This window comes from Seriola dumerili, unplaced genomic scaffold, assembly GCF_002260705.1.
Source record: "Seriola dumerili isolate Sdu_G_001 unplaced genomic scaffold, Sdu_1.0 BDQW01000025.1, whole genome shotgun sequence".
In the NCBI taxonomy this organism is placed as follows: domain Eukaryota; kingdom Metazoa; phylum Chordata; class Actinopteri; order Carangiformes; family Carangidae; genus Seriola; species Seriola dumerili.
The window spans coordinates 11,560,184-11,632,272 of NW_019174280.1; the positions used below are offsets into that span (position 1 = coordinate 11,560,184).

At 39.8% G+C, this 72,089-nt stretch overlaps 4 protein-coding genes across 5 annotated transcripts in view; all 4 read left to right on the top strand.

Annotated features, from left to right (window-relative positions):
- The first annotated feature begins 244 nt into the window (after positions 1 to 244).
- Positions 245 to 21,649, top strand: pinx1 (PIN2/TERF1 interacting telomerase inhibitor 1). The gene is made up of 7 exons (XM_022738028.1): positions 245 to 297; positions 1,054 to 1,163; positions 1,300 to 1,392; positions 2,230 to 2,311; positions 3,570 to 3,659; positions 8,041 to 8,117; positions 19,882 to 21,649. The coding sequence occupies exons 1-7, from the start codon at positions 279 to 281 to the stop codon at positions 20,590 to 20,592; spliced, it is 1,182 nt and encodes a 393-aa protein (XP_022593749.1). The 5' UTR covers positions 245 to 278; the 3' UTR covers positions 20,593 to 21,649.
- Positions 21,650 to 24,059: 2,410 nt separating this feature from the next.
- On the top strand, positions 24,060 to 27,423 carry sox7 (SRY-box 7). Its single transcript, XM_022768775.1, has 2 exons — positions 24,060 to 24,561; positions 25,665 to 27,423. Exons 1-2 carry the CDS (start codon positions 24,330 to 24,332, stop codon positions 26,654 to 26,656), a joined length of 1,224 nt encoding a protein of 407 aa, XP_022624496.1. The 5' UTR covers positions 24,060 to 24,329; the 3' UTR covers positions 26,657 to 27,423.
- Positions 27,424 to 62,597: 35,174 nt separating this feature from the next.
- LOC111236648 (midasin-like) lies at positions 62,598 to 64,788 on the top strand. Its single transcript, XM_022765466.1, has one exon. The coding sequence runs from the start codon at positions 62,598 to 62,600 to the stop codon at positions 64,131 to 64,133; it is 1,536 nt and encodes a 511-aa protein (XP_022621187.1). The 3' UTR covers positions 64,134 to 64,788.
- A 5,919-nt stretch (positions 64,789 to 70,707) lies between these two features.
- Positions 70,708 to 72,089, top strand: part of blk (BLK proto-oncogene, Src family tyrosine kinase) — an 8,098-nt gene continuing 6,716 nt past the window's right edge. Inside the window, exons 1-2 of one of the 2 annotated variants that reach the window (XM_022768517.1) lie at positions 70,708 to 70,795; positions 72,043 to 72,089. The exon at positions 72,043 to 72,089 is cut by the window's right edge and continues 57 nt beyond it. The gene's annotated coding sequence lies outside the window, so the exon portion shown is untranslated. The remainder of the gene's footprint in view (positions 70,796 to 72,042) is intronic. The other variant, XM_022768526.1, reaches the window with a different exon arrangement.

Genomic DNA, 72,089 nt, shown 5'->3' on the forward strand with positions numbered 1-72,089 from the left:
GTGCGTGCGTGCGTGTGTGTGTGTGTGTGTGTGTGTGTGTGGCGCCCTCTCTTGGCGAAAATAATATCTTGCAGTAATGCGAATAAAAGCAACGATAATATCAATAGTTAAAATAAAAGACTTATTAATACGCTTTCATACACATGGAATATGACACAGAATAGATATTATTATATAAGTACATGTTTACAACAAACAACATGCGTGGTCAAACTTTGTCTTCAGGCATTTTACTTGACGCCTACTCACCTTTCGTCAAGCTGGTTAAGGACCCAAGGATGTCCATGCTTGCCGAACGTATGTATACTTCCTCTAGTGTTTTGATGCATATTTCCCCTTTTTTTTCAATATAACTATATGTATTTCTGTGTTTTGTGTTCATAAAAACCGCCACTACATACTGTCAAGAGAGTTTCTTCCCAAATGAATCAGTATGTTGTACTTGTTAAAGTATCCCGGTAGCTAGCATTAGCATTAGCCACAGCACTGTGAGTAAACACGTGTTTTCTCCTGTAACTCTGCATCTTATCTACAGTAACTCGTCATCAGCTCGTTTTTGGCTAATGTTTTGTCCTTAATGGGGGAATTGTTTTTTGTTTATTTACAGTCACCTTTCAAACAATTTTGCCACATTGTTCTCTCTGTTCATGGCCGATGACAGCTGTCACTCACTGTTTACAGACACGACACCTAATTGTCAGAATTTTTTTTATCTGAACCGATAAACTGAATTTACTAACACAGTAAAACCATCATACTAAAAGTTTTTGAAATGCGTGTATTGAAATGACAGAGACACAGGACAGTATCACAGTGTGAGAGTAATATCGGCTAAGTCTTGTTTCTGACTATCTGTTCACTTCAGCTGTAGAGTAAACTGACTATTACAGAACTTATACCTGCCTTATGTTGATTTGTAACAGTTATCACTTTTCTGTATGTGCATATGGACTAGTCGGAGTCAGCTTGCAGTGTGTGATTCCTTCTCCTGGTCCTTTATGTAATGTGGTGTTGGCTGACTATTATGTAATAATGTTGTTGTTTTCTTTATAGCCCGGAGGAAACAGAAGTGGTCTGTTGACCCCAGGAACAGCGCCTGGAGTAATGATGACTCCAAATTTGGCCAGAAGATGCTGGAGCGAATGGGCTGGTCCAAGGGCAAGGTAAGTGTAGAGATGGAGCTCTGTTGTATCCAGTTCCAGAGTAAACAGTGGTGTTTTTTTTTTTTTTGGGGGGGGGGGGGCAATGAATGGCTGAGTTGGTGTCACATGTTTTTATGTCTTTTCTTCTCATGTAAAGGGCCTGGGTAGGAGTGAGCAAGGCTCCACTGACCACATCAAAGTAAAAGTAAAAAACGACAGCTATGGGCTTGGAACCAATGCCAGCTATGAGGTGAGCTCATTCAACACTTGGTGATTTAACACTTATGGTTTAATTTATGGGAACGATGCATTTTTTATGTGGTGTGATGAATGGGTGTATTTAAACTACTTGAATTTGACTATTTTTTAATTATAATTATTTCAGTATAAATTTGAATGACCATGCTGTACAAATAATAAGATTGGCACCTTAATACCTGATGTAAAAGCACCATAGTAATAATGCTAGTATTACAGTAATGTTTCTCGTGGACTGATGTCATAGTTCAAGGTCATTGTTCTCAAAAACATTTACAGGTAGTAAATTCATGTTGTGTAAATATTCGCATTTCTGTGTTGCTGTGTTGTGTCCCTCTGGTGCTGCTGTCAGAAGTTAATTGCATGCAGGTTTTAATCACAAACTATGAGCCATGCACAGCTGGTGCATTCACAGCTGAGTGCTCCAGTTTTTAAGAGGCATATGGCAGGTCCACTCACAGGCTGTCTAACTTAAGCTTTATTTCCCTCAAGGTGAAATTTGTCTCGTAGCCATGTAAAATGCAGAACACTGACTTGAAATACACACTCAACAGCATAACATAAAACCTGGTTTACATCCAGCTATCACTACCCCACTCAGTCATCCATGGTCAAAACAAGAGCATCATCATCATCATCACCCACCTGTACTGCCACAAAACTGGCAACTAGTGTAGGAACCATGAACCAAGCCTTTTTTGGTATGAATGTTTTAAGTCAGTTAAATCTACATGTTACTTTTGAAACTGTCTGAAAACACCAAACAGATTAGATATTGTCAAACAAAAGTATTTCGGTTCTATTGTGCTGAGATCTCCTGTGTTTACAGGACAACTGGATTGCCCACCAAGATGATTTCAATGAAGTCCTTGCTCAGCTGAACAACTGCCATGGTCAAAACAACAGCAATGGTGTGTACACAAAGTTTGGTTAAGCTGGTTTGGTTAAGCAGTGTATGTATAATAGAATTTATATGTGGTGTCAACTCTATGGGGTGACTGCAGGTTTAGCATATAGTATATATATATATATATATATATATATATATATAGTATATATAGTATAGTATACTCGCTTTTGGTACCAGGTACTCCTTTTTCCACTGCAGATAGTACCCCCTCAATGCAGCGTCGTTACCATAGCAATGCTGAAGCTATCATGACATTATTTTCAAAGCAACACACACATGAACAGTGGAGGGTAAGGAAGGGATACTACGCAGAGAAACGTCTGCACCTCCTCAATTAACCACAGCTTGGATTTGTGGGTTGTCATGTTAAAAAAATAGAACAATAACTTACAGAAATATAACTATTATTACTATAACTAGGCTACAGACAGCGGTGTGCAGTCCCTTCACTGTTTTTAAAGATGGCGGGTTTGTTCAGAACATCCCGTCTCGCACAATGATGACCAAACAGTAGTCTGCAGTGTTTTCACGTCACTCTTTGGTATCGCCTCAGCTCACTTGGAACCTCGGTGGAGGTGATACCAAGAGAATCACCAGGAACTGTCCACAACTTTTGCCGGATGAAAAACCCAAAAAAAGCTATGTAGTGTCGAGTTGAGCAGGTACCATACAGTGGAAAAGGGCTTTTTTTTTTTTAAATTGTGAGGCATGTAAGTGTAAATTGGGCATTCAAATCTGTCTTTTATTTATCACTGTTTCTTTACACTTTGTCCAAAGGATACTATACTTTCATATATGTTTGATACATTTTTTTATCTATTTATTTGGTAGGTAGTAATGTAGAAATGGTCCATGCACTAAACAACATATTACTCAGTCTTGCTCAATCTTTTGTTTATCACCATTTAGAGTCGACTCTTGATGAAACTTTAAGATGTGTATGTACTTAGTTTTAATAGTAACCGTCCCAACAGCAGTTACAACCTCAACAAACAGTGCTACACATGACTACAACAAAGTACTACCATGTGTAGCTTTTTGTGGTTGGATGGTCCATGCGTTGAACAGTAGAGGGTGCCATAGTGCAACATTTAGATAAGTCTGGATATGGTCACTGTGGCGTAATGAACCTAAATCATCATTATCACAGTGCCAGAAGACAAAGCACAGAGATGAGTGTTATATGGGAGCTGGTAGAGGTTCTGCGGAATGATACTGAATATTTGTGACTACAATTCAATTTTCTTTATTATCTATAGAGCCTCCACCAGATGAGCAGAAAGGCTTCAGCTTGGAAGAGAAATCCAAGACCTCCAAAAAGAGGGTCCATTACATGAAGTTTACTAAAGGTGGGTTTCTCATTTGGCAGCTGACAGAAGACAGATCAGAGGGGAAAATGGCTTGGGAGATGCACGCAGTGTTTTCTTTTCTCACTCTGATCAGTTATTACATCAGTTACCTGTACAACGGTTTCTGAAGTGTCCTGCAACAAACTCAACCAGACTGGACCCACTATTCAATCCTCTATTCCCAGTTTTGAGGGAAAACTCAGAACTGATTTGAGATCAGCACCACCACCACATAAAACTGGTGCCTCTGCTTTTTGAGTTTTCTACATACAATATATAAACCTGTGTACCACCTGCACATACATGCAGGTAGACAGCCTCGTTTACCCCTCGTTGAGCCTTGTGCACTTGGCTCAGACAGCAGATGCTGATCAGAGCTCTGTCAGCCTGTGCTGGGTCAGTTGGCCCGGGTCAGTGCTAGGGGAGGGTATTAATAACTCTTCCCCTCTACTTTCATTACTCCTTTACACGTCAGGAAGTCAAGATTTGCTGGTCAAGGCCAAGTACACTGATAGGCACGAGGAGGAGTTTGGTGTTCAGGACCACTGGAGACCAAAGTGAATAACCCCTAGCCCATATTTTACCGCTGAGTCGTTTTAATTGAGCGTGCAGCATAGTTTAATAATTACGTGAACAATTTTGTAGGAAGATTGTCAAAGTATTCATTAGTAATGTTGTTTTGTGTTGCACTTAGATTTGCATGTTTTAAACTTCAACGCATAGCTGATATGAAATCGTATAGTTTTTGAACAGTTTGTGAACAGTCATTCTGCAAGTCCTCATCAAATATGCACATATGTAAAAGTAATGAATCTATAATTGTGTGTGATTGGGTTCACATCTCCCTTATCAGGTCAGCATACATGGGAAAACAAAATATCTTAACTTTGGCCTCACCTGGAAGAGCCTTTTATACTTTACGTCATTCAATAGCAACTTCCTGTTTCCTGTTTGGGGCATCTGGCATGTCCATTTACTGGCCCCCCAAAAACAACACCTCCCAGGGGCTGCACGACCCATTAGATGACCCCTCCAGATAAAACGTGACCTCAGTCTCTCCCCTGGACCCTCTCTCCCTGTTTTTGTGATCTTAATTTGGCAGGAGCCACAAAAAGCATGTCCCTGACAGAAGAGATGCACCAAGGCACACTGAGGACATGAAGCACAGACGTTAGGGGTGCGATAATCACTCTTGGATTTTCTTATTTTCTACCTCTCCTCTCTGCCCTCACTCTTAATAGATACTTCATATGAATGACAAAGTGTTTCTCAAGTTGAAAGTTTTGTGACTCACACAGACGCACCTTTGCCTCAGTTTGTGTCCCCTTCTGTGAGTCTTCATCTGTTTGCACAATGTGAAATGTGATATTGAGAGATAACATACAAAACAACGATGTTACCACACATGACCTTTCACCACATTTGCATCGGAAATTTTGATTTCTGGGCATCTAAAGTGTTTGGAGAATGTTTTCCCAACTAAACTGATAGTTTGTCCCTTTATCTTAATGGGGACATTCTTATCTCAGGATGATCACAATGTAAGATAAGATATTAGATTTGGAACTGAAATCATCTGAGTCAAAATATAAAAATAACAAATACTAATATAGTAAATGGCCTCATTGACCCGATGAGTGAGGACCTCAAACAATACCCTGCTCAAGTCGGCCACATTTGTCCTTTGTTCGCCTCTGAACATTTCTGTTGACTGTGAACTTGGGCTTTTTATCGACTTTGCATTAGGATGCACTCGTACCCCAACCTGTTGTCAACTAATAAAGTCTGATCCCTCAAGGCTTTAAGTTCTAATCCATTTGTGGAGATCCCTTCCATTATCACTACCAACTGTTTGTAAATGTCAGCGGAGGCGGAATAGCAAGTAGCACCTCCTCTCCCTTCCATCATTTTTATTTTCTCAGACTGTCAGAAAGCAAGGGGGGGGGTGAACAGATTAAAGGGGAAATGCAGGTGGGAATGCTTTCAGTGAAATTCAGTCTAGGCAGGAGACCTGTCAATTCAGCTGTGTTTGGCAACATGACACCACTTTAACCTGTCTCTACTCAAAGAGGCCCGCAACTGTTGCCATAGAGCAGAAGGGACGCTGGCATTACTTGTTTGTCCATAAACGACTCACACCTTAATTGGAAACTTGAGAGTTCAGTTCTCTACCTGCCCTGAGTGGTCCGACAGGCATGAAGTTTCAGTGCACTTTGACTGTGAAACTCTTTCTGAGAAGTTTAAATGTTGGAGATATTTCTGACACGATAGCCACAGGAAGTCCTATTTTATTTATCTATCTATTTTATCTTTTTTTTTTTCTGCTGACATTGCCTCACTGTGTCCAGTTCGTGATCTGGATCAATGGCAACCAAAGAGTTACCTGGCAACATGTAACCTGCCACGCCTGTTTGCATGCTTCCACTGGCTGCTCCGATGCTGGCTCTGCTCCCTGTGAAGCTGTTGCCAAGTTAAGGCTTGGTAATAGATTTAGTGTTGCTAAGCTGGTTACATGAGAGATTGAAAAAGTCAGGTACTACTCTCAAAGTTCAGGATGTGCAGAGGTTCTCCATGGGCAGGCAAAGGTCGACCATTGAATCTGCCAATTGAATAACTGGGTTATATATCCTTTCAGATAAAAAGTTATTATAAAATGCTCAAAATGCAAGATTTATGTTAAAATCATTAACCTCAATGATTTCTTTCTCAAATATTAGTCTTGTATAGTAATTATTTGTTGATTAATTGATTGGCCCTGATATTAAATCTTCCAAACAAAACCCAGCTGCGATAACATCAGAGAGCTCCACCAAACATCTTGGTTTCCCTCTCAGTGCCGGCCTCCTCCTCACTCTCTCCTGCTTTTTTTTTTTTTATTGATATCCTGTTCATGCTGGCTCCCTCACTGCCACCACTGAGGATTGATGGCCTTTGTTTGTGGGGAAAGGCACCAAATTCTCTGTTGCTGAGGTCCGGGGGCCCACAGCATAAACCAGTAACCCAGTTTTAATTGCTGCCTCCATCTATCACCTGTCAGGGCAGCGAGGGTGGCTGATGCAGAATTTAACTACAGCTCTCCATCCGCTGCTCTGTGCGGTTACTTTCACCACAACCTTTGGGTTTCTAGCTAAGCAGATTTTTACACTACATGAATACAACTAATCATGCTAAAGAGGGTAGGGCCACAGGCACTAAGTTATTCTATTTATATAGAGTGTTATTCATTCATTTCCCTAGAAAGAACATGTCTCGCTCCAGTTTTGTGTTTAATACAGGAGCCATTGATGTGATTGGACAGTTTTGTGTGTTTGCCAGTTAGAGCGTCAGAGATTGGTTGGTCTGGTTTGACAAGTTGTCATCTGTGTTATCATTCACCGGTGACCGTGGAAACCAGCAGGTATTCAATAACACTTCAGCAGTGCCCATGTCATCACCATCCTGTGTAATGGTATTCAGCCACCTTTGAACATTTAAGGGACACGTAGGGTTAAGTTTCTTTTTATCAAAACATTGTTATTTGCACTTTCACCTGAAAGCCTGAGAATTTTGACAGGTACTTCCTCATCCAAATGGCAGAGAGGTCACGTTGGGCATAATTTTAAGTTTGACCTTAGTTCACTAGTTGACAAACACCACAGCCCCCCCACCCCCCACCCACTCACCCCCTCACCCCCTCCTCATTTATTTTAGTTTTCAACATTCTTTCTTGGTTTTACTTCTTAGACCTGCATGTGCAGTGACTTTCAAAGCCAAGAGCAGGGGAGATAGAGGTTTAAAAGCAATAAATAACCAAATGTTATCGGAGCCTCGCTGAAGGAAGAGGATGCAGCTGTACGAACAGGACCTGGGCTTGAGACAGACGACTGTGTGCTCCAGGAGTCTTTGAGGCCCGGCTTGAAAATGGGAATCCGGAGGCGTGGCGTGGCAGACCTTGTCGTCGGTTTATTTTTCTTTGCCGTTTTATCCCTGGAGCAAGAAGCAAGCCACACAAACCTCCTATTTCTTTACTTAGAGACCCCCCACCCCCCACCCCCCCACCCCAAACACACACACTAATGCACTCATGCATTCAACCACAACTATTAGGTTGTCTGGATAAAACCCTCAGATGTTGTCTAAATTTATTAATGTTTTTTTGTGTGTCTGGTAGAAAATGTGACAGAGTTGTCTTTGCTCACCTTTTGGTACATTTACATAAGTGAAATGCACTTTACTGCTTTTTTTTTTTTTTTTTGAACATATTACATTTTTGTTTATTTTTATTGTGTTGCTTGAATTAACCTTGCTTCCATCTGCCAGAGCCATCGCACAACAAAACAAGTTTTTTTTATAATTTTTTTTTTTTTTTTTTTAAGTGTTTTTGTTCTTTTCTTTCTTTTAGGGAAGGACCTGTCCTCCCGTAGTGAAACAGACCTTAATTGTATCTTTGGGAAGAGAGCAACAGTTGGCAAAGACCAGGTAAGAGACATTAAGATTTCTACTTGCCTTAAAGTTGCATTTAGACAGCAAAAAAAAGGTTTTTGAATTTTAATAAAAGATTAACCTGCAAACAAAGGCAAATACATTTAAAAAAAGAAAATCCAAATTAAGTCAAAATTAAAGAAATCAACACTTTTGATCACTTGTGCTGTGTTAACTTTACAACATTGTAAATAAAGTTTGGTTTTATTCTATCATAAAATAGTGTACACATAAAACATATATCCAAATATCCACCAATAAAACAAACAAAAAGACAGATTCAGTCCAACTTGAAACATGAATAAGCAGAAACACAAATTAAATTTAAAACAAGAAAATCAAAACAATTATAAATGGAATATAAAAGTAGTAGGTATAAAATTGAAACATGACAAGAAAAAACCTTTTTCCACAGTGAGTTCAACATGCAGCATGCAGGTCTTTGTGCTTGAGTCAGAATGTACTACCTCCAGTTACATTTACAGAGAATATCCCTAATGCAAGATGAAAGTTGCTCCTGTAGTAAAACAGTAGCTGTGTAAACTCAGAGGGCAGCCCTCTGACATGCCTGAACCAAGTCAAAATCAAGTATGTACCGAGGGGGAGATGGGATACCTCTGGCCAGGTGGCTCGAGCTTATCTGCCTTTGTCTTGGTAATTAAGGATGACCACTGGTGCTGATGCCTCTATCAGTTGCTGCAGCATCATGTGAACCTTCTGCTTCTACAGGGCCCAGCTCCCGAGCAGCCCGTGGCCTTAGATTAGCCATGTCACAGCATGCAGCTTTAACGCTGCCAACAGGCCACTGATGGCAGCAACAGCACCTAAATCCAGTTAAAGGATTTGCACTCTTGCCTCCTACTTCTTTCCTTCACACTCCCTCCTTCCTCGCTGCTTCTGTCTTGGAGCGCTCACATCAGGTAGTTAAGTGTGCCAGCGGGCATTATTAAAGGCAAATCAAAATTGCAGTGAGGTGTGCAGAAATCTGAAATGATGATGCTTGCAAAAAAAAAAAAAAGTTGTCTTTTTGCTCTTGGCATTGGTGGTTGATCACTTCAAATGTCACTTTGCCATTCGGCGTTATGCTGGCCCTCATGCTGGCCCTCATGCTTTGTAGCTTTCAGGCTCAGACAGGTGCAAGTTGAACTCAAGCCCAGTAAAAAAACAAAAACAAAACAAAACCTCCATTTGATCTCTTCTTTAAAAAAAACAGTTCTTGAATTATGATAGTCAGAAATTACAAAGGGAAATTACAACTATGTCACACCACATTATCTTTTCACGGAGATGAAAGACGGTAAGAGTTGTAATACATTTTAAGATTTGTTGAGATTTCAGATGCTGCTTCAACATTGTTATTGATCAACTAAAATGAATAACAAATAGGACTGTTTTTCTGACTCTGCATTCACGTAAACTGAAATTTTATTTAAAAATACATGAGACACGACACAAAAACACAAAACTGCTATTTTATTATGGATTGATAAATCCTCATTTATTTTTGCTGTCATAAGTTTTCCTGACCCCATACAGAGCCACAAGGACAATGATAAATGTAGCTTTTGGACTGAGAGACACAGAAAAGCCTCTTGCTGGCTTCTTCTGTTTATCTCAAGCATTTGGCTTGAAGAAATTGGCATCTTGAAATCCATAAATTGTACAAGGAAAAACCCTTGTCTATTCCCCTGCAGGTGCTGAGCCATAACATCACAATGGCCGCTGCTCCCTAGCTGATTAACATTGGAAATGCAGGCAATATACACCATCATTTTCTCCCTAATCGTTTGGTTATGGGTTGTTATTTTTCCGCCAGAAGGGACACCATTGACCATATCGAAAACACTGAACACAATTACAATGGCTTCCCATGAGGCCTTGTGTTGAAGCCCAGCAACATCTGAGGTTGCTGGGAAGAGGTAAAGAGGGTGATGGACCAATCAAGCTTCAGGCTTTAGACATTGTGCAGTGAGTGTCCTGTGAGTGTGTGCGTATCACTGCTAGTGACCCTCGCCTCGCGCTGATCTGTGCTTACATTCGTCCGCCATCACTGTTCCAGCACAAAATGTGGTCTACAGTGTGCACACATGCATTATCTCAATGCCCCAAACAGCTGTATTCCTACATAGCGACTGTATAAACACTGGGAGCTTAAGTTTGGTGGTGGAGTTGATTTGTAGTTTGTTCAAGCTGCCACCAGTCGCATTATCACATATCTGCATCCTGACGAGGTGAGGCCAGGAGACCTGACCATCTCTGGATCGGCTTCTCCAGGACGGCCCACCTTCCCCCTCATGAATCTTCCACCACTTCACCCACCACCCACTGCTGTCTCTCCACCGCGCCCCTCCACCCCTCCACTGCTGGGGTTTTCCTTCCTCTGCAGTGATGTGTTTCCTGCTCGCCTCTTATCGCTGCTCACAACACTCCCCGAAATGCAGACACACACACACACACACACACACACACACACACACACACACACTCAGCAGTCCCACATGCCTCTGTTCATCAAAGGCAGCATTGGATGTGTTGAAAAGAACATATGAGCAGATGGGACAGATTATGAACCCCTCTGTATTAGTTGGTTATATTTAGATGTAACCTGAAGTTGTGAAGTTGTCTTTAAAGTAGTTAAGATAAAAAATTGCTTTGTAATCTTACGTCCTGACTGGATACCTGTATTCATCGTTAAAATCTTATTTCTTTTTAAGTTAATTTTCAATTTTTAATATGTGATATGAAAAATAATGACAGTAAAATGTGCCAGGATTCCTTTTGATATTCTTCAATTACAGGTTCAATTACAGGTTCGAGTTACAACTTGAAAATTTGATGCGACAGACCTTAATTCATTTTGTAGGATAATGTTGTGCTATTGTACACAGTAAAGATAATTATACACATAGCAGCATGAGATAAGAAATGTTGATTAACTACATACCTAACAAATTGAAATAACAGGTGTAGCCTTCTGAATTTACCACACCTTACTTCTCATGTAATATTGTTTACAGGATGATTGGATGACATCTATTCCACCCATTCATGTAGCCACCTGAAAATGTATGCTTAAAACCATTATTTACACTCCCTGACCAGTGAGGGTTATCAAGCTGTGGTGGAGCACCTGTCCATCTACACGGCTCTCTGTTATCCATCACCCATCCCACGCCCGCGAGCCCCCTCCTTCTCCTGCCTCCTCTTGCGCCCCTCAACACAATTACTCACCACATGACAAACGACAGGCTCTCTCTGCCGAGATATCAAAAAGCCCCGGCCACTTCTAAATGAAGGCACTTTGGCAGCCCTGTGCTCCCCGTGCTTATCGGCGGGCAAGCAGTGCCCCTGGCCGTCCTGCCCCCCCCCCATTCCTTCCTCCTCCTACTCCTCCACCACCCCCGGCTCTCCGTGCCCTCCTCAGGGGGTTTAGTTAGGGGAGCCACATGGAGGGCCAGCCCAGCTTGATTTATCTCCCTTGCCCCTCTGCCCGGCCACTCAGGCAGGCCGAAAGAGCCGACGAGGCTCCAGCGGGCCTCAGCTCGAAAGCCCGGCATTAGCTGAAATAAACCATTCTGCCGCCCAGTGAAAAATGTCCTCTGATTGGCTAATTAATCAGTCAAAGGGGAGCGACGCGGCTTGTGACTTGAGGGACCCAAGCGGTCGACCGCAGAGGGCCTGCTGATAAATAGACTCCCCGCCGATTCATACATCAACAAAAGTTAGTCATTTTTTAAAGCCGCCAGCTCAGATGAAAGGTGGAAACAAGCCATAGTTTTATTTTTCCACCTACATTTTCTTCTACGTTTCTTTTTTGTTCAAAATGACAAAATTTAGTTTTATCTTTTTTTTTTTCTTTTTTTTTTGTCTAAAGCCACATTTTTCAAAACAAAATTGAATGTATATTTTGAATATTGAATGAAAAGAAAATGATATTAGATTTCAGTGTTTTTTCGTTTATGCTTCCAGAATAGTTTTTTCCTTTGTGTAAAACGTTGCTGACTTTACTGAATTTTCTTCAGTTTGCTTTCTAAACTCTGAATGGAGACTGATTCAACTTCTTAATCAGTACTGTAAATATAACTGTGATATCTATACAGAAAGAATTAAGTTTTGTGGTGAATTAACTGTGACAACTATTTGACTGTTAGAAACATTGAAATTGACCAGTTCTTTAGCTCGATACTCCCTGAACGTGTCAGGAAAGAAAAATGGTTGAGTATAACTCCGTACAAATCTTGTTTTGACGTCTGAACCCTCCAGTCAGACAGTTGGTATGGCGCACACTGCTCTCGGGTCAGCGTGACCCCCGCGGCCTCTCCCACTCCCACTCCTGCTCAGGCACAAAGGGCCGAGGATCAGGCCTCATCGGGTGGCACCTGTTGCAAGTTTTTCCTGCCCACGCGTCGTCCACATGAAGGATCGCGCGTCAGCAGGGGCTCCCCCGATACCACCATCTTAAGGAACATGGGGCCGGGGCAACGCGAGTTGGGGCCTCAGCGTTTGGCAGATGCGTCGGCAAGGCATCTTCTGCTCTTTGCTGACAGCGCAGAAGCAAAATGTGTTCGTCAGTACAGAAATCCTGTGTAATTCTGGTGTGCAACTCTAGTACCCACTACAGGATTCATAGGTTGCTACTAAGGCCTGTGAACAATGACGTGAGGTAGTGTTGAACTGTTTCATCCTGTTTCCATCCAGATGGTTATTGCTTATTGATGAGGCATGAAAATGTTTCCGTTAACGTGGTTAATGGTTGATATAATCATAAGACTCAGACATTTTTATTTCAGCTCAACTTCATTCAAGTAACAGACAGTCAGACATTTGACTTTTTATATGCTTTTTTTTAAAGCTATTTATTTTTCCACATGTTGACTTCCATTATTAGGATGGAAGCTGATGATTGTTGCCTTGGAAAACTTTACATGTGGCTATTACAGTATATATTCAAGCATTTTTAAGCAGATTTATTTTATTTTAGCTTATTTTCTTCACAGCATTAAGTGTATGTTTGTCTACACTAACAGGATCATTCTACACTGGCCCACTGCTCTGTGTAATTCCCAGTATAAATAGAAATACGGCACCAAAGCAGCGAGTTTATTGTTGGCTCAGTTGTCCATTACCTTGCAGCGTTGATCTGTTGAAAAGGGATGCCGGTGTAAACGTGCGTTGTCTCAGTGTGGTTGGCGCAGTTTGAATGGGCCAGTGCACTCATGCAGGGAGTTTGGCTTATTGTGAAGCTGTGGAGCTCTAATTCATTCTCAGATAACATCTAATTGCCCCAAGCAAGAGCTCTCCCTTTCTTGAGCATGTTTGTTGACAGGCCCTTTTGCTTCTACCGCTGAAAATATCAAGACCCGCCAAAGGCCCCCCTCCTCTCTTCTACAAAGACACACACACTCACACCACACATTTACCACCTACCTCCCTGGCAGTTGTGTGGACTGCTCCCTCCTGGCCATGCCAGCTCGCTGACACTTACAGATTAGCGCAGGACAAAAAAAGAAAAAGAGGGCGTCCGTCTCTTAGTTACGAGCCTAAGCTAGAATACATGGGGCCAGGGTAATTACAGCCTGGTGAAGCTAACCGCCCAAAGATTTTCCAGCCCTCTCGGCTGTTTACAGCCACCGACTACCGTTTAATCACTGACTCTTTAATCTAATAAATCACAGCTGGGGAAAATAATCACTGTATCTTCCCTCTCTGGGGTTGGGGTGGGGGGACCCCTATGCTCTTGAGGAGGGCTTTGTAGGCAAGCGTTTGCAGTGTTGAACAAACACAGGGTAGTCACGCTGCATGCATAATGTTGTCTTCATTTGTTGCTTATGATAAACGTTCCCGTACTGGGCACAAAGCGCAATTTTTCAAAAGCCATTTTTTGTGTTTTCTCTTAACTACACAGAGAAAGTATTCCTTTAGCAAATGTATTGGTTTGTGGAAGCTTCCATGTGTGGCATTTAATCCTTTTATGGTTTTAACTTTGTTTCTTTGTGTAAACATTATTTCTGGAGGAAAAAGAAGATAAATATTAGGATAAGTTTGAAGGCAGTGATGTTACTTAAAAAATATTGATGTCAACTGAACAGTTTGCTTATTTACCAGAGAATAAGGTATCCACCTGTTTTTCTGTCCGCCCACATCAGGCTCATGAAGGATGGGCTGCTGGACCTGTGTGCTCATCAGGGAGAGACAGCTGGCTAATCAGGGCCTGATCCATAGACCTTGAGTATCGCCAAATTTATTATTGTGGCAGGACAATGAGGGCACACTCATGCAATTACAGACCCAACCAATATTGGCTAGAATTTATTGAAAAAAAAAGAAAAAAAGAAGGAAGTAATGCAAACAGGCAGTTTTTAAGAAAATAAATGAGCAACTGCAGCTTTGTCAAATGCTAATTAACGTGAGCCAGAAGGTGAGTTTACACCTTGAAAAGTGGATTAGTTATACACAACTGTTCATATTTACCTTTTTTAATAACTTAATAAATTTAAAACAAGTAAACTTCCTACCTTGTATTTGAGTCTTAAATAAACTAATAAACCAATCAGATCAAAGTGTGAATTAATATCTTAAGTCTGTTTAACTTTTTATGAAAAAATGTAATGTACTACATGTCTGTTGGGCTATGCATAAAAACCCTCCACTACTGCAGGTAGAGTTATGAGCCCCTGTTCACACTCATTTTGTAAGCAACCACATTCACTGGTTTTATCTTTGCATCAGCAGTATGGGGCTGCCAAAATACCAGCGATGTACTACACATTTTTACAGGACCGCTGTGTTCGTGCTAACAAATAGATAGTGGATTTAATGTGTGATTTGAGTATGATTATTAATAGCTATAAGGGGTGCAGCTAACCATTTTGTTTAGCATTTTTTAAATCTTTTTTTTTGTAATCTAGTTAGTCTATGATGTCAAAAATCATGTGCTCATTATGAGTTGGATCGTTGTCTTCAGATTCCTTATTTTACTCAGATAAATAATTGCATTTGAAACAGAAATGAATGCAAATGGCGCCCACTTGTTAGACTTTAATAAGGTAAGTGAAAATATTTGGGAAGCCCTGTGCTGATCCACAGAATCAAAGGACAGATCCGTGCATTTAGTAGAACCGTTTGGTGGGTTTCCATCCACATTTTTAATTTGTGAGTGATTTGAATGGAACTGCCAGTAATAAGGAAAAATCTCAACAGATCTTTTTACACCTAGCTGAGGCGAGAAATGTGATAAAGTGCAATGATTAATCATGATATACAGGAATCTCATTTAAAAGCCCACTCAAGCTTCTGCTTCACCGAAGAGACGGAGTAGCAGCAAAAACATCAGACCTGTGTGGAGACTGCAATGTTTCTTCAATTAACAGGAAACAAACTAAACTAAATTTATCTCTGTCACGTTGTTACGTTTCCACATCATTTTTGACCGTTTGAGTTATGACTGGTGCTCTTTTTAATTAAATCATCTTCACCTCCACCTTCTTCTTCTACTGTATTTTAATGGCACCTGACTGGAGAATTAAAACTTGCACTGCGTTTGGCTAGCAAAATAGTGGCAAAGCTAAAAGACCTCGGATTGAGATCATACATGAAAAAGACTTTATTAGGACATTTCCTACAAGTACTAATTCTGTAGTTTCTTTCTCTCTTTACAAATAGACATGATTAAGCAGTTTTTATTGCTTCATAAAGGTTTCAGATCTAGTCAGTAATCAGTTAATTGAATAAATTTCTCTGCTGATCTTGTTGTGTTAAAAAAGTTTCACATACACTTTAGTGAACCTTCTCCACCATCCTCTGCTGGCTTGATTGACTCTCCTCCTGAATATGTTGGCCTCCCTATCTTGGCACCTTGGCACATGTCTCAGTGTTGGCTTTCCATTGGCTACATTAGCAGGGAGAGATAGAACTGGAGTGTCTTGAAGGAGGCGGCCTGTTGAATGTCTTCCCACCCTCCTTTTCTCTGGGACCCTCTGCGGGCCCTCCCTGTGTTCCCTGCCCAGCCCCAGCCCCCGCCAGGGGGGAGAGCGGAGCAGGAAGGGCTCGATAGCCAGCCAGACCGCTCCTCTGCCGAAGGAGCCTTATCTCAGACCTGCACACAGTGCACTGAGCGCATCCTTTTCCTGGGGTTTTGGGTCTGGGAGGAGGAGGAGGAGGAGGAGGAGGAGGAGTAGACACGGCTGGATATAGGTGTGTTCTCCAACCCTCCATGCGTCAACCCCACTGTGGTCTAGCCTGGGACTACTGTTTTTCAGTCTTTCTTTCCTTATTCCAGCAATTATGTAAACAGGTTTTGTAAAAATCAAATACTTTTTATATATACTTTCTGGAAAGAAGGTTGAATTCATAAGGAATAATATTCACCTTTGCTTAACTTAACACACTGAGGTGTTTTTCTTCTACAGCCTTACTTGGTCTGGTATGACCAGTAGCTTATGTTAGCAAACTTTAGATATTTCTGTGTAGTTATTGACATTATTGAGTCACCTCACTGACATTACATTCCTAACTACTTGCACCTGTTACATCCTTTAGCCTTTACCATCATCCCTAACCTTGTGAGTAAGCTGGGTTTCTCACAAAGGAGAATCCGTCCTGCCAGACTCCAGGCTATTAGCTTGTGGCTAAACCACAGTCGTTCGTACCAGTCAGTTTCTTATGAGGGAGGAACTGCTGGTAGTGATGGGCAAGTCTTAGGTGTGACGTCAGCAACAGTGGCGGCTCGTAAAGAGGTTCACGGAGATGCTACTGTAGCATCAGTTATATCAGAGCTAGAGAGTATTTCTTCACTAAAAGAAGAGCAAAGATCAGCACTGACAACTTTTCTTGGTGGAAAAGATGTTTTTTCGCTCTTCTCCAGACTGGCAGGAATTTGATTTACCAACTGGCTCTGTTGGTAGTGAAAAAAAAATGGGAAGGATGTAGAATCTGATTTGTTGAAATTAGCCTGTGATAGACGGCGATTGCTCATCCAATCACCATTTTAATGACAAAGGTCTACACTAAAGGTGATAATATTTTAATCCTGCATGCCTTAGACATTTGATATTACATTTAGTGTGATTGCTATTTTTTGTGTCAATATTGTGAAGCTTATGATGGGAATTGCGTATCGACTTGTGCCTGCTGTCTACAACGTGCCATGGCACTCGCAGTCGTTGAATTCCTACAGTAATGGTGACTGGTAACAGGCCAGAGAAAACAACACACACCTGGAAATAGGGAAACAAGATCTGAAGCATTACTGCCGAGTTGTGTCTTAGTGACACGTTGCCCTCAGCTTTCGCCAACAAAAATCTCCAGGGTTGCCAGTAAAACTGACTGGATCTGTAACATTATATTCATACTGTATGTGTGTGTCCAGCCTGCGCTCAGCACAGCACTTTCCCCCTGTCAGATCAGAGTCTAATGGAGATCCCCAGGCAGTGAGGATGAACCACATACCAAGTTGCAGCCACTTTCCCCTGATGAAGATGTTTCTCTCTCTCAGTCACCCCCCCCCCTCGCTCATTCACCCTCTCCCTCTCTTGAGAGTAATTTCACAGGCAGCTCTAAAGTGGCCCCCAGCCATCTTCCCAAATCCCAGATACATGTTGTTTGGCGCTGTCAGCTCTAAGCCCCATCTCCACTTTCCCAAGCAGAGAGGATGCCATTGTGCAGTAACAGGGAGTATAGATTTTCTCTGAGAAGTTGGAAAGTTTTGTTTAATGGCACCTCACCTGAAGGGCCTTATCCCCCTTGTTAGAAGTTGGGGTTCTTTCTCGTCGAGGTCTGAGGTGGCAGAAAACTTCTGTTAGTCAGTTTTAACACCTGCCTTGTCATTTAGCTTCAATCATGTGCTTCATGTCAGTGTGAGGCTTCCGAATCCATCCGCTTTAGATGTAATCATGATATGTAATACTCAGTCGGATCAGTTGAAGTCTTTCATGTTATTTTCCTTGCATAATTTAAAGCCTAAAGAGAGAATTTATGCCTGTGGTATATTCGCAGAGCAATCTTTTTTTTTACCGTTTTAATCAATATATCAGATTGCAAAAACAATGGTAGTTTCCTTTATGGAAATGTATTGACTTTTAGTGGGTTAAGACAAATAGCTTGCAGGGTTTCACAGAAGTCCATGGTGGCTGGTTTAAAAGAAACAACACTTGATAATCCTGAATTTTCTAAGTAACCAAATTATTAGCCAAATAGATAAAGTAGACTTAAAGCCCTGGACAAAGCCCAGTGCATATGTCAGTATTTCAGTTTGTTAGGTCCCACAAGACCTGTTCGCATCTACATCCACATTGTTTCACCTAACCATCAGTTAGCTTGTCTATCTCAATCAGCGTTGAGGGTCAAAACAGTGTAATCTGCATGTAAAAGCTTAAAGGCCAAACCACGAGGTGACTCGCCACGACAATGTTTTTCAATTTATCTCTCATCTGTAGGGTTTGAAAAATGCCGTCCACTTGGCCATCTCTGAGGTAATACACAGAGCGGCAGTATTGTTTAGTGCGATTCTCAGGAGGAGCTTCTGTATTCTTCTGGACGAATCATTATGCATTGAGTAGGCCATTAGGAAAATGAAGACAAATGGGTCACAGGGGTGAGGTGACAAATTGTTCCTGCTGTTCATTTCTGGACTTGGACCGTGTTGTGCTTCACAGTTGTGAAGTTGGCACTGTTTAATGTGTTGCCTAAAGGTCGGAGAGATGAGTTGGTGACCAGACTGTTTCACATCCCTAGAATGCAGATAGTTTAACCAAAACAAATGAGTGCTGCTCTTTCCTCGTGATTAACCTTCAATGTTGGTGTAGGGATCACCTCCTGTCTTTTTTTTCTTTTGGCAGACACACATACAGCAGTTACAATAAGCAGCTAACACCTGCATGAGTTGTTTTTATCTTTGCACAATTATGTCATGTTACAAGGGGAAAGGTCTCATGTCTCAATATTATCATGATTGCATATGCTTAACACCAGAAACCTGCATTTCCTGCAAGAGGAATAAAACCTGAAAGATAAAGAAAACCACTGAATTTCATTTCAAAACATTGAGCCAAGTCAACACCGAAAATAAATCATAGCAATACCAAATTTGTATTTACTGCAGAACTGTTGAATCAGAAGTGTTGCTATTCAGGTTTTCCCCGAAAAGCTCTGAAGGATCAAGCTATGAATTGTTGTCGATGTTCATGTTCTTAATTGAAGACTGTGTTAAATGGGAGTTGTTTGCTCAGTAAATCATTCAGTAATTTGCTGATACTGATGCACTTTAAATATCAGGAAGTGAACTGGTGTCACTCTGAACTGAGAAGTGGCTCCTGCACGCTGTCAGCACTTATGTTTTTGTCAGACTCTCCCTCATCAGACACAGATATTGTTGCATTCTGGTGGGAAAAGTCAAATCTCAGCTGGAGCTTGCTTTACTATCAAGGAGCTGTTGCAGAGGGAGAGCAGTGAAGGAGTTGACTGCGCAAGGACACACAGCTGGATGTGTGGACCTACGTAGTGTTTTAAGAAAAAGATGAAAAATGTCAGGTGTGACAGGTCCGGGATGTTTATTTTAAGGTGATCCTTTTAACAGCTATTGTTACATCAACATCCTATTTCTCTTTTCACTCACTTAAATCTTCCTGGTTAATCTCTGCATGTTGATTGACAGTCACTTAAGCTTCCAGGCGAACCATTGTCTGCTGTCTATTTCTGTGTAGATCGTTGAAATGCTGCATCAAAGCTTAACTCTGTATTGTTTTTTTGTGTGTTTTTGGTCTAGGAGAGCAACAGCAGTGATTCTCAGGGTGAGGCGGAGGAGAATACGACTCCTGCTACTCCTGCTACTCCTGAACTGGATACAGAGTCCAAGACGGTGACGAGTACTCTCACTATGCAGGAGTATTTTGCGCAGCGAATGGCTCAGCTGAAGAAGGCTCGGGGACAGGCCCAGAGTGCAACATCCCCAGAGGAGACGGAGACCACCGAGACATCACGTCCACCCGAGGAACCCAGTCCCATCCACAGTAGCAACAATGACACGGAGGAGCCCAAAAAGAAAAAGAAGAAGAATAAGAAGAAAAAGGCAACGGATGAGGCGGAAATGGTAGAAGACAAGAGTAGTATTCCCATTGTAGTGGAAGATGATGACAACCAGGAGCAGGAACGTTCAAAGAAAAAGAAGAAAAAGAGGAAAATGGCAGAAAACGAAGATGCTACAGACGAGAACTGCAGCTCCACCTCTGGTGTGGAGCAGAACTGTGAGGAGCTGCCTCCTTCCAAAAAGAAAAAGCTTAAAAAGCACAATAAGGAAACGGAGGTACTAAATGGACACGAGCCATCTGAGGAGCAAACTGCAGAATCAGAGGTTGTACAGAAAAAGAGAAAGAAACACCGAGAGGAGGCGGGCGATGTTGTAGAAGAGGACAAGGAGGACGTGGTGGAGAAGAAATCCAAAAAGAACAAGAAAAAGAAGAAGAAACATCAAGAATAGGGTGGAGTTAGGAGTTTGTGCTGTTATCCTGGAGGCTCGCATGTATGAAAAAAATGCTTTTTCATGAGCCAATCAAATGTCATTTTTATGTACAACCTAATTACCTGTCCATGACGAACACTTGGCTTCAGTGAGGAGAGAGGAGGTTTGATATTTGGTCAAGCTGCCCAGTAAAGTGACAGACACTGGGATACACAACCGTTACTGCAGGTGGTAACATGCCTCGATGAGGAGATTGATTCCACTCACGTCTGCACAGTATATATGAAGCTAAGGACTATAGCATAACAGCCCATAAAACCACTACATGTTGTTTTCACTCACTAGATTTTGTTCTGTTTCAACAAACAAGACATGACATGATAATTACGGAGTTTTCTGAGATGCTGGTAGGTGGATACCTTTAGTCAGGGCTGGGCTAGCTGTTTACAATCTTGATCCTAAGCTAAGCTAACCACCTGCTGGTTGCAGCATCATATTTACTGTACAGACAAGAGAGAGACATTCATTTTCTCATTCAGCGAATAAACGTAGGCCCCAAAATGTTAAACTATTCCTTTAATCTGTTCAGTCTATTTCGTTCTGTTCGACTGGCCCCACAATGTGTAAACTGCATTAATACAGACATCACAAGCTGACAGACTATTTTAACCAGCCCTCTTTAAGATAATAAGGTCTGTCTAATGAATAAAATATAAAATTTCCTACTATACTATAAATTGGTTTAGGATATTCATGTAGTCTTTGTGATCATTGTGTCAAAATTAGTTTTTTTGCAGATGCCATTGTTGTGTATGTTTCCATATTAAATATATAAGCAATATTTCAATGGCTTTTATTTTCTAGCCGGCAATTATTTTTATTTTTTATCCATATCTTCAAATGACAGATATCCCAGTGTCAAATGAAACTCTCAATATTGTTAAAGTGACCCAGAGTCAGTTTTGTAACAACAACAGACGCACATAGAAATGATCTGATTTATGAGCTGAAAAACTTTGGTGCTTTACCTGGATCAAATCCCTTTTTAAATAAATCCAGATGCTTGTGCATGTTTTATTTTTGTTTTCTTCATAGGTGGATGTATAAAGAAAATATAGGAGAGTTCTGTGGAGAAACTTGCTGATCAGCTGTAAAGGTAATCTAAAGATATTGTATCTAAACATAGGCAGCTTTCACAGCACTCACCATTTCACCTTCCAAATGTGATTTATGAGGTTATGAAATCTTTTCTTTGACTTGACAGACGAACTCTTAACAAGCCAGTCTTGTTGAGCAATGACTGGGTGGTGTGAGTCAAAGGAGGAAAAGGGAAACTACAGCCATCCAATCTTGCACATCAATACGACACAGAAAATAGTGACAAGTTCCTTGTCACTATTTTGGGTGTCAGTTACAAAAAATGACATTGCATTTGTCAACCTGGTACATGACTTTTACTGTGAGCATCTCAGGTGTGAAGTTGTTTTTCCCTCTCCTTGTCATCATACACTACAGTCATCAACTCGAGGTTACTCAGCAAGTTATCACTAAACCTGTTAGTCCGTATAGAAGGTGGATTAGATGGTATAATGGTACAAAATAGATCAGGAAAATGCTTTAGCAACTGGGCCTTTAGCTATGCTAAATTAAAATGTGCATCGTTTTTATCATTTTTTTATGTTTCAAAATTAAAGACACTATTGCAAACATAAATATTAGCTTTTCAAGCTGATGTGGCAATTCTAAAATAATTTTTCCTTGTAAAAGTAACATCTACCGCCACCATTTACTGACATACGATGTGTACAGAATGATGCTGCCCACTTTTATTTTGAAAATTACATTAAAAGTGTATGACCGCAGGTTATGTATGAGAGAGAAAAAGTAATAAAAAAAAAAAATGCTAAAAAGTTGTGTTGCTGTCGGGAAATTTTCATTCACACAGCACGTACATGAAGACAAACCCCCTTCTCAAATCTTTAGGAGCCACATGTCTTTTACACTGAAAGGGTGAACAACAGCAGGCTGATACAACTCACACCCACACAGTGGTCAACACACAGAGCTTCTAGTCATGTCAGAAACCCCCAACTCTGAGCTTTCATGTGTTTGATTCCAAATTGCAAATATGATGTGAAACTCACAGGATTTCAGTCTGCTGCTTTGTCTTGTCTGGCTGACCCTAGGCCTCCATCAGCTCACACTTGTTCTGCAGTGCTGACTTTTACTGACTGCTCATCAGCATGGGCCCACGTCAGACCAGCAAGAGGAAGTGCAGCCCTATATATCACTAATGTGCCTGCTCTGCGCACAATCTGTGGCTTCAGGTGCCGTATCCTGTTCCTGTGGGGGGCAAGTCTCAACACAAAGCTATAGAGCTGACACTTCAGTTTGATGGGTTCTGGAGGGAACTACTCAACTAAAAGACGTGTAATGCAACTTAAGATGCATCTTGCCTGTGGATTAACTCTGGAGGAGGAAACTTGGAAATTCTTCCTATCTGTACTCAGGTTACTTTCTCCTGCATAAATATCCCATACCAAGATTTACTATCTGACCTGATCAGAAGCAAGTGTTTGAGCTGTGTGTGTGTGTGTGTGTGTGTGTGTGTGTGTGTGTGTGTGTGTGACACAGAGTGTGTGAGCTACTCAATGGCTGCAGCCCAAGAGTATCCTGTCAACAGGAACTCCTGGATTTGATATGGCCACAGAAGGAAACTGATTTGTTTATAGTGTGTGTTCAGTAGTTTTATCTCTCCTCTCACCCACAGATGTGTTCACAGGTTCCAGAAATAGGGTTTTGCTTTGAGATGAACCACGAAAAAAAAATAATGCTAGTATTTTATGTAAAAAGAAAAATGTAGCCTATGTTTTACATAGATTGAAAAAAAAATAGAAACAGGAAGATCAGGCTTTTTCTAAATGCGAGTGTTGTGTTTTTTGCTTGTGAAGACCATGTCACACTGGCTCTGCGGTTCAGTGGAAATCTGAAAACGTCACTTAACCCATGCAGGTTGCTGTGTAACGTCGTTGAGTACACTGCAGAACAAGTTTGTCAGGTGGAGGTTTTCCTTGTTGACTGGATGGAAAACAATCCCTGTTTGTCACCACTACACAAGCTTCAATGTTTGAAAAATATGTCTGTTTTCTTGTTTGACAAACTTTGACTGCATAAAGAAGGTAATTGGTGATCAGTAGCTCCAAAAAAAAAAGAATAAAAAAGAACAACTGAATTATCATGTTTTGTTGTGTTAGACTTAACAGAATTTACATTATCTGTCAGTGTGAGGTGTTGTTTTGTTGTGAGGCCGGTTTAAGTAGTTAGTAGTGTTGAAATGCCGGCTTCTCTCTCTTCCCTTTCACGGGGCTCAACTTGCAATCAAGGAGGAGCCGAGAGTCCTCCGGGGTTTCTCCTGGAACCTGCTCCTCAAATATAAAGCGCTCCCCCCATCCACCAGGAAAGACTGAATCATAACTCACAAGGAGGAGCCGCTGCCTGAGCGCAAATGTGCTCTCTCCTGAAACCTGCACTGACATCTGACTGTAGCCTGTAGCTCTAGTGATCTAGTCACCGCTGGATTGTATTTTATTTTTTTCCTAAAAAGCAGCTAGAGTGATTTTCCAGCTTTTTAATTAGCCCGCACTGTGTAGCCCGCAATCAGAGAGAGAGACAGAGAGACAGAGAGACAGAGAGACAGAAGACAACTTTTGTCACAGAGAGAGTTGAGAGGCGCATCTTAAGTTTGGAGCGCGCAGATGGCAGCCCTCATCAGCAAGTTCTCGTCGTGGCCAGAGTCCTTCGAGTGTCCTCTAGGAGACGGGGACGTTGCCGACGGACATGGCCCGCACAGGACCCCAGTGGACAAGGCTCCGGAGCCGCGGATCAGACGGCCCATGAACGCGTTCATGGTCTGGGCCAAAGATGAGCGCAAACGGCTGGCGGTTCAAAATCCGGACCTGCACAACGCCGAGCTCAGCAAAATGTTGGGTGAGAAGAAGAAAGTTATTTAAAGAATTAACTTTTAATATATAGATATTATTATAATACATCATTATTATTTGTTAATAGCTATTATTTTTGCTACTTTTTTTTAATCCCTCCTCACACTTACAATCCCTTCAGGCCTCGGCTGTTTGACAAAAGTTTTTTAGGTTGTGTCAGACGCCAAAAGGTAGGCTGAATTAAAATCTAAATAAACTTAAAAACTGTTGAAGGAAAAACAACAAAACAACGTTTTTAATTGCTGCTTTTTATAAGTTAAACCAAGTAAATAATTCACATAATTTCAGAGCCATTAATGTGTCGTCAAAATCTCAAATTTAAAAGTGAATGTCAACACATAAATAAAAAGAGCTGAGAGAACAGCCACAGGAAAGGACTGTTAATGTGTGATTTTGCCTTGGGTTTCGTCCACATGGATTAGTGTTTAATTTTAAGATCCAAAGCTGCCTTTTGCGCAAATCGGAAATCATCATTAAGTCAACACAAGAACAGCAATATATACAATAAAAATGTAAATGTAAAATATGCATTTATAAACATAGGTACAATAGGGTATTCATTAGTTGCAGTTAAGTTTATTTGATACAATTCTGAGCTGAAAAGGAAGCTGGATGTGAGGTAGCAGTTTCAAAGTTTTGATAGAAATGATTCTTTCCTTTTTCTCTCCTGTTTTGTTTGTAATTGTCATCTGCAAAAGAAATGAAGACTCTAAAAAAAGTTGATGAAGATTTATTATATTTTAATGTGAAGTCTATTTCAAAGTGCTGTTTGTCTTTTGTGTGATTCAGGAAAACATGTTGTCATCCCACCGTTGTTCATATTAATTTCATACCTTAATTTTCCATGTAAGAACTGTAGGTCTACAACTTTTAAAAAACATTTTTCTTTAGAACATTTTTTATATTTATTTCTTTAGTTTTAGAGTATGAGAAAAAAAATTGTTTGGTCATTTTAATATTGTGTTAGTACAAAAAACAGACATGAATGTATTTATTAATTTTTCTGAGACTAAATTGCATTCTGCTTTGTTGAGTCATATTCAGGATTTTTGATTAAAATAAAAATTTGTCTGTCTCCTCTTCATCCAGGCAAGTCATGGAAGGCCCTGACTCCCCCGCAGAAGAGGCCCTACGTGGAGGAAGCAGAGAGGCTTCGGGTGCAGCACATGCAGGACTATCCTAACTACAAGTATCGGCCTCGCCGGAAGAAACAGCTGAAACGCATCTGCAAGCGAGTGGACCCTGGCTTCCTCCTGAGTGGGCTGGCTCCTGATCAGAACGCCCTGCCCGACCAGCGAGCCCTCTGTCACCCCCTCGACAAAGATGAGGGCAGCCCTAATGGTCTCGGCAGTGGGTTTTCCAGCCCCAGCCCCGCTCTGCCCAGTGTCAGAAGCTTCAGAGACCCTGCCGGTTCCAACAGCAGCTTCGACACCTACCCCTACGGCCTGCCCACCCCTCCTGAGATGTCCCCCTTGGATGCCATGGACCACGAGCATGTACCCCCCTCTTATTACTCAACGTCTGGTAGCTCCTCCGTCTCCTGCTCTTCCTCAGCCTCCTGTCAAGATGAGCACCATCAGAATCAGACACACATGGGCAGCCCACCCCCTTATCACACTGACTACACTCAGACCCCAATCCACTGTGGGGGAACACACATAGGTCACATCTCTCACATGTCCCAAACTGGAGGAGGCAGTGGACTGATCCCTGGCCCTCCACTGTCTTACTACAGTACCTCATCTTTCCCCCAGCTTCACCACGGGCTCCACCAGGGCCACCTGGGTCAGCTGTCCCCCCCACCAGAGACACAAGGCCACCTGGAGACTCTAGACCAGCTGAGCCAGGCTGAGCTTCTGGGAGAGGTGGACCGCAATGAGTTTGACCAGTACCTGAACTCCACTGGGCCCGGGTACCACCCTGAGCAGGGCAGCAGCATGACTGTTACAGGACACATCCAGGTGGCGTCAGCCGCCACTACTTCTGCCACCGCGTGTCCCAGTAGCACCACCGAAACCAGCCTCATTTCTGTGCTGGCAGACGCAACAGCGGCCTACTACAACAATTATGGCATCTCGTAAGCTTAGTCACAGCACCCATTAAACTTGTGACTGATAAGAGACTACATGGTTTAAAATGGGTGAAGAAATTTGGGATGATGTTGCACACGGGTGCTGATGAGGGACAGATTTCTGTGCTCCTGTGTGTAATTTCAAAACCTATTAGCACCTATTGGCAACGTCATCCCGCCATGATTAAAACCTGGACTGAACTGATTACTGAGCAATATGATTGTCTGGAGCCGAGGAAAGAACAAAGAGCAATTGGAGGAATATGAAGAAAGGGAGATGGACACCTCAGGGATGCAGACACAAAATACTATAGTATGCCACCTCCAGTTGTCATGAAATTTCTAAACCAGAAGAACAATCGTAAAAGACTTGTTGTCCACTTGTAAATGTCTCCAGTTACTGTTGCCACCTAGGTGTGTACAGATGCTCTTTAGAAGCTAATTTAAGTCCTTTGATGTTTCGCATAAATGCTAACTGTAATGCTATTATCAACGCTTTCCATTCGAATGTTTGTATTATATGTTCTTGCTCTCATTAGTTTGGGAGTCTTACCTCAGTAGTTGTAATTGAATGAGGTTTTAGTTGGACATTTCTTATGCAATTTAACAAAAACAGTGTATAATGAAGAAAAATAGGCGTTTATACCTTCTCTCAAGTACTTAATAATATATAATCATACCCTCTACGATGAAAAATAATAATGGTAACTATAACTGTATGCTGATTTAGGTTTGTGAAAGACAATAATTTAAAATAAAGGTCAATTTTTATATTAATGCAGTTCTACTTGGATAATGTGCCCACAGACAAAACCACAGCAAAGTTTTTTTTTATTATTTCATTATTACACCCGAACAGGAGATATTGGTAATAACTCATAACACTTAAAAGACATTATGTGGAAGCAGATGAACTACATTTCCACTCATATACATAATTAATACAATCAGATTCCTAAATAAAAACAATACAAGAACGTAGGACTCCTGCTAAGTAGTTTTTGAAAAATGGTGTGTGTTACTTGTCCATCTCTGAATTCAGTGTCACACCATTAATTCTTCTATTTCGGGCTCTGTCTAGCTGTTGTACTCCGAGTGGCCCATTATGACACCCACACCCCGGCTTGCTTTTTCCACCCTCCATCACATCATCCTCCATCCGTCTCCTCTCGCTTTCATTTCATCCCGGTTCAGAGGATTAGTGTAAAACAGGCACAGCCGTCGCCACCCGCCTCCATCTCAACCGTCCTTTGTTTTCCTGGATTCTTATTCTGGGTGCCATTCTTAGGCACTCCGGCAACCCCCCCCCACCCCCACCCCTTCATCCCGTGTTATATCTTGCTGATGCAGACCTTTCGTAATCTGTGCGAAATAAATAAAAAAATAAATCCCAGGGCTTCGTTGACTGTTTTACATGCTCCTCATTTTTCTCTTTTTTTCCCCTCTCCTCTCTCCACTCCTCCCCTTCTCACCCTCTCTGTTCTCTTGAATTTTTCTTTTTCGATAAAAGGAATTCAGGGGGCTTTTGACAAATCCTGGAGTCTGGCTGGTCTTCCTGCATTTTTTGGGAACGGTTGAGTCGTGCTTCTTGTAAAAAGGATGTGGCAGAGGAGCGGTGTTTCCTGACTGATAAGGGAAAAGCCTCTCTCCGTCAGGATGTTTGGGCCTGGCTGGGCCCTGCATTAAAGAGCCAGAGTGAGGGAAGGGAACCCGCTGTTCAGTGAGCGGGAGGAAACACGGCCGCGCTGATTAGCATCTTACTTACCCGTCTTTACTCACCCACCATTTTTCAGGAGAGGCTTTGTCAACCTGGCCTGCTGTACCTTAACCACAAACACACCACAAAAATTCACACAGTAATGAGCAAAAAAAACATGTTTCTTGCTATGAAAGCGGAAAACAACACTTGTGGTGAACATATGTACACAAAAATGACCCTTCTTGGTACGCATATCCAAGCATGATCAGGCTCTTTTGATAGACCTTCCAACACTTACTCTGATTGTGATTAAAGTGACCAGAATGACAACATTCATCATGTACCAGTGTTTGGAGCTGGCCGCATACTGTGCTCATTTCTTTGGGGTTATATCATTACCCTCTGTGCCTGCAGGGGTTCAAAACTCTGTGGAGGGTCCATTTGAGTGCAACCATATTTTGGATGTCTGAGCTGGACGGGTGATGCCCCAGGCGTTGGGGTGAAAAAGTAGTCTGTGGTGCAGCATCAACCCCAGAGTTGTCAGGGTCAGGTCAGGGTGCTGCTGCAGACTCCCTTGGTAAAGACACTCTGTAATGTCTCAACAATCACGTCCACAACCTCAGGGTAGGACACGGTAACACGGACAAGGACAAAGAATCAAGCGTCAACAAATCATCCTCACGCTACACGACAAGACAAGAACCTCGAGTCAGGCATGAGGTGAGTTGCTATACTGGAGCATACACTGCTGAACAGAACAACATCATTATATCATATTATTCCAATATGCTTTGACATTTTATGAGATTTTTTTTTTATTCAAAAAACTCACTCCACCATGGAGACAAAATATATAAGCAAGATAAAATCCAATGAAAACCATGTATCTCCAAAATGTAATCTTTTCATGAATTAAGAAAACCAGTCTTGTTTTCACCTTTGTGACGATGCATGTTCAGGTAATCCAGTGTTGTTGTTTTGTTTTTTTTTTACGTTTTTCAAAACACTTAATCTTTCAGTTTTTCAGAAAGAATTCAAAACCACCAGAACTGGAAAGACATGGTTTTCATTGGACAGCGAAAGCAGACAAGATCAAATAGCTTCAAATACATATTAGATATTTATACAGGCTATTCATAGAGTAGCAATTATAATATGCATTTCCCATTAAATGATATATAATGGTGCTGCTGTTTTTGACTATGATCATCTTTTATCCAACAAGATGCCTCTGCAGTGAGATAATAAACTCCATGTACTATCTAATCCATTAAATATGCAGTAGTTTTCATTGGGAAAGTACTTAGTTATACTTATCTTTGATTAGCATGTCAAATCCTTTCTCTTAGATGCCCAGAAGAGCTCTACTGGAGTATTACCTGAGTTTTGTGGATACTGTGACTTAAGTTTTAGGGAAGTGAGGGCAAAACACTCAACTTGTCAGCCTCAATCTTTTCCTCCCTAGAAGTTGACTCATTGTCATCTTAACCTTTCGTCGGACTCCACTGCTGCACCAAAGACAGTCAGCACTGCTCTTTTTGCTGCAATAAATCAAAAAGAAAGGAAAAAGGAGGTAAACATGAACAGACATTCAACAGTAGCATGACATTGTTGTGCACTGCGTAAACTTTGCACTGCATACACTTAGGCACTTGCAGGCATTCCATGAGGGCAGTACATAATCTCTTCAATTTCACTAATTGAATCTTTCACACACTTGCAGGATGACAAGATTTACAATATTTGCGAATATAAGGATAGAGGCTGAACAAACAAAAGAGCCTCCTCTTGTTATTTCATTCTGATTGCTGGCTGGCTCAGTTCCAGTCTCAGGTCAAGCCCGTGGAATGAGTCTGTCAGGTAGTCTGTTATGTTTCCTATTTCCTCCCCTGCCGTCATGTCACTTCCCTGGGCAAACAAACAACTCTGCGGTCTAACTCAACACCAACTGTCAAGGTAACAACGTAAGGCTCGGTGTGTGTGGACGGGGCCCAGAGCTTGCACAGCTGTGTAAAGTATTATCCATCTGCTGGGACTGAGGTGAGCAGTGATCACTTTAAATATCGTGTCCTCCGGAGGCATGGAGGAGGCTGACTGTCTGGTTGGTCCAGCGTCCATTGTGTAGCCGGCGAGGGAGCGTCCAATCACGTCATATTAGGAGGTCGACCATTCGTGCTATATGACGCTCTTTGCGTATTAACTGTAGGTCAAGAGGAAGTGGCTAATTTGAACTACGTGACTAAGGCATATCAATGCATGAGACGGAGATGCCCTTTAAACCTACATTCTATTGATATGTTCTGTTGTGTTTGCATGAGTTGTTGTGTTCTTGCTGCATGATACTTAATGCATGATAGATAAATAATTATTTGCACCTGAATGGAGCAAAGTCCATATTCAGACGTCTTTTCCTTTTGAGCCGTGCAAATAGAAAACAACAAACCCATTACAACATCCTCATCACACTAAATGCAGTGAACTTTACACCAAATTAAACTACTCTGCGTGACGGATGAAGACACACTTACATCAGTAAATACTAAATGTTGTCGGAGTGCATTTCCAGTTGGAGTGTGTTACAGCAGCATAATAACCTGTTTACAATTTGTACTTGGCCCCGAATCTGGCCAAAGGAGGAAAAGACGGGGGGAAAAAAAACACACACATCTCACAGCAAGGGATTATGGAGTGCAGCTATTCTTCATCTCATTGTGGCTCAACAACAGGCAGAGTGTGGGGTGGCGGGCAGGCGTGTACGTCGCCGGACGAAGAATGGACCAGACTCGTCGAGGGACAGGTGCCATGTGGCAGAGGATGTGCGGGGACACAGATGGGGACCCCTGGAAAACTTGGGGGACTGTACGAGCAGCCAAGGGCCTCCCACCCGTACCTGTGCTGTGAATGCTGCAGCTGAACAGGATCCGGCACCTGTTCTAAGCAGATACAGGCGACCAGCAAAAGCACAGAGGGAGGCCAGCACATGGCTGCCAACCCAGGGAAGGAGAAGGCTAGATTTCCATTTACCCATAAGCGCAGCCTGATTACCAAACCGGCACAGGCAGGAAAGCCTGTGCTCTACTGCAGAATGTGCAAAAAAGGATTGAGAAATGTGCTTTCTTCCAGAAGTAAGTGCATTTTAGTAAACTCCCCATAAAAACACTTCAATAAGAGCTTTCTGGTTGTGTATTAATTTTACCCACAGTGAAAACAGCCTGGAAAACTTGGGTTTGAAAAGTTCTAAAACACACGTTTAGGAAGATTTATTATTCATAAGTGATTCAAAATTGCAGTGCATGTCCTATTTTTACAGCCTGACCTGCATTGGTCTCTCTCTCGCTCTCTCTCTCTCTCTCTCCCTGATTGCATGGCTTGCACTGGTCTCCAGTATATATGCTGCAGCGCTATTTGGCTTGTTTTTGACTGCTGCAGATTCTCCCAGGGGTGGTGTAACTCTTCACCTCAATGTGGAGGAGGATGTTCCTATTGTGCTTCCTAATTGCAATGTGGTTGTTCCATTTAAGAGATAGAACATCCTTATCTGTTCCGTGTGTGATCTTGTATTGTGGGAATAACTGGAGAAGGCATTATGTATTTTGATTCATGTTTTAATTGGGTTAATTACAATATTTGATGTAATGTTTTCATAATTGTGACAACTGTGTTTAATCATGACTCAATCACTGAAGCTCAGATATGCAGCCACATTGTAAAGGATTTGGCTAATTCCTGCAAAGTTTGGAAAGCTTAATACTGGTTGTCTGAGATGCTGCATTTTTCTCTTCATACATTCACAATTGTGAATAACATTAACTAATACCACATTCATACGTTAACACATTATTCTTCTAAAGGACAAGGGTGTCATGTCTTTGATCTTAAGTCACTCCCTATCTTTTTCCATTTTAGTGGGCCTACATACTGCAATCTGGACCCGTCGTCCTGCACCAACAGACTTTACTCAGCGTGCATCCTGATATGCAGACACACTAATGAGTTAGATGAGTGATGTTATAAGTTCAGTGGTGTGAGAGAGCCCCTTTTAACAGCTACTGTGGAGGATAGACAAAGCAAAACCACCAGGCTGCCTGATGACAGTTTCTGTGATATTCTGAGAGCCATTAAGTTTGAAACATTTCAGCGAATATCATTCATAAGATTAGTGCGGTTACAATGTACCAGTTATGTCAGATCGCATAAAAATAATAAATAAAAAATAATAATAAACTTTATTTTGTGCAGCACCTTTCATAAATTAGTCGCAGCTCAAAGTGCTTTACAGGAGAAAATTCGATCAAAGACACAGGTAATAACAAAAGACATTTGGGGCAATGTTATAATTGAAAGGGCAATAAAACAATATGAAGAACATTTTAAAAAACCAATGTGGGTATATGAAGGCAAATTCCATTTGCACCATCAGGTGCCTGTTAAAATGCATGGTTTACATTTGCATTAACTCCATCTTCTTGTCCGTTCATCATGACACAATGAAACAAACAATTGTGTATGGGTATGTATGTATGTATGATGTATGATGGCTATGCAATGACTGTGAACATGACACATTGGCCCAACTACAACTGTGCTATATTCACACACACTACTACTTGCATTCACACACACTACTACTTCCAGTAGAGCTGCAATTCCAGGTACAACACCACCCACACTGCAACTCTTTCAAAGGGCCATAAATGTGTTTCTAGTGACTTAAAGTCAAAGTGTCTTTCCAGCAGAGAATAAATATGTATGTCTTGCAGCCAAGAGAGCCATTTAGCTGCTTTCCCCCAAGATGCAGGCAAGTTTACCCTCATTTGTGTGTTAGAGGATTTCTGGACATACTAGCTGTGTCTTAATTCAGGGGCTGCATCCTTCGAAGGCTGCATTTGAAGACCAACTGCGTCAGCAGCACAACAAAGCTATCCCATTTTGAAGTCACCTTCAGATGTGGCTGCGTAATGTGTCCTTTGTTTCCTAGGCAACAAAGGATCCAACTGGTGAACCCCTCTTGGCCCTACTTATCCTAAGATTCACTGCACATCAGTGATGAGTGATGAACTTTTGAAAAAGAGAATAGGCAGAATCCATGAATGAAACATGCAAATAAATATGAAATTTTCTGTTCATTTCCATTCAGCCTTCACAGTCTATGCGGTCTTCGGAGGCCACGCCTTAATAAACCAAGTCAACCAGAGGAAGCAGCCCCTGAATTGGGAAACACCTACTGTATGATGCTTACTGTGTGAAGTCACTGACAACACAGGCTGTCATCTCTTGTTAGCCATGTTTGTCTGTGTCTACTCATTCTAAGGCATTCTTCTATGCCATGTATCTATACAATAAACAAATATATTACAAACATTAATGAAGTTCTGTTGATTGTATAATCACATACAGAAATCTGCAAAGCATCAGTGGGCCACACATGAAATATGTGTGCTCTATACTGTACAGGTAAAGCTGCCCATTCACCTCTCTTCCTACCTAGAATTAAAATTTAAATCTCCTTCACCCATGGCCTGAGAGCTGAAATATCTGTGTAAGATGACTAATAAGTGATGCAAGTTCTTACACACAGGAACAACAAGCCTCATTTACTGCTGCTCATTCAGAGATAAAGTACGTCAGCCATGACACACAGCATTTCCGCTGCCTTGATGTGCGCTGTTCACACTCAGAATTTCTGGGTAAGAATGCTCCTGACTGACCTTGGCAACGGGTCACTCTGGCATAATGTTCACTCCCATTCCTCCGATCTTACGTTATGAGTGTAATATTCGGGATGTTGTTGATGTCTGAGCTTGAAGGAATCCCTTCCTGCTGGATGCTCGGCCCTGTTTCCTTCAAGACTCAACATCAAAAATGAGACGCACGGAAATGACTCACACAGTTGTCCCCAGAGTTCAGACACTTCAACTAAAGTACCATGTTGACAGGTTCAAAACAGGATATGAGCTGGATAGGTCTATGTTTGTTGCAGATGGCGGAATACTTAAGAGCAGTGATAGCTGAAAGCTCCGATAAGCAAATCAAGCAGCTACAGTCACGTATCCATTGCAACCTACAGACTGAACTCCCAAACCATTAGCATTAAAGTCTCAACTTACAGTGTGAGTACTATTCATTTCGAACACTGAATCAACGATATTACAAATACAGAAGACTAACATGCAAATAGATAATAGGCTATAGCACTTTCATGTTCAGGCTCCCTGGACATTTCAGCTGCATCTCCACTCTGAAAATAACTGCACAGCAGCAATGCAGCCCATGTGGGCCTGGAGCCATTCTGTGTGGAGTTTGACTTTTTATGCCTTACTATACTTTTACTTTTAATGCCTTACTGGACAATGATTTTTTTATGCCGTACTATACTATGATTTTTTTTATGCCTTACGATAGTATGACTATTTTTAGCCTTACTGAACAAAGACATTTTTGGCCTAAATAGACTATGGCGGTTATATGCCTTACTATAGTATTGCTTTTTTTATGGGGTGGCATGGTGGAGTTGTGGTAAGAACTGTGGCCTTACAGTGAGAAGGTTCTGGGTTTGGGGCCACTCTGTGTGGTGTTTGCTTGTTCTCCCTATGCCGGCATGGTTGTCTCTAGGTACTCTGACTTCCTCCCACAACCTGCAACCCAAGACATGCACATTAAGTTGATTGTGAAATCCAATGCATTACTATATTACTGACTTTTTTTGCCTACAATACTATGCTTTATTGTACTATGACTTTTTATGCGTCACTATAGCATGACATTTTATGCCTTACTATACTATGACATTTTATACCATACTATACTATGACCTTATTTGACATTTTTATGCTTTAATATATTATGACATTTTTTTATGTTTTTATGCCTTACTAAACTATGAAGATTTTTAAGCCTTACTATACTGTGACATATTTAAACGTTTTTTTGCCTTACTATACTGTGACCTTTTTTGACGTTTTATGCCATACTATACGTTGACGTTTTTATGACATTTTAGTCTTTACTATACTTTGATGTTTTTATGACATTGTAGGCCATACTATACTATGACATTTTTATGACGTTTTATATCATACTATACTATGACATTTTTATGCCTTACTATACTATGACCTTTTTTGACGTTTGTTTGCCTTACAATACTATGACGTTTTTATGACGTTTTATGCCATACTATACTATTATGTTTTTATGCCTTACTTCACTATGACATTTTTTGATTTTATTTGCCTTACAATACTATGACATTTTTATGACATTTAAGGCCTTATTATACTATTATGTTTTTATGCCTTACTATACTATGACCTTTTTTGACGTTTGTTTGCCTTACAATACTTTGACGTTTTTATGATGTTTTATACCGTACTATGCTATGACGTTTTTATGACGTTTTATGCCATACTATACTATGACGTTTTTCTGATGTTTTATGCCATACTATACCATGACGTTTTCATGCCTTACTACACTATGACATTTTTTGATGTTTATTTGCCTTACAATACTATGACGTTTTTATGACGTTTTATGCCATACTATACTATGACGTTTTTCTGATGTTTTATGCCATACTTTACTATGACGTTTTTTGACATTTGTTTGCCTTAAATTTCTGTGATGTTTTTATGAAGTTTTATGCCATACTTTACTATGACGTTTTTTGACATTTGTTTGCCTTAAATTTCTGTGATGTTTTTATGAAGTTTTATGCCATACTTTACTATGACGTTTTTTGACATTTGTTTGCCTTAAATTTCTGTGATGTTTTTATGAAGTTTTATGCCATACTTTACTATGACGTTTTTTGACATTTGTTTGCCTTAAATTTCTGTGATGTTNACTATACTATTATGTTTTTATGCCTTACTTCACTATGACATTTTTTGATTTTATTTGCCTTACAATACTATGACATTTTTATGACATTTAAGGCCTTATTATACTATTATGTTTTTATGCCTTACTATACTATGACCTTTTTTGACGTTTGTTTGCCTTACAATACTTTGACGTTTTTATGACGTTTTATACCGTACTATGCTATGACGTTTTTATGACGTTTTATGCCATACTATACTATGACGTTTTTCTGATGTTTTATGCCATACTATACCATGACGTTTTCATGCCTTACTACACTATGACATTTTTTGATGTTTATTTGCCTTACAATACTAGGACGTTTTTATGATGTTTTAGGCCTTACTATACTATGACGTTTTTATGACGTTTTAGGCCTTACTACACTATGACGTTTTCATGTCTTACTATACTATGACCTTTTTTGACATTTGTTTGCCTTACAAGACTATGACGTTTTATGCCATACTATACCATGACGTTTTATGCCATACTATACTATGACGTTTTTATGACGTTTTATGCCTTACTATACTATGACCTTTTTTACGTTTGTTTGCCTTACAATACTATGACGTTTTGACGTTTTATGCCATACTATACTATGATGTTTTTACAACATTTTGTGCCATAATATACTATGACGTTTTTATGCCTTACTACATTATGACATTTTTTGATGTTTATTTGCCTTACAATACTATGACGTTTTTATGACGTTTTATGCCTTACTATACTATGATGTTTTATGATATTTGAGGCCATACTATACTATGATGTTTTTATGACGTTTTATGCCATACTATACTATGATGTTTTTATGGCTTTCTATACTATGACCTTTTTTGATGTTTATTTGCCTTACAATACTATGACGTTTTTATGACATTTTATGCCATACTATACTATGACGTTTTTTATGATGTTTTATGCCATACTATACTATGACGTTTTTATGACGTTTTATATCATACAATACTATGATGTTTTTATGACGTTTTAGGCCTTACTATACTATGATGTTTTTATGATCTTTTATGCCATACTATACTATGATGTTTTTATGCCTCACTATACTATGACCTTTTTTGATGTTTATTTGCCATACTATACTATGACGTTTTTATGCCTTACTATACTATGACCTTTTTTTATGTTTGTTTGCCTTACAATACTATGACGTTTTATGATGTTTTATGCCATACTATACTATGATGTTTTTATGACGTTTTATGCCCTACTATACTATGACGTTTTTATGACGTTTTATGCCATACTATACTATGACGTTTTTATGACGTTTTATGCCATACTATACTATGACGTTTTTATGCCTTACTACACTATGACATTTTTTGACGTTTGTTTGCCTTACTATACTATGGCCTTTTTGACGTTTTTTTGCCTTACAATACTATGACGTTTTTATGACATTTTATGCCATACTATACTATGATGTTTTTATGCCTCACTATACTATGACCTTTTTTGATGTTTGTTTGCCTTACAATACTATGACGTTTTATGATGTTTTATGCCATACTATACTATGATGTTTTTATGACGTTTTATGCCCTACTATACTATGACGTTTTTATGACGTTTTATGCCATACTATACTATGACGTTTTTATGCCTTACTATACTATGAACTTTTTTGACATTTGTTTGCTTTACTATATTATGATGTTTTTATTACGTGTTATGCCATACTATACTATGATGTTTTTATGCCTTACTATACAATGACCTTTTTTGACGTTTTAGGCCATACTATACAATGATGTTTTTATGACATTTTATGCCATACTATACTATGACGTTTTTATGATGTTTTATGCCATACTATACTATGAAGTTTTTATGACGTTTTAGGCCTTACTATACTATGATGTTTTTATGATCTTTTATGCCATACTATACTATGATGTTTTTATGCCTCACTATACTATGACCTTTTTTGATGTTTATTTGCCATACTATACTATGACTTTTTTATGCCTTACTATACTATGACCTTAATTTTATGTTTGTTTGCCTTACAATACTATGACGTTTTATGATGTTTCATGCCATACTATACTATGATGTTTTTATGACGTTTTATGCCATACTATACTATGACGTTTTTATGACGTTTTATATCATACTATACTATGACGTTTTTATGATGTTTTTAATGCCATACTATACTATGAAGTTTTTATGATGTTTTAGGCCTTACTATACTATGATGTTTTTATGATCTTTTATGCCATACTATACTATGATGTTTTTATGCCTCACTATACTATGACCTTTTTTGATGTTTATTTGCCATACTATACTATGACTTTTTTATGCCTTACTATACTATGACCTTAATTTTATGTTTGTTTGCCTTACAATACTATGACGTTTTATGATGTTTCATGCCATACTATACTATGACCTTTTTTGATGTTTATTTGCCATACTATACTATGACCTTTTTTGATGTTTATTTGCCATACTATACTATGACCTTTTTTGATGTTTATTTGCCATACTATACTATGACCTTTTTTGATGTTTATTTGCCATACTATACTATGACCTTTTTTGATGTTTATTTGCCATACTATACTATGACCTTTTTTGATGTTTATTTGCCATACTATACTATGACCTTTTTTGATGTTTATTTGCCATACTATACTATGACGTTTTTATGCCTTACTATACTATGACCTTAATTTTATGTTTGTTTGCCTTACAATACTATGACGTTTTCATGACATTTTATGCCATACTATACTATGATGTTTTTATGACGTTTTATGCCATACTATAGTATAATGTTTTTATGATGTTTTATGCCATACTATACTATGACGTTTTTATGACGTTTTATGCCATACTATACTATGACGTTCTGTTCACAGAAATTGAAACAAATCTACCTCCATAATCTAGCGGCGACGAGACGAACCACAGCCTAAAGCCCTTCCACCCTCCTCTTTAATTAACATAAGGCATATCAAGATACGGCAGAGGTCGTTCGTGTCTCCCTGATTCTGTTCCGCTCCTGAGGCACAAAGTTTTTACTGTTCTTGTTGTACACAGACTTCCATGACTGTCGGTCTCCTACCCTTATACAGGAAACCCGATATGTCAGCCTAAACGTTAGCTTCCTGTAGCTACATCTAGCTGTTTTATTAGCTAACCAAGCTAAAGAATTACTCATGGTCTGTTTAAACTCGTATTTAAAGATTTGGTCGGTCAACTTAATTTTTCTACTACGGCACTCCAGAAAACCGTGATATTGTTTCACAAATGATACTATATGACGAAATAAACACCTCTTCGTGTCCATCTGTCAGGATGGCCGAGCGGTCTAAGGCGCCGGTCGTAGTTTCTTCTGGAGGCGTGGGTTCGAATCCCGCTTTTGACAAACATTGTCTTTTCCAAATTGCAATTCCTTCATGTCCTTACGCTTACAACAAGAAAATTGAAGTGTATCAGTAGCTTGTCCAAAACCAGTAGGTCATATGCTACATTTGCAAAAATAGCCGTTCCTGTAGTCTCTTAGGTTGCATTGTGTCCTGGAGGTGGGAGTCCGAACCCCACTTATGACAGAAACATGCGTTTTGAAACTTCAAGCTCTGCATTACTTACCCTTACAACAAGAAACATTTGGTGACTGATATGAAGATCTACGACCAGTAGGAAATATGTTAATACATTATATTTACAAAGATAACCATTTCTTTTAGTTTTTCAAGTATATACTTATGTTAGCACAGTATCATCCCTATGTCATTATTTAACACCACAGTAGCAGTGTTGTGATCTAAGAGGACAAGTAGGTTCTCATTTAACAGAGAAAAATTCCGAATAATGTGGAATTAATAATACAGAATAATACCAAAAGTTTCAATAACTATTGTTTACTTAGTGCAGTTTGATAGGCCCATCATATACATTAAGAAGGATGTGTGTGCTATGTTGCCTGTGCCAGTCATTTATGGGTGAGGGCATACCGTAAGTAATTACAGTAATATCTCATACACATTTCATATGGAATAGTAAGTAACTCAAATCTGGTTCTGATCAATCATGGTTTAAAAAAATATTAGTATTGTGGGTCAGTTTTTCAATAGAGATGGCACACTGTTTATGTATTTAAAGTTTTTTCACAGTACAATATCTATGTAACACTGGAGGGGTGTGATGAACTTTAGTGCAATCCCCTCTGCTATTTGTATGCTATTTAGGCAACAGCCAAGGAGAAGAGAAATAGAAATAATGATTAACTTTACATTTATCACACCACAAAGGTATGTACATACACATATGAAGAGATGCACACGCACACTGTCACAAACATTATATAATCACACATGCACATAATTGCCTTCGCTAACGCACTGTACATTTTGAATTTATGGTGAATTTAAAGAAATGCAGCAAGATTGTCTATGAAACATTGGATATAACATCAGATTAATTATTTGAAAGTGATATAGTGAAATTAGCATTCTCCAGAAGTTTTCTTTAAGTACAGCAGGATTTATCTAGAGCGTGGGCCTGCTACTGTAGGATTGTGTAAATGTTCTTTCTGCGTAAATGGCTCCTTCTCTTGGTAATATTTATACTGCCTCCTGTGACCTCACTGTGGGAGGTAGCCTAAAGGTTGAGACTGAACAGAGGTAAAGCCTGTCTGGACACTCATTACCATGAGACTGGCACAGGTCTCTTATCCTATAGATTAAACGCTAGTTACGAAGACATGAATTTGTTCCTTATATCCTCTCTTGGTCATTTATTTAGGATGTCTAATTTAAAGTGCAGGGCCAGCTGATCTATTCAGGGTGTTTTCCTGCTGTGATAGATGTGGGGTATAGATGAATTTAATTTTAAAATGTATTTTTGAATCACTTCATGAACTTAAGAAGTTGGAAAAATACAGACCATTGCTATCAGATATTTGAAATTATTTGGAATCTTACAACCTTATATTGTTTGCAATTAATCACGGCAATCAAAATTGCTGGTATATGTGTACTTGCATACCATAATTTTAATGATAATTTAACATCTCATAATGGGGGGCTATATACTTTTGATATGACATTTCAAGTTTTTGACTGGTACACTGCTATGCAGCCTAAATAGATGCAGTTACTTAACAATATTTGTGACCACAAGTGAGCCCTTTAAGTGAGAGTATTCATTACAACTTATATTCAACCTTCAACTTGGATTTAAATGTCCAAGTCTTGCCCTTTGACTGCAGCCATTTATCAAGGCTTCAACCTCCAGGCTGTACCATTTTAGTAGGACTATGACTTAACATACCAGTAGTCCTGCTGCTCAGCAGGTTTCTCTCTAATTAGACCTGATATTTTAACTACAGCCAGGAGGGGGGAGTGCTAAACCTGAGCATCAGTGCACACGTGTGAGCTTGACAGATGATGAGCTTCAGGATGTCCTACTGTGACTGTGATCCAAACTGCATCTGCATGGTGGAAGCTAGAAGGCTGGCAGGACACTAAAATGCTTATCATGTTTAATTCAGTTTAACGCAGACTACAGGAAGTGATTTCATTGTGATCACCTGAGGCTCTGACAGGCTGGTGGCAGTATTAATTGATTTTAGGGGTGTGAAAGTCCTAGCATAGGAAAAATACTGTTTCAGAACTCAGACATTATATTGAAAGATAAACCATCTCTGTCAGAGCTGCACTGCAGGATTACTCTATTCAGAGCTGACTCACACTGATTGTAAGTGCTTCCATTTGCTTCTGAGGAGGGGAGATGCCTTCCTCACACAGGAAAACCCACAGTCAGAGAACAAAACTACGTCCTCAGCACTTCTTTTGAGTCACAGCACTGTCATGACTCAGCAGGAGGGAGTGGGGGGGGGGTTTCTGCTGTTTTCTCCCATGAGTCAGGACACAATAAATCTGCCCACCTTAAGTCAACTCCACCCCACCATGATCCATCAAGCTCCTTATGACTGAAGATAGATGGCAGCGTGAGAGTTCGCCCCTCTGTGCGTGTGTGTGTAGGCTTTGTGGGAGTGGGTGCTCCTGTGATTAGGCACTTCTTGAAACTCCCGGCATCATTGGGAGGGATGGGCATGCCGTCTGTAAACCCTTGATAAGGATAACCCCTTCATGTATTCTGTGGCAGATCTTTTGTCCTTGAAAAGAGCGAGCTGACCCTCAGTGACATTTAGACCAGGAAAGTGCAGTGTCTAAAATAGCGTCAAATACCTTTCACATATAACAAATGCAAGTGGAACATGTATGATTAGATGCTTTTGACCTTGAGAGCATTTCACATGTTCTGCCTCAACAATCTGCTTGAGGAGACAGTGCCAGCCGGGCAGCTGGCTTGAAGTAGGCTAATTAGCCGAGGGCAGTGCTTCTCTTATCAGTATCACAGTGCCTTAGAAAATAAACTGGTAATTTTAACGCTGTCATCTTTGCCCATTTATCTTGATATGACCCTTGAGACAACTCTTTGTCTTCTGGCATTTGTCATATCTTAATTATATCTGCTTTGTTTCGTGGGGATGATTACGCAGCATGATTAGGAGTGTTTGTGATAAATGGTGACAGTTTGACTGAATATCACTGGAACACTTGTTGAGCAGTACAGTATATCTGATGACTGAGCTAAGTTCAGGTTGCTAAATGTCCACACAAAACAAGATAGCAGGTTTCATTAAGTGAAACTGCAACACAACATGAAATCTTGTGACAGGATGAGGGAAGGAGCCAAAATAAAACTCCCACAGCAAAAGAGTCTCCACTTGGTCTATTAATTATGATTATGATTAGTATTAGTGGTAGTAGTAGTAGTTAATAGAATTATATTATTTATGGATCTCTTATCTCTCTTCCGATGCTCAAAAATGGTCTACGTGGCAAATGGCAAATGTGGCTCAGGAAGTAATCCACAAGTTATAAAATCAAACGTTAAAAGCTTAATTCAGTTTAATGGTGTACTTTATTTATTTTTGCTGGCACATTTTAAACTGCTGTCACGTACATATATTTAAAACACAAAGCTACAATGCAGTCCTGAGAATGAAAGAGCAACAACTTTTTTGCATGTGTCTTGAGTTCTTCTTACTTTTTCTTGACTTGACTCTTGCTCTCTTGAAATTTCTTTAACTGAGACATGTCTCTCTTCAGCAAAAAAAAAAACCTGAGATGCAACAAGTGCTGTAAGGTTAGTGGCTGGTAATGAAAGGCATTCTGGTAAAAATGAGGGGAAATAATGATAATAATAATAAGTGCTTGAAATAGCAATCGTTTTCTTGTTGGAAAAAACATCAGCTCATTAGACCAAGTTACCAAAACATTGTAACAAGAATAATTTCACATCATAACAACACAAGGTACATAATAAAGAGTTTTTCATATTTTCCATATGTTGTGATATCTTGCTCAGGTAAACTCATAGACAAGCTAATATGTAGAGTTAGAGACAAAACATAGAAAAAAATTCAGCCATATAATGATGACTTAAAGGACAAAAGAATTGTCATTATGCCAAGTTATAGATTGTCACTGAGAGCTCAACTGCTTTCTAAAAGCGTGTTTAACTCCCTTTATGCAATGGTGAAGTCCAAGTCATGTGTCCAAAGCCTCAGCAGATTTCAGTCCAATCTCAGAGTGATTAGCAAGGCTTTTCATTCTATCCTTAGCTTCCCATGTATCTGATTAGCAGGTAGGCCCGCTTCTGGAGGGAGGCTTTTGAACTGCTCTCTCGTTTCTCTGCTTGCTATAGCTCTGCTGTTTCTGTGGGAGTTTACATCTTACACTCTGTGGCTTTGGACTATTAATTTTCAGCCTGGTTCTTTTATCCCCTGGATTATGATTGTGGATCATGTGAGTATACAGTCCATCTACTGTACATTTTGGCTGTGCTGTTTTATTTTTTTGCACATTAAATGTTAAATTTTGTACTAATAACTACAAGCATGCCACTGGAAACTGCATTTGCAAAAGATCTAATTAAGTTAGAATTTAAGACATGCTGTGCAGTAGTTTGTTCATGTTATTCCCACAAGGAAAGGATACAATAGTCCATGTTAAACTGGATGAACTCAGGCTGGCCTGTATGCAGGATGTGATTTTTATTTTCCTTGTTTGAACTCTTTTAGGAGCCTCCATTGGCAAACATGACACCTTAGGGATAAATAGCATTATTCTAGGGATCCAAGGCCACATATGTTTCCTGGTTCTGGTGAATAAAGAAAAACACTTTTGCATTTGTAATCCACTGAGTAGAAACAGGCACTTAATTTGCTTAGCAGCAGCTAATTTGAAGATTAATGGTCTTTGACAAGTACACGCTACAGTATGGTGAGATAATCTTACATGCATTCATTATTTACCCAAAACCTCCTGTGGCACCTATAATATGGCATCGTACAAAAAACAAAAAAAAACAAAACATATCTTAAATTATGTTTTTACATATACATTTGTTGTCTTTTCTACCAGTACCCACACATTTTTGTAATTTTATATCCAATTTTACGCTTTGGCTTGTTCATAGGGTCATAACACAAGAACAATGTCAGCATTCAGTGTAGGAAGTTTAGGTACAGCTTGCCATACAGGGCTACTTTACTGTAGGATATAAATGATATGATTTATATTATAACCTAAGCTGACGGAAGATTGTCTTCAAACACTCGGATTTCAGTTAAATGAAACCTGATTCACCTTTATAATCTTGTATTATGGTCTACGGAATAAACTCTTCTACTCAAGTTACCTTCTAAGATAATTAAAATGCCTTTGTAGGCTTTAAATGGGTATAGGTTCAACTCAAGACTTAAGACAAAGGTTGGCAGCATGACGTATAAGAATATTTGCAGTAATCAATTACACTTCCAAAATGTTCAGCCAGAGGAAACACTTCCAGCTAATACAAGAACAAGGACAACAGCCAAACCTGTTCTTTACAGCTGTCAGTCAAGCTTAGCCTATTTTTTAGACCCAGAATTTGACTCATTTGTGTTTGCATTTCATAGTGGGATTGCATCCCTTTCCATCAAGCAACAATGAATTATCCTTACCTCCTTGTATTGTCTCAGTAAGAATACATAGTGCTTATTGCAGATATTTCTGCTTTTTATAGGTAATCCTTGCATTATTGATCGCAGGAAAAGCTGGATAGGAATGTATTTTCTCCAGTGACAGGGACAATCACAGAGGTAATGTCCACTTTCACTGCAGGCAGGGGCTTAGGCTCGTTATTTAAAGTCACTTGGAGGATTTATTTCTGGCTGTATTCTCATTATCCCTGTCTTCATTTACTCTTTGATCCTCACAACAGTCTGTACATACTGTATGTAACAACTGTCTCATATGTATCTCTTTTTAAAAATACAGTAGGTACTTGTAAGGTATGTGATTTTAACAGCTGCTAAATTTGAGATAAATGTATTGTCTGTAAAACTAAATAAAAATATTCTTAAGTAGTCATAGTTGTTTAAAAAATATAGTAATTTAAATTATAGTATAAGAAAAAGTGTACTTCAGTTTGTAGTAGGATATGGAGAAGTACTTTAAGAATTTCTGTCTAAGGATGCGTCTTATTAGTAGCAAAATACCTTCAACAATAAAACAGCAAGTCCAATCACCTTTGACTTAGTACTACTAGAAACAAGACCGCATTATACCGATTACACCCACAGCCTTAAAGGTGTCTCGTTGTAAGGATTTTCTTTTTCAGACAAGCCTTATGTCAGCCCTTATCAAACATGTTTAGGTACTACTTTAGACTTAAGCACTTTAGAGGAGAAGCCGAGGAACCACGCTGGGTTACCAGGAAGAGCTAGAATGGATATAAAAGTGCAACTGGTTGATTGTCTGCACACAGGTTAGTCAAGGATAAAGAAAACAGGAATTTCTGCGATGTTTTTGTTTCTTTTGCCTTTAAGTGATCTCTTTTGCTGAAATATAAGCAGACAGCAAGAACATTGACTTTTCTCTTTTGTTCTTTAAACTGTTCTATTTTTTATATTGTCTTTCAGCCTGGGATAAGTGGGAGCCATGCAGATGTGTGGTGCATTACCTTCCCCTAGGCAGTTCAGGAGAAACATGACAACTCCCTGTCACTTCGCCCTTCTTCTGCTCACGTGAGACCATCTTTCATCCAGAGCAGAGAGACTACCACCCAGAATGTCCTCGCACAGACGCAACTTTCAGTGCTTCAATGCTGTCGGAGGTGAAGGCTCCCACAAGTCTTCACCGCCCTTCAAGCATCACACCACCCGCCTCCCCCGGATCTCCCACCATGGCATGGTGGCCCATCATGAACCTCTGGAAGAATGCTATCTTTGCTCTCAGTACAGACACACCCAGGCCGTGGAAGCGTTAGAGACGCAGGTTTTACCTCCGTATCACACTCACAGACCGTATCACCACCATCATCCACACCAGTATGTTCTCGAGAGGCCTGCCAGGCCTGAGGAGGCACATTCAGGCCACGACCGACACATTCATCATCACAGGTACAATAAGAGGGTGATGCTGGTGAAGAACAGCGACCCCTCGTTCAGGAAGACCATCGTCTTGCACCGCAGGAGTCTACGCAGTTTTGGGCTTTTCTTAGAGGAAGTTTCTGAGTTCATGCAGTACCACATCAGGAAGCTCTACACTCTGGAGGGCCGCAAGGTGAGGTCATAAACACCTGGAACTAGAAGAATATGTAAAGACATGTTTAGTTTCCATGTTCTCTTTTCCTTGATATTATCTTACATAACCTGCTGAAATGGGAGTACAGGGCTTGTACGACATTTTATTCTGTGTTCAGGAAATTTCTTTTTCCAAGAGGAAGTTTCTGTGCTTGACCCTAGGTAAATACCTTCCCCTGTGTTTTAATGAACTGCAGAGGAAGGCCAAATCCGAAATAAACAGTAGTACTATGACTTCTGATTGTCTACACTTAATTTAGCTTTAAACTGCTCTAACAAGCATATTGGTTTAAAAAGTTGTGACAAATTGCTGTTAGATTGAAAACCAGAGTGAATGAGAGGCCTCTAGTGACAGGACTGATTCACTACAAAATCCCATTCAAGAGCTTTCAACCCTCAACTAAAGTAATTTGATGACAACATTCAGTTTTGAAACCTTATTTTATCCAACTTTATTTTCCATATTTTAAAAACTGAGTTAAGGTGTGTAGCTACTATTATATTTGAAACTGAATATGGTGAATGTGAACAAATGGCAGAATGTGAGTGCAGAACATCAATGTCAAAAACTTAACTTTTAATAAAAAGAAACAGAAGGGTGAAATGATCATAAAAATACTAGTAGTAATTTATGTAAATTGGATTGTGATCATTAGTATATCACATTCTGTTTCACATCTCTCTTAATGGCATTTTAATGTCCTGGGTGGATTTTCATAATATACATATCGTATTATATGAAAAGTATTACATATACTGCATCATTGGCTCTACATTGAAAAAAAACAAACATTCTACATATTGATTTTAATTAGAATACTGCATCTTTTGCGATGGAAATAACTAATGACATTGAAAAGTTAAACTAATTGGAAAATCTTTGCCATCTGTAAGTAACTATTCCATACTGTGCAAAAGATTTAGTAATAGTAAAATTTACCTTGTGCTCTAAAATCCTATGTGAAATGTATAGAAACAGCCAACACCTGGGTGTTGTTGGATTCATTTGCGTTTGTCCGGTTAGTTTCTTTCACCACTGCAAAGATGTGTTCAATTTTTTGAAATGTACACAACATATATATATATATATATATATATATATATTGATACTTCGTTATAATCTAAGTCTAGTGGGATAAATATTTTGAGTATGTGCATTAGGGAATGAAACAGGGATATTCCCTCACACACACATTCAGATTGTGGGTATCTCTCCAAACCCCATTAATCTTGGTCAAATCAGAGCTATTTTTGAGAGAGGAGAAACAGGTCAACGATGAAACTCCACTCCCCTATTTTGATACCAGAGGTGTCTCAGAAATGTGTCTTCCACAGTGGTAATTAATTATCTTCACCTGGGCTTTGTGTGACCATGGATGAAGCCATTCATCTGCCTTTACCAACAGTGGATTTCAAATTCAAAGCTGCACTATCATCAAAACTGACTGCTCGCAAGCAAAATAAAACCAACAAAACTCTCAATATTTTAGTCTACATGTGTTTTTCAGAATTTCATAGCTGACAGTAAAGAATATAAGCACCTGTATTCAATATTGACTGTCATGAAAATGTGAATGCACACTTACATGAATAAAATAAAATAGGAATAGCAGTATTTTATACAATTAATTTGCTCTGCAAAAAAAAACAAAAAAAAACACATATTCAAACAACCAATGAATCTATGTGAATAATTACCATAAAAAGTGTAATCCAAAAACCTAAAAAGATGAAATGTTCTTTGAAATGTGTAGCAACTTTTATTAGGCCAATGTGTGGAGATGCAAGGGGAAACAGGTCAGTACACATTCACCCCCTAAATTAGCATTCAACCATTCAGGATAATCATCTGACATCAGACTTTCATTCCCACTACTGTGATGATGATGATGATGATGATGATGATGATGATGATGATTTAGTCAACTACTTTCACAAACTCAGTAATCTTGCATTACTGCTGAGCAATACCCACGGCTCTGTGCAATGGCAGCAAGAATGCGCTGTCATCTGGTGAAGTCTCCCAGAGATCATCCTGGATTACGATATTTATCTTGTCTTGACTCACTGCGGGACTCAGAGTCTTTACAGGGATTTAGAGCACTCAGTTGCACAAATAAGGGGACAATAACTTGACCCAATTAAAATGTTCTCATCATAACACTTGTTTCTTAAATGTTTCCCTATAAATATTTTCTAGTTGCTATAGTCCTATATGTTTGGTAAAAGAACAGCATTTTCAATATATCAAATTATTTATTTTTTTATATTTTCAATATATTAAAGACATAAACCCCATAAGTGATGCTTTTTGAGTGATAAAAAAGTGACATATAAAGTGGCCAAATCCAAAGTGGCAAATACGTTTGATAACAGTTTCATAAATAAGCAATCAGCTATGAGGTTACAAATGTCAACACAATGGCATATCTTATAATATATAGGAAACACATAATTAGGAACATTACAGGTAGTAGGTGCCACGGCTGTGAAGCTCTGCACTAGATGCGCCTCATTCTAGTTGCTTTGTGCTCTGCATTCAGTTCGCTCATACCTACAGTGCCTAGAAAAACTGACAAGGACTGATAACCAAGAAAAAAAAAGACTTTTCTTATAAGAAAAAAAGTGGTCTAGCAGTGTCTCTGTAAGAAAGAGAATGCATCTTGTGCATAAAAGACAGGGAGAGCTTGGGTGTTGGGTTGGGATTTAGATTGCAATTATACTGTATATCAAAACAATATCTGCCAGAAATCTACTGTGTAAAATTCCCAGTCTCCTTCAAATTATGTCATGTCCAGGGCATTTAATCCAGACATGCCTGTAATCCCTCATCTTATTGCCTTTATTTCGCTACAAACTTCATTCAGTGAACAGACTTGCTCTTAACTAATTTCTGTTCTTCTGTTTCAGATTGACAATGTTCAGAGTCTCATGCAGTGCCCCAGTGTCCTTGTCTGTGTGGGACGTGAGCCTTCTCATCCTTCCATCGTGGAAAATTTTAGGAAAACATCTGATGACAAACTTCCGAAGCTGAGTGTGAAGTCACGGTCCAGTGGCTGCACTGAAAGACATGAGGGTAGGAGAAGTGGCTTATTGTCAAGACTTTATACCTGACACAGTTTCTTGAAACAATATTCTTTGCATTATTAAAGCATTAAAAAGCCATAATATTAACTCCAACCCGAGTAATGATCTTTTTTTAATAATTATTTGGTATATTCTATATCATTAATACCAAGTAATTATATTGTAAAATGAAGCGCTACCTATGCTAGAGCTCAAGGATTATTGTTTTATAAATGTATTGTACACCATGAGTAGAAGAGACCTAATTCCATCTATTTTTGTCTTTTTCTTCCTGTCTCCATTCCTGTCCTGATGGTTTACCAAGGATTACCAACAAAGAAAAGTGTCATCAATCCAAAACTGGAATCTGACAACAGATCTAACAGGCAGTCAGTGTCATCTGACAAGTCATTACCGGATGGAACTGACTCTCCAGATAATGTGGATTCCTGCCCACCCACTGGTGATGGAATGAGAGATGATGATATAGAGAAACGGGTTCGCGTTAATAAAGATGGCAGTTTGTCTATGGAAATGAAAGTGCGCTTCCGGCTCCAAAATGCTGAAACATTGCAGTGGTCGACAGAAGTAAAAAAGACAACAGGCAAGGCGTATGAGTACCTCCAGGGACCCAATAACTCCTATTTTGCACAGGTTAGTGATAGAAGCTATTCAGAATCTGAAAACATCTCTGCTGCTGAGCAAGATGAAGGTTACATCACCAGGCGCTATCAAAGACATACAGAGGAACCTCACTGTCCTCACTGTTGCAGTCACTGCCAGGATTATGACATCTGGAAAAATGTCTCAGGGGCACATGGAGCAAGTCGCTGCATTCAAACTTCTAGCTCGAGTACATCTTCACATACAATGGTCTCCAGAAAGACGGTAGTTGAAAGGCAAACTATGTCTAGATCAAGTGAAGAATATACAGAACATGCGATGGGGAAAGAAACATATATGAAGCAAACCGTTGAAGCATCTGAAACTGTAGAGTACTGCACCATCAGGAGTGGGACTTGCTCACCAAAGTGCAATGTGCAATCCTCCACACCGAACAAATGTGAAGTGTGTGGCGTCATTTCCCCAAATAATCAGGTCAAAACATCAGCGCAAGAAGAAAGAGCAGGATCTCCTCCTAGCACTTCCTCGCGAACGTTAACAGACCATGAAGAGGATCAAAATGATGAGGATGATGATGTCCCACTAAGTGCATCAAGAGGATCTTCTCAGAGTAGTACACCTGAAAAGGAAGAGACCACTGGAAGTGCAGTGTTAGATGAAGAATCACCAATGCAATATTTATCTCCAACCCCCCCAGACAGAGCATCAAATGCTTCAGTGCACTCTAGCAAGTCAAGAAAATCAAAAACTTCACACACCTGTCATTGCGGAGTTTCAGATGCTCCTGAGAATGATACAAAAGGACAAGGTGAAGAAGAAGCTGAGATACAAAGAGATCAATCAAGTGCCATGTCTGTTAAATCAAATGCCTCTGGCCAATCAAACAAGTCTGAAGAAATACAGAATACAGAGTCTGATGATGTGGAGGAAAAAAGATCCAAAAGTGCCATGTCAGTTCAATCAAATGCCTCAACAAAATCCAAATCACATGAAGTAAGACCTTTAAGTAGCAGGTCTGTTAAATCCTCTAAATCTGAAAAATCAATGAAGTCAGAAGTGGCAGCTGAACAACACAAATCAGAGGAGGATGTTGATGAAGAAAGAGCATTAACTTCCATGTCTTCCAAATCCAAAGCCTCTTTCAAATCAAAGGGATCAAGAGTCTCTTCTCTCCCAGATGAAGAACAAGTTGAGGAGAAAAGTGAGCAAAGGACATCTAGTGCCACCTCAGCTGCATCACACGCCTCTGCAGGATCAAAATCACATACATCAGAAGCATCTGCAGAGAAAAGCATTGAAAACTCTGCTGAAAACACTGAAAATGAGAATGAAACTGGACAGAGAGCACAAAGTGCAATGTCAGAGAAGTCAAATGTTTCTACAAAATCTAAAACATCAAGAACGTCTGAAGCTCCAGTCAGAGAAAATTCAGATGACAAATCTGAAGGGAGTGTACATTCTCCCGTATCATTAAAGTCAAAACATGATGATGATGAAAATTTGGATGAGAGAGAGGAAGCTGAAGGGCCTGGAGAAGATCACGACAGGGTGTCAAGTGTCATGTCATCCAAATCAAACACCTCGGCAAGATCTACACATTCAAAAGCATCTAAGCTTCAAGATGAAGTTGCTATGGAAGATACTCAAGAGAGAGCATCTAGTGCCATGTCAGCAAAATCAGCAAAATCTAAAGTGGAAAACACAGATGCAAGAACACTTAGTGCTTTCTCAGGAGTGTCTTCAAATAAAGCTGACAGTGACGAGGAGGTAGTGGAAACTGTGGATAGAGCTCCAAGTAACATGTCAGTAAAATCAACAAAGTCAAATGCATCTACAAGGTCCAGAAAATGTAGAACTCCCAAAGGTCTTGAAAATGCAGACGAACATGAAATAAATGAGGAAAAACAAGCTGAAAAGAAAGAAAGTGAAAGAGCACTGAGTGCCATGTCTGCTAGGTCTATGAAGTCAAATGTATCTGCAACACCTAGAAAGTCAAAGGGTGGTGAAGAAATGAGCGAAGTGAATGCTGAAGCTGTAGAAGGACCACTGGAGAGAGCAACTAGTGCTATGTCAGCTAAGTCCAATGCATCTGCAGGGAGACCACAAAGCACAATGTCAGTCAAATCAGCAAAGTCAGTTAAGTCAAATATTTCTACAAAATCTAGCAAATATAAATCTTCTGAAGTTCCTATTAAAGACAATGATGACAGTCATGAGGATAAAAATGACGTACAGCAACCTGAAGAAAGAGCCTCTGAGGATGAGGATGATGAGGAAATCGCAGGAAGGGCATTGAGTGCAATGTCAGCTAAATCTGGAGAGTCAAATGCCTCTGCAGTATCTACAAAATCAAAAGCTTCTCAAGCTCTTCCCAAGCGTAATAGTGATATTTGTGATGAAGGGGATGCTGCACACGAGACTAGTGAGAGATCACCAAGCTGCATGTCAGACAAATCAGCCAAGTCAAACATTTCAGCAAGATCAAGTAGGTCAAAATGCAGTGATTGTTCAGATAGAAAAAATGTTACCAAATATGAGGAAGAGAGGGGAGTTAGTGCACTGTCAGTGAAATCAGCAAAGTCAAATGTGTCAGTCAAATCTGCCAAATCATCACGGTCATATATTTCTGCCAAATCTAATATGTCAAAGCCGAGTGATGTTTCAGCTGGAGAAAATGCTGCAGATCATGCAGAACTTGGAGAAAGGGCTCCAAGCAATATGTCAACCACTTCCACTAAATCTGCAAAGTCAGATGTTTCAGCAATGTCCAAGAAATCAAGAGGTTCTGCAATTCCTTGTGAAAACTGTGGGGACGTCTCTGAAGAAATTGAGGAAACTGAGGGGAGAGCATCAAGCTCAATGTCAGTCCAGTCAGTCAAGTCAAACATTTCTTCTAGATCAAAAAAGTCAAAATGTTCTGATGTTCCAGCTGAAGGAAGCTTTGAGAGCTCTGATGGACGAAATGATGAAGAGCAAACTGAAGAAAGATCAGCAAGCAGCATGTCAGCCAAATCAGTCCAGTCTCATGTTTCTGAAAGGTCTATTAAATCTGCAGAGAGAGCACCTAGCGCTTTCTCAGTGAAATCAGCAAAGTCAAATGTGTCTACAAAATCTATAAAATCAACTGCTTCTGAAGTTCTTTCTGCCAAATCTCCTGGTATTCCTGATGAAGAAGATGATGAAGAGGAAACTCAAGACAGGGCACAGAGTGCAATGTCTGCCAAATCTGCAAAGTCAAAAGGAGAGGATGGTCCAGCTGAAGAAAATATATCCAATCACGAGGAACGTGCAGAGAGAGCTCCAAGTAATATGTCTGTCAAATCGGGAAAATCAGCAAAGTCAAATGTTTCCAAAGTATCTAAAAGATCAGAAGTTTCAGAAGCTCCCTTGGAAGATGGTGTTGACAGTCCTGAGGAAAGAATTGTTGAAGGGGAGAGTGAAACGAGAGCAATGAGCTCAATGTCAGCCCAGTCAAATGTTTCTGCTAAATCAAATAAGTCGAAATGTTCTGCTGATGTTCCAGCTAAAGAACACTCTGAGACATCTGATGAAGATAATGGTGAAGAGCAAACTGAAGAAAGAGCAGCAAGCAGCATGTCAGGTAAATCCGTCCAGTCACATGTTTCTGAAGTATCTATTAAGTCTGCAGAGAGAGCACCAAGTGCTTTGTCAGTTAAATCAGCAAAGTCACATACTTCTACAAAATCTATAAAATCAACTGCTTCTGAAGTTCATGCTGCCAAAAAAACTGGCATTACTGATGAAGGAGATGATGAAGAGGAAACTCAAGACAGAGCACCGAGTCCAATGTCAGCCAAATCTGCAAAGTCAGCTATTTCTACCCAATCTATTAAGTCAGAAAAAATACATACATATGGTCAAAAGGAACCCAAAGAGAGAGCTCCAAGTAATATGTCTGTCAGATCAGCAAAATCAGCAAAGTCAAATGTTTCCAAAGTATCTAAAAGATCAGAAGTTTCAGAAGCTCCCTTGGAAGATGGTGTTGACAGTCCTGAGGAAAGAATTGTTGAAGGGGAGAGTGAAACGAGAGCAATGAGCTCAATGTCAGCCCAGTCAAATGTTTCTGCTAAATCAAATAAGTCGAAATGTTCTGCTGATGTTCCAGCTAAAGAACACTCTGAGACATCTGATGAAGATAATGGTGAAGAGCAAACTGAAGAAAGAGCAGCAAGCAGCATGTCAGGTAAATCCGTCCAGTCACATGTTTCTGAAGTATCTATTAAGTCTGCAGAGAGAGCACCAAGTGCTTTGTCAGTTAAATCAGCAAAGTCACGTGCTTCTACAAAATCTATAAAACCAACTGCTTCTGAAGCTCATTCTGCCAAAAAAACTGGCATTCCTGATGAAGGAGATGATGAAGAAGAAACTCAAGACAGAGCACAGAGTGCAATGTCAGCCAAATCTGCAAAGTCCATGGGATTCAATGGTCCAGCTGAGGAAAATACATCTGATCATGATGAACGTGCAGAGAGAGCTCCAAGCAATCTATCAGTCAGATCAGGAAAATCATCAAAGTCAAAAGCTTCTGCAAAATCTAAAATATCAAAAGTTTCTGATAATTGCTTAGAAGATGTTGTCGACAATCCGGAGGAGAGTGAAGGGAGAGCAGTGAGTCCAGTATCAGTCCGGTCAAATTTTTCTGCTAAATCAAGTAAGTCAAAATGTTCTGCTGATGTTCCAGCTAAAGAACCCTCTGAGGCATCTGATGAAGACAATGGTGAAGAGCAAACTGAGGAAAGAGCAGCAAGCAGCATGTCAGCCAAATCAGTCCAGTCTCATGTTTCGAAAGTATCTATCAAGTCTGCAGAGAGAGCACCAAGTGCTTTGTCATTAAAATCAACAAAGTCATGTGCTTCTACAAAATCTATCAAATCAACTGTGTCTGAAGTTCATTCTGCCAAAAAGACCAGTGTTCCTGATGAAGGAGATGATGAGGAGGAAACCCAAGACAGAGCACAGAGTGCAATGTCAGCCAAATCTGCAAAGTCAGCTATTTCTACCAAATCTTTTAAGTCAGAAAAAATACATACATATGATCACAAGGAACATGAAGAGAGAGCTCCAAGCAATATATCTGTCAGATCAGCAAAATCAGCAAAGTCAAATGTTTCAGCAATATCGAAGAAATCAAAAGCTTCTGAAATTCCTTCTGATCACAATGCTGATACTCCTGAAAAGGTAAATGAAGAGCAGCACAATGACAGCAGATCAGTAAGTTCCATGTCAGTCCATTCAGTGAAGTCAAATGTTTCTGCAAGATCAAGTCGGTCAAAATGCTCAGCTGACATTCCAGCTCAAGAAAGCATTGCCAGACCTAGTTCACATACTTCTACAGTATCTATGAAATCAAATGCCTCTAAAGTTCCTCCTGATACAAATACTCCTAAGGGGAGAAATTATGAGGAAGAAGCTCAAAACAGAGCAGAGAGTCCAATGTCTGCAAAGTCAACTATTTCGGAAAAATCAAATAAGTCAGCAAGAAATGCGTATGATTCTGATGACGTGGAAAGAGCTTCAAGCAATATGTCAGTCAAATCAGCAAAATCGGCAAAGTCAAATGTCTCACAAATATCTAAGAAATCAAAAACTTCTGACATCCCTTCTGAACACAGCACTAAAATTGCTGCTGCAGAGAATGCAGGGAGAGCGAGCTCAATGTCAGCTCAGTCAGTCAAGTCAAATGTTTCTGCTAGATCAAAAAAGTCAAAATTGTCTGATGTTCCAGCTGAAGGAAGCTTTGAGAGCCCCAATGAGGAAATTGACAAAGAGGAAACTGAAGAAAGAGCAGCAAGCAGCATGTCAGCCAAATCAGTCCAGTCTCATGTTTCTGAAAAATCTATTAAGTCACAAACCTCTGGTGTTGCTACTGATGATGTAGCTGAATGTGAGAAAACTACAGATAGAGTCCCGAGCGCCTTGTCAACTAAATCAGCAAAATCACATGCTTCAGCAAAATCTACTAAATCAAATACTTCTAAAGTTTGTTCTGTTAAAATTGCCAGCATTTCTGATGAAGAGAATGGTGAAGAGGAGACTCAAGAAAGATCACAGAGTTCAATGTCAGCTAAATCTGCAAAGTCAAAAGGACAGCACGGTCCAATTGAAGAAAATATATTTGACCATGAGGAACATGTAGAGAGAGCTGCAAGTAATATGTCTGTCAGATCAGGAAAATCAACAAAGTCAACAGCTTGTGATGTCCCTTCAGAAGAAAACTCTGCAAATAAAGAGGAAACTGTACAAAGACCAACAAGCACCCTGTCAGTTAAATCAACCAGATCTGCCAAATCAACACAGTCAAATATTTCTAAAAAGTCAAAGTCAAGTAACTCAAAAGCTTCTAATGCTCCAGGTCAAGAAACTCATGAGGAGGATATGGAGCGAGCACCAAGCAGTGCCTCCATCAAATCAGCAAAGTCAGGAAAGTCAAATGTTACAGCAGTATCTAAGAAGTCAAAAGCGTCTGACGTTCCAGCTGAAGATGGTGCTAAAATTAGTGACACTGAAGAAGAAACTGAGAAGACAGCGAAGAGCTCAATGTCTGGCAAATCAGTGAAGTCAAATGTGACATCAATATCTATAAAATCAAAAGCATTTCAAAGTCCTGAAAAGGCTGAAATACATTCTGAGGACATAGATCAAACAGAGAGGACACCAAGTGTTTTGTCATTGAAGTCCAATATGTCTGGAGTTACTTCTAATGAGGAAAGAACACATAGTGCCATGTCAACCAAATCAGCAAAATCAAATACTTCAAGAAAATCAAACAAATTAATTGCTCCTGAAATTCCTACTATTGAAACTTGTGACGTTCTAAATGAAGGAAATGCTGAAGAGAAATCGGAGAGAGCATCAAGTACCCTGTCAGGAAAGTCAACTATGTCAGTGATATCAAAAAAATCGAAAGTATCTGATGTTACTGCTGGTGAAAATACTAAGGAAAAGGAGGCGAGAACGCTTAGCCTTGCGTCTACAAAATCAGATCTATATGTAAGCAGGTCTGAAGTCCCTGCTGTGACAGTTGAGGAAACTGAAGACAGAGCACCTACAGCCATGTCATCAAAGTCTAAGCTTTCAACACGTTCAAAAAAGTCAACAACATCTGAGGTTAAACAAAAGAAAAGTGAAGGACGGCCACAGAGTTCTTTATCTGTTAAGTCAAATCTGTCCATGAAATCTCAAAAGTCCAAAACAACAGACATTTCAACAAATGAAGATGTGGAAAATAAAGAGGAGTTGAAAATGTCCACAGCCTTTGATGTTCCTGCTGATGAGAAAACCAATGTTTCTCCAATAAATGCAGTGGAGGGTGTGAATCCTGAAGACAGTAGTGCGCATGAGCAGGAGAAACAAGAAGCTACAATCGATAAGAGGAGCTGTCACTCTAAGACAAGCAAGTCAAGCAGGCAAGATAAATCAAGACAATCAAAAGGAAAAAAACGTCATGTGATTTGTCACACAGAGTCAAGTGAAAGTGATTTGTCACAGACTCTGTCCAGTTCAGATATTGTCAAAGAGATTTGTGAGACACCAGCCACTGGTGAATCAAACACTAATGTGTCTAAGAGGATAACAAAAGGTCCATTGGAATCTACTGACATTGGTAAAAGTTTTGCTGATAACAAAAGTGACAGAAGCAACAAATGTAGACAGAAAGACACAGATGCTGATGACTTTGAGCTGGTCCCATCAAGCCTACCAAATGCATCCCCTACTGAGGTTGTGAACGAATGGCTGAAAACAATACCAGCAGATGGAGATATGTTTGACATGGAGGAACTCAATGAAAACTGTGATGGACAGAAAAGTGGAGACAACACAACAGAGGAAATTAATAAAATGGAGGATAATGAAAACAATAATGACTCTACAGCTGAGAATACAAAAGATGCAAATGAAGGAGTTGCGGTGAACAGTGTCCCTAATGATGACGGCCAAACAAGCACAGAGGCACCAAATGCAGATAATACCTGTACTCAGAGAGATGATGACTCAAAAATATTCCACTCTTCTGTACAGGTGATGAAAGTTCTTTTGAATCCAAAGCTTGATAGGTGTAACAGTTTACCAGAAATTTCTCCTGTATATGGACGTAAACTAAGCAATTCAGCTAGAGGTCTTTTGGATTGCCTTGTTAAGTTGCAGTTAATAGACCATGATCCTAAAAATGCAAACGAAAAGGATGAAAGATACCAAGAGCTAATGAATATTCTTAAATCTCTTTGGCTTTGTGATCCTCCAGAAAATCAACATGTGTTAAAGAAGGGTGATCGCCGTTCTGTGGATGATGAGTTCATTCATACGTCCTCCTCTGGTGTGGATGTCAACAGTGGCTCCACAGGCTCTGGGAAGAGTAGTGATGGTGTGAATGTGAATGTGTCTCGACCGCATACCAGTCCAGGTCCCTTAAGTAAAGTAGAAGAAGTTAATGAAGGTGAGGCAGAAGCAGATGCTCAATGGACATCTGAGAGAGATGTAGAAGTAATGTATGAGGACAAACAAAAAGATGATGATCCAGAAACTGATGACACAATTAGAAACAATGATAGTCCAAGAGAACTACCTGAAACACCACCCTCCTCAAACAAGAGTTCGGAAAATGACAGCAATGGCAAAAATGTTCCAGAGGAAGTTGGAACCGAATGTCGACAGGACAGCAGTTCTGGCAGTCCTCCCATTATTGAAAGAGGACAGTTAGCCAAAAGGATTTCTCAAGATCCTGATCCTGTTTGGGTCTTAACTTTATTAACTAAAATAGAAAAGCAGTTCATGACACATTATATCAATGCAATGAGAGAGTTCAAAGTCAGATGGAACTTGGATGACAATGAGCAGCTTGACATGATGATAAGTGAACTTAAAACAGAGGTCCACAAAAGAATCCAAACCAGTATTGACAGAGAACTGAGGAAAATTCAAGGCCGAGCAGGTCTACCAAGACCTCCTAAAGAAGCGATGTCCCGTGCTTCAACAGCACAAACGGAAGAGAGAAGACGGAGGCTGAAAATTATGTCCAAACAATCAGTTGATCCACAATCAGAACGAAGTGATGATACAGCAACAGGGACATCTTATAGTGACCAGCGCAGTGAAAACGATGATGAATACTGTCCATGTGAAACATGCATGAGGAAAAGAATTAAATCGAGGCCGCCACTTCCTGCAGAAGTTATGAATTCTGCACCTGTGGTCGTGGACTTTGACCTAAAGAGGATTCTGGCGATGAAGAACAGTGATTCTGGCAATAAACAGGCAACCAACTGTACATCTCATTCCGAAAATTTTATTAAGACAAAAGCAGTAGAGACACTCGTAGAAGAAGTCATTGCCAAAGCTGTAAGGGAAGTGGAAGGGGATAAGGAACACCATGACACTGAAGATGAATTTGAAAAGGAAGCAGATGATGTCCATCACCATCCAAGTCAAGAAGATGGTTCTGAAAACAATGAAGCAGAAGGAGCAGACACAATCAAAGAACTGACTGAACAGACTGCTGCTGTAGTAACAGCAAAATACTGTCCTTCAGATAATGACAAGGAAATAAGCAAAACAGAAGATGAAAGGGACACAAATGAGAGTGCAAACATAGGCGTGGGTGAAGATGAATCCATGGTAGAGAAAGAAGAAACGTCTGAAGAAAACGAAGCAGCTACTGCTGAAAATGAAACATCAGAAAAAGACAGAGAGAAAGCAGTAACAACTGGAGATATAACAGAGGAACAGGAATCAACCATATGTAAGAATGAAAACACAGCAGAAGCGACCGCTATGATTCCATCAACTGAAGACCACTCTGACAAAGAGGAGGCTGTGGAAGTGGGAGCAGATTCTTCAGAGAGTATGGAAACCACCTCAAATGAAGATGAAAATGAAATTACAAAAGAGGATGACACCATCACAGGTGATGAGTTGCCAAAACAACCAGATGAAGATGAGGTTCTTGTAGTAAGAGAAATTGTGATCACAAGTGAAGATGAGTCTAAGGAAGGGGCCGAAGAAATTTCAGCTGAAGAGTCTGTTGTGGCAGCCACAACAGAAGATGAATATGACAAAGAAGAACCTGTGGAAGCAGAGATGGCTGATAATGAAGAAGAGAATCATGCTGCTGGGTCAGATGATTCTGCAGATAAGAACAAAGACACAGCCTCAGCTGATGAATCAGCAAAGGAACCAGCAAGAGGGGCAACATCTGAAGATGAGATTGCAAGTGAAGATGAACTTCAGGAGGAGGCTTCTGAAGCCACTGGAGCTAAGGATGAAAATGCAGCAGCAGAGCCCAGTATGGAAGCCACGAGTGAACATGTATCTGACAAAGATGAGGTTGAGGAAGAGGGGACAGTTGATGATGAAGAGGAGATCCCTGCCACCAGTGCAGATGAATCTTCAGATGAGAACTGTGACACAACCACAGCTGATGAATCATCAAAAGAGCCAGTTGAAGAGGCAACAACGGATGACGAGATGGCTGCAGAAAGAGAGCTTGCTGTCACAGGCGAAGATGATTCAAATGATGAGACTGCTGAAGATGAAATTGCAGCAGAAGACACGTCTGTGGCAGCCTCAACTGAGCATGCATCAGACAAAGAGGAAGTTGTGGTAGCAGGGGTAGTTAAAGACATGGAAGAGACTGCTGCCACCAGTGATGATGATGATTCTGCAGAAAATTTAGACGACAACACAAATGAAGATGAAAGTGCAGAGGAGAATGATGCCAGGGTTTATCTACTGTCAAAGGAACCAACTAAAGAAGCAACAACAGAAGATGAGCTTGTTGGAGAAAAGGAGATTGTTGTTACAAGTGAGGATGAATTTAAAGAAGAGGCTGCTGAAGCCACCACAGCTGAAGATGAAAACGCAGAAGAGATCACTATGGAAGCCACAAGTGAACATGAATCTGACAAAGATAAGTCTGTGGATGAAGGAACAGGCAGTGATGAAGAAAAGCTAGCTTCCACCAGTGCAGATGAGTCTGCAGATGAGAACAGTGACACAGTCAATCCTGACGATGTATTAAAAGAATCAGCTGAAGACGCAGAAACTGAAGATGAGATGGCTAAAGAAAAAGAAATCACAAGTGAAGATGATTCAAAAGAAGATGCCAGTGAAGATGAAGTTCCAGCAGAAGGCACTTCTGTGGCTGCCACAACTGAAAATGAATCTGACAAATCAGAAGCTGTGGAAGCAGGGGTGTTTGAAGATCGAGAGGAGACTGCTGCCACCAGTGATGATGATTCTGCAGAAGATACCGCCACAAATGAAGATGAGACCACAGAGGAAAATGATGGCACAGTTGATGAAATGTCAAAGGAACCAGCTAAAGTGGCAACAACTGAAGATGAGACTCCTACAGAAAAAGAGATGGATTTCACAAGTGAAGATGAATCAAAGGAGGAGCTTGCAGAAGCCAACATAGTTGAAGGCGAAGACCCTGCAAAAGGGTCTGTTGTGGCTGTCACATCTGAAGATGAATCTGAAGAGGATGAGTCTGTGGAAGAAGAGATGGTTGATCAGCAGACTGCTAGCACAAACGATGAAGATGAAACTGCTGACAATGATGAAGCAACAACAGCTGAAGATGAAAGTGCTGTGGGAAAAGATATTGCTGTCACAAGTGAAGATGAAGCTGCAGATAACAGTGAAGCAGAAGAGGCAGATGTTGCAGCTACAACTGAACACGAATCTGACAAAGATGTAGCGGTGGAAGACGAGATTCCAGCTGCTAGTGCAGATGAGTCTGAGTCAGATGACAATGAAACTGCTGAAAAAGCAACAACTGAAGATGAGATTGCAGAAGAAAACGAGATTGCTGCAACAAGTGAAGATGAAATGGAAGAAGCTCATGAAGCCGCCACAGCTGAAGAGGAAAGTACAGCACAAGTTGTGAACACAAGTGAACATGAATCTGACAAAGATGAGGCTGCAGAAGCAGGGACAACTGAAGATGTGGAGGAAACTGCTGCTAGCAGTGAAGATGATTCTACAGAAGGCATGGATGCCAGCACAAATGATGATGAAACATCAGAGAATGATAACACAGCCCAAGCTAACAAACTGTCAAAACCAACCGAAGCAGTAACAATTAAAGATGGAGAAGAACTTGTAGAAGGGCATGATAATGTAGAAGCTGATCCCAAATCTGCAACAGAAGGAAGCTCCAAAGCTGTGACAGAAAATGAATCAGAGGAGGAGAACAATGAATCAGCCACAGATGAAAATGAATCACTAAACAATGCAACAACAGATGCAAAGGAGACCGCAGGGGAAGAGGATACTTCAAAAGTTACAAATGATAATGAATCAGGACATTCAGAAGCCGAGTCTGAAAATGAGACTGCAGATGAAACTACAGGAGAGGACGAGACAGCAGAAGAGGATAAAGTGGCTACAGATGAAAATGAGACTTTAAATGATGCAGAACATGATGAAGCAGAGCTTCATGAGACAGAACCATCTGAAACAAATGCAGAAAGCAGTGCCACTGAAGAATTTATTAAAGAAGAAGAACGAAGTGAAGAAGAAGATTATAAATCTCCCATCAAGGAAATAGTAGAAGGTGAAACAACTGGAGAGGAATCCGAGGAGGCGGAAAATGAAAGTGGCAGGGAGTCTGAAGCAACAGGTGAAGACTGCACAGAGGCTGCAACAACAGGAGATGACACTGAAGAACGTGAAACAGCAGAGGAAAAGTCAGGAGAAACTGAAGGGGCAGGGAATGACATTACTGAAAGCGACAGGGAAGAAGAATCAGGAACAGAAGGTGCATCTGCAGGAGAGGAGGCTGGAGAAGCTCAAACAGGAAGGGAAGAACCCACAGATAACACAGAGGATGAATCTCCACAAGACGACAGACAGCAACTTACTCAAGGAGATGATGAAGAGGTAGACAATACTGGCAATGAGTCTGAGACTAATTCTGACAAAGTTGGAAATACATGTGAAGAAAGTGACTTGACTGAGGATCATCGAGATGATGGTTTAACAGAGACAAATAATGAAACAGAAGGCCCTGATGATGTGGTGGAGCTGAAACCGGATAAGGATGAGGATGTGCATGTGGAGGAAATATCAGAAAACAATGATGAAAACGTACCAGTAGAAGACGTAGATGAAGCTACTGATGGACAGACAGAGACCAATGCAACTATGCCAGATGGAAGCCATGGCAATGATGAAGACCATGTCAAAGCTTTTGAAGATGAGGAGGAAACTGAGACACCCAATGAAGACTGGAGTGGAAACCAGGGAGATTCAGCTGATGGAGAAGATGAGGCAGAGGAAGATTCAGAAGAACCAGAGGAAGAGACTGATGATGGAGAGCAAGATTTTGATCCAAGCAAGGCAGATAATCAAGAGGCAGCTAACAGAGCAGCTGAGGGAACAACATTAATCCCACTTGATACTTTGACCAAAGTGAATGCAGAATCTGAGGATGGCGCTTATGCTGATGTTGAAGATTCTGAGAGTGAAATAAACAGCCAAGAAGGAGTTACAAGCCTCGAGAGTTTGAAAAAGATTTCATCGTAACTTGACTGTGACTCTACAAATGCTGAGGAGAACTACTGTAGAAGGAGTCTACCATAGAACATAACAAGAAGACAGCTAATGATATTGATGCTACAAGCAATGAGTCTTAAGTCTTACTATAAAGTCAAGAAAGCAAAAGGATTTATCTAGATTATTGTCATTTCTAATTCAATTTTAAATTCTTGTTAATCATGCACCAAAGAAACACTTTGTTCAAGCATTCCTAACGCTGAGATTGAACATATGCACAACAACTGATCATACACCAGTATGAAAAAGTAATCTTAAAAACTTGAATGTATATTCTATATGTAGGGGATTTGCATAATTTTATGCAAAACAAAAACATTTGTTTTCATGAACTGAGCCATAGATTATTTGTTACATATTGAGCCTAAAACAGAACATGGCAATGTTCACTAATGATAAACTATGCAACTGTTGCATTAATTACTTAAAATGTCATACATGCACATATACTGTAGTTTTTTTCAAATTACTACAGTATATTTATACCATTCTTGCTGCTCAACATTTTAATGCAGGATTAAGCAGGTCTGTGAATGTATTTAATCTAATCAAAAGTATTATTTGAAGACTAATGTTAAAATTTTAATGTGCTACATGTAACTTTTTGCTATTGCTACATAGTCAACTTTGGCATTAACAGCTGTTAATTAACACCAATATTGACTATTGTTTTGCTTCTATTTCTATCACTTCTACTAAATGACTCACTAGTCCTATTAATCATTCAAAGCACTTTACACTACAAGCCACATTCTCTCAAACAATCATGCAATTCAAACAGCAGGAGCTGGGGATCAAACTACTGACCTTTTGATTAGTGAACAACTCGCTCTACATCCTGAGCCACAGCCGCCTACTGAAGGTAGCATGCTAACCAGCCAGCCCCAGCCTGTCCCCTCTACTACTTTGCAACAGGAAGTCACTGTAGCTCTTGGCAAGTGACCATCACCACTATTACCCGCTCCTGGCAAGAAACCAAGTTCAGCAGTAGAGAAAACTTACATATAGCACCTTTAAAATAGTAAAAAGTTATATACTTTTCTAGTTAATACTGTACTTTCCTGGAAAGCCAGAAAATACTGATATTATTCATTGTGAATGTTTAACTTACTATTGTGCAGATACAGTACTGTTCATGGCAGCATTTTAGTGGTGGATCTAAAGAATTGGATGATGATGAACATCAGTGTAAGATTCTTCACAATTCCGTCATAGCTTTAATTGATTTCTATAGCAGATGAACACGAACATCTCTGGAAGGTAGCAAAAGTCATGGCAGAGTTTTATGTATTATGAGGTTCACCTATTCTGTATTTTAGACCATTCAACAGTGTTTATCAGTAAGGCAATACATTATTCTCTGTGGTACAGAGGTTATTACCTTTGCTCAATGTACTGTACGAAATGTCTTTCAAATTAAATGTACTTCAAACTCATTTGTGTTATTCTTTTGTAAGAGATATATTTCAAATTCACAAAAATCAAAAGAGTGACAATGACACGTGGCATTTACAGCATAAACTGAGGCTTCCTACAAAAACATTATATTTTAGAAGTTACTTGGCTGAAACTTGAAAATGTGCCACTATACATGCAACATTCTTGGAGTAACTAATAATACTGTTAACAGCAGTGTTTCAGTATGGTGAAAGACCAGATCAAACATTACTTACTATATTTGTAAATCTGTAAAAAAAAAAACAAAAAAAAACAAACAAACAAAACAGTATATTATGTTGGATGAACAGAATCATAACCAAATCATAATGATTAAAGATAATCCATAGTTCGATTCACCACATTCACAAACATTTCCATACTAAAAGAAATTGTGTGTAAAATTTAAAAAAATTGCAAATTATCTATATCTGCTGAAGTAACATTGGACACTGTGTTCTGATCTACAGGTTCATCCAAAGATACTTTCTGGAGCCTTTTTTATTTAAATCAATGGACTAAATTTGTGAGTTATGAACCTCATGCACAGCATTGGCACAACAATGATCATTTCAGTCTTCACTATTTACTGAATTGTCCAAGATAATTGCAAGCATAATAGATATCCCATACACAAGTATAATGTACTTCTGTGGAAAGGTCTGGTGAATGGGTGCGTGAGACTGTCTGTTGAGACTTCATTCATTCTCCTTCTACAGCAAGCCCCATTAGATGGAGCTGATGGATGTGCCCCTCTCAGAGTTTCCATTTGCAGTCTCTTGTGGTCATGTGACATACATAATTGGTGTCACTCTGATTGACTGCATAACACCAAAGTGAGGTACAGGCCTCTCCTCTCAAGCCTTTGTATTGAGACAAGAACATCTTGCTGCATGTGCTGCCTGCATTCAACAGTCCACTACTCCTTTCTGGAAGATGAAGGAATACTTTTACTCAAGAGTGGAGTAGGTGTGCTTGTTGGTTGTTTTGCTTAGCTTAGCAAAAATACTGAATAAGGGAGAACTACTGTGTTTCAAAAATGTTGCTTCAGACAACTCCAAAATTGCCTTATTTACATTATTCATCATCATCTAATTGGACCACTCCAAGTGATGATATGAGTCTAATTAGGCAAAGTGAAAACACCTGTGTAGGCGGAGCTTGGCAGTGTACAGGGTTTAAGGAAATTACATTTTTGTTCCTTTTTGCCTTTATTGTTTTTACTCGGATATTCCTCTTTCTTATTATTTTTAATAAGTAAAGGAATAATAAAGTATAGTCTCAAACAAACAGGCTTGTGTAAACTAGAGTTATGTCAGCAGGTTCAAGATGCTGGCTGGTCATTTATGTGAAAGTAGGTCTGCTGTGAGCATAATGTGACATTGTTCCTCAAGGAGGAAATGTGATAACAGTACTCAATTAGACTATTGATGAAATAAAAACCTGTTATAAAAAGTATATAGTGGAAAAACCATGTCAGTTTCTAAATGTAACGTAATGATACTATACCTCTAACCACAATTTATCGTAACCTCTTTCATAACAATGCTTAATAACTAATGTTTGATTTGTTGAGATGAATCTAAAGCAAATCTTCTGGAAAAGCAAAGCGTTTTTTGAGGAAGCACCTGCTCGCTGGCACAGAGTTATTTCCATGGTAAACACTGGAAGAGTGAGGAACGTCATCCGGAGCACAATAATAAGGGGTTTTCCCGCAACCATGTTTACCTCAGAGCAACTTGCCACTGGAACAGCTGCATAAGTTTGCTGCTCCAAACAACTTCACTACAAAATCCAACTGCAGAGATGACTGGTACCATTTAACTGGGTGAAATGCAGGTTTTTGTAATATAATAATACATTAATATAGTAATGGCCAGTAAGAAAAACAAATAAGAAAAACATTAAAGAATAAATAAATATGAAGGGAGCACTGCTATTACAGTAAATCCCACAAATTAAGCTACAATGTGGAGTCAAATGGAGGAAACTAGGAAAAGTGAAGCACTCCTGAAACTCATGGACATCCCGGAGGAACAGCAGAAGTGCCTGTTGAATACATCGAGGGGGTTCAATTGTTCCTTGTTTATTGACAATCACTTTGTCTTTTTAGGGCAAATGCAGGAGCGAGACCTTCTCTCACTCCATGTGTGACAGAGGATAGAAACGGTTCCCACACAGACAGGAAGTCAAAAAGGGGCCTCTTGTGATGTAGAGGGGGATCAAAATTGAGGAAAGTGTGTGCTTGTGTGCTGATTTGTGTGTGTGTGCGTGCGTGTGAGTACTTTACTAAACACTGACACAACCCTGACTGAGCACTTGCAGTACAGCTTCCAGTAAATATTCAATTTCTAATCTTCATGTTAAATGTAAATTTTTAGCTTTGCCACACACCCACACCCACACCCACACCCCCCCCCACACACACACACACACACACCCACACCCACACACACGCGCACACACACACACACACACACACACAAATCAAAAACACTCACATAAGCACATGTACAGACATTTTCAGTTACATGCAGTGCACACTCACATTAATAATGGCAATTGAAATCAGCCATTGGCAGCATGTATGCTTTTGGCACAGAGGTGGCCAGGACTGCGATACTAAAGGAGACCCACGCTCCCTTTCTTTCCCACCGTTGTTCAGGTTATCCTGTGGGGCCACTTATGACCCTTCTGCAGGCAGGATGCAATGTCTGGGGACCCCAACAGAGCTGCACACAAGCATCCGCCAAGCCCTGGGAAGAAAACAAGGGCTGATGGAAAACCAAAAGAAGTGAGTATAAAGAGAAACAGCAGTTAGTAACCAGGACGCACTCAATAACACTCACTGTGCACCTGCAGCCTGTGTGTGTGCTTTTGTGTGTATAGTGAAGTGAGGTTGTTCCTTCAGAGAACTACAGCACAGCACAGTCCCCACACACAGCACAGGTGGTCCAAACAAAAACCTGTGAAGTGTTGCCCAGAGAGTAATATCCCCACGTTGCGTGTTGTATAAAGCCCCCCATAGGAAACAAACACTTCCGGTGCTGTAAGATTTATTGTTCCCTGCACTTATAGGTCACAACATACCCTGAATGATATCTTCCTTACAAAGTTCTTTGATTCATTCTTAATAATATTTAATAGTAATTTAGCATGTAAGCCAGAAACAAAAGGGTAATAAATACTGCCAGATAACTCCAGGACATGTTGTTTTGTGTTCATTGTCTGTAGAGGATGGGTGAATTCCCTCCTCAGTTGCATTTTGTGGTGAGAAAAGGAAATAGCTGGTTAACTGTACTGTACAGTGTGAAAAACCAACACATTGTTATACTTTGATAGATTGACCGCACATCAGCTGGCATTTTTTTCCCCCTGTGTGACAGAATGCATCTGTATTCACATCCGCACACTGTCCTCTGCATCAGGTACAGACATACGAACATTACGCAATAAAAATCCCCAACATGATTCAATATAGTGCAACACTGTATTGAATAATTTCTATATTGGAGGTCAAACCTTGGCATGATTTTAGGGAAAAGCTGGCAAAGTGTCTTCAAACTGAGCTACTTTAGGAGAGTTAGGGAATAAAATGTGACTTTTTACGCCATCTAGTGTCAACTCTGGGGAGCAACTAGACCTCAACTATGGACTGGAGGTAAATACAGAACCAGTATAGGCTTAATCAAGAGGAGTGTTTATTATTTGTTCATTAAAAAAAAACTTTAAAATAAAGATACAAATCAAAGCACAGAGGCAAGAAAGAGTCATCTTAAAAGAGCACTAAAAGTAGGGGTGGGCATTTTGATACTTCAAGTATACCACAAGTCTCTACAATAAATAATAGCATAAAAACGGATCTGTTGCACATTAGTTCACACCACAAATTATTAATATTAATATACATTTGACAAAGTAACAAACAGACAACAATAAAAACAAAAAAAGTATGCTTCCCAAATCATTTGGTGGTAATGATCTATTATTGGTGCCTTCACCTTATAACAGCTGTCCTCTACAGAACAGTACATTTGCAGCTCTTAATACTAAAAAGTATCAGCATCTCTACTGATTCTGGTGAACCAGCCCCAGTACTATTTCACATTCACATTCAAACAGTGTGTGATATATGGTCTTACTTCCATTATCTTCCAGTTTGTGGCCAACAGGCAATACGGGTAAAAGGAGGGCTGCAAGAAGAGGAGGATAGGAAATAGGGAACTTCCTTATCTTAGTAGGAACACTTTCATCTAAAGAGATAAATCTCAAAGGTGTACAAGTACAAAAAAATATGAATAAGTCAGGATAATCTTAATTTGCAGATTTGGCACAAGAAGATTTAACAATGCAATAACACTTACAACCTTTGGCCTTTCACAGGTATATGAGAAAAGCACTTCCAGTCTTCCCATGAGCACATACTCCAATACAGTTTCTCAATTAGAGGGTCTCATGGCCAGTTCACCACTCCATCTTGTGGTGAGAATGTGTACTGCTTTACTGAACTACTCCACTGAAAACACGTTTAATGGTTGCTAAGCTGCAAAGATAAAGAGATAAACAATATGAGGAACTGAGAAATATGTTATAGTATCCAACACTCAACCACACCTATACTCATCACTATTCACCCATGCGAACACATTGGCCAATTGTACAAACAACAGTCAGCCGCTTATATAGTAACACAAACTATAGAATGTCCACCAACCCTTTTAGCAGTCAATTAGTAAACATCTCTGTCTTTGTAATTTGGTCAATAAATCTGACCTTTGTTGTGATACATTTGTGAATATAAACTGTATTCATTCATTTTATTCACTACACCCCAAGTGAAGGTTTGTTTGAAACTAACTAAGAGGAGTTTAACCACAAGGTGAGAGGGAATTACCAAATATACAGTATAAATACGACAAAATAAATAAACTTCTACCTTTTACAGTAAAGTTAGTGTAGTCCACCCCAGGGGAGGCCCTGGTCTTTACTGTGTGTGTATGAGAGAGAGAGAGAGAGAGAGAAAAGAACAGAGGGAGAGCGCGAGAGAGAGAACAAAAGAGAGAGAGAGAAACTTTCAAAACCGAAATGAGCCAGTGTGAGTGACATACTGACAAGCACTTGGTTCAATAAGGAACTTAAAGACATTTTGCATCTGGAGTACTTTTGACAACACAAGCCTGGGGGACAAAGTCAAGGTATTTACTTGCTGTATGATTATATCACAATACAGAGTACGGCCACAAGTACAGATTCTGTAATTTTACGGTGGTAAAAAACTGAACAACTATGCCAAATAGTGTAAAATTAAGAATAAAAAGGAGTGATTTTAATGATGTCGAAAACTGTTATAATGTTTTAATTGGAAACCCCCCCCCCATTGAAATACTTGACGGTTGAACACGGTTAAGTCACATAGTTAATTGTAATCATAACAGAACGTTTATAACAATTATTTGGGAGCAAAATGTTTATAACACAAGCAGTTACAAACTATCATAATGCTTTATGTGAAAATAAATGTACACTGAGACAAATAAACCTAATTTTCCTTGAAAGGATCAAATTTTCCACATGAAATAGACATGGGATGTACACTTAAGCATATAAAGCTACACTTAAATATAAAGAATGATTATAGAAAGTTTGCCACTGCTCAACAGCAGTGCGACTTTGACTTACTACAGTTTTAGTTACACATTACTGGATAGTTGTGGCAATGTAAACACCAAGATTGTTACTTTTTAAAAGGTAATCTTGACTGTCATGTGTGATATTATTAATTAAAGCATGATGAAAGCAAATCATTAGTCCTATGCTGACACATAAATGCTGACATCAACAAATATCCTGTTGTATATTTTTAAGTTTTGGTTGTGCTGGACATTGTGACTGTACACATGTTGACATTCAGACTTGACAATTTGCATGTACAAGCATAATGTTTGAGCTTTGTCCTAATATTAATCCCCCTTCTAGCTGCCATATATTCAAATAAGGACAATGTTGAAATGGGCACTTATAGCTTCTCTTAGGTCTGTTTGATTCAAATGATGATCAGTATGACATTTTTTTTAATTCACCACCCATTTAAAAGTTTTAACACAAACATCTTATAGGACTACCTCTTCAGATTCAGGAACTGCAGTAATAAGTAAATAAAAGAAATGACGCATTCCTACTGACGCTAATACAAAGACAAATTCACTGTAAATTTCTGCATCTGAGTCTTATCAGTTATTTTTAGCATTTAATTCTTCCTGTATTTTTAACCATGACATGACATTGTGCCTGTATCTCAAACAGCACATGCAAATGACGCTATACAAACCTGTAAACATTTTTTTTCCACTTCTTCATATGAGAAGCAAATCTATGTACTTGAAACCCAAGAAAACTGAACTTAAAACAGACTCACCACTTTTGATTTAGTAACTCTGAGTAGGTTTAATTCATTTTCAGCAGCTGGTATGAACTCACAGACCAGGCCCT

Excerpts from the sequence above, each read along its gene's own strand:
- pinx1 (XM_022738028.1), top strand. Across the intron at positions 2,312-3,569 it reads TGGTCAAAACAACAGCAATG|AGCCTCCACCAGATGAGCAG; the intron begins GTGTGTACACAA and ends TATTATCTATAG. Across the intron at positions 8,118-19,881 it reads CAACAGTTGGCAAAGACCAG|GAGAGCAACAGCAGTGATTC; the intron begins GTAAGAGACATT and ends TTTTTGGTCTAG.
- sox7 (XM_022768775.1), top strand. The coding sequence starts at position 24,330 with ATGGCAGCCCTCATCAGCAAGTTCTCGTCGTGGCCAGAGTCCTTCGAG. Across the intron at positions 24,562-25,664 it reads CGAGCTCAGCAAAATGTTGG|GCAAGTCATGGAAGGCCCTG; the intron begins GTGAGAAGAAGA and ends CTCTTCATCCAG.
- LOC111236648 (XM_022765466.1), top strand. The coding sequence starts at position 62,598 with ATGGATGCCAGCACAAATGATGATGAAACATCAGAGAATGATAACACA.